The sequence below is a fragment of the Staurois parvus genome, unplaced genomic scaffold (assembly GCF_062004578.1).
Source record: "Staurois parvus isolate SC_StPar_1 unplaced genomic scaffold, SC_StPar_1.0 ptg000541l, whole genome shotgun sequence".
In the NCBI taxonomy this organism is placed as follows: Eukaryota; Metazoa; Chordata; class Amphibia; order Anura; family Ranidae; genus Staurois; species Staurois parvus.
The window spans coordinates 719,533-791,621 of record NW_028318337.1 but is presented as its reverse complement, the minus strand read 5'-3'; the positions used below and the strand labels follow the sequence as shown (position 1 = coordinate 791,621).

The following is a 72,089-nucleotide window of genomic DNA, read 5'->3' as shown; positions in this document are numbered from 1 at the left end:
ACTCTTTATACTTTGTACATATTTTATGCACTGCCCACTTTCAGCATATTAAATCATAAAATTATCGGGCTCATATCTCCAGAGAGATTGTATTGTATTGCAGTGTCTTTACAGGTGAAACTCGAAAAATTAGAATATCGTGCAAAAGTTCATTTATTTCAGTAATGAAACTTAAAAGGTGAAACTAATATATGAGATAGACTCATTACATGCAAAGCAAGATAGTTCAAGCTGTGATTTGTCATAATTGTGATGATTATGGCTTACAGCTCATGAAAACCCCAAATCCACAATCTCAGAAAATTTGAATATTACATGCAATCAATAAAACAAGGATTGTACATAGAACAATATCGGACCTCTGAAAAGTATAGGCATGCATATGTACTCAGTACTTGGTTTGGGCCCCTTTTGCCGCAATTACTGCCTCAATGCGGCGTGGCATGGAAGCTATCAGCCTGCGGCACTGCTGATGTGTTATGGAAGACCAGGATTCTTCAATAGCGGCTTTCAGCTCTTCTGCATTGTTCGGTCTCATGTCTCTCATCTTTCTCTTGGCAATGCCCCATAGATTCTCTATGGGGTTCAGGTCAGGCGAGTTTGCTGGTCAATCAAGCACAGTAATCCCACAGTCATTGAAGCAGGTTTTTGGTGCTTTTGGCAGTGTGGGCAGATGCCAAGTCCTGCTGGAAAATGAAGTCAGCATCCCCATAAAGCTCCTCTGCGGAAGGAAGCATGAAGTGCTCCAAAATCTCCTGGTAGATGGCTGCATTGACCCTGGACTTAATGAAGCACAGTGGACCAACACCAGCAGATGACATGGCTCCCCAAATCAACACAGACTGTGGAAAATTTATACTGGACTTCAAGCATCTTGAAGTGTGTGCCTCTCCATTCTTCCTCCATACTCTGGGTCCTTGGTTTCCAAATGAGATGCAAAAGTTGCTCTCATCAGAAAAGAGGACTTTGGACCACTGAGCAACAGACCAGGTCTGTTTTTCTTTAGCCCAGGTAAGACGCTTCTGACGTTGTTTTTTGTTCAGGAGTGGCTTGACAAGAGGAATACGACATTTGAAGCCCATGTCCAGGATCCGTCTGTGTGTGGTGGCTCTTGATGCACTGACTCCAGCCTCAGTCCACTCCTTGTGAAAGTCCCCAACACTTTTGAATGGCCTTTTCCTGACAATCCTCTCCAGGCTGCGGTCATCCCTGCTGCTTTTGTACCTTTTTCTTCCACACTTTTCCCCTCCACATAACTTTCTATTAATGTACTTTGATACAGCACTTTGGGAACATCCAACTTCTTTTGCAATTACCTTTTGAGGCTTTCCCTCCTTATGGAGGGTGTCAATGATGGTTTTCTGCACAACTGTCAGGTCAGCAGTCTTTGCCATGATTGTGATTCCTACTGAACCAGACTGAGAGACCATTTAAAGGCTCAGGAACCCTTTGCAGGTGTTATGGCTTAATTAGCTGATTAGAGTGGGACACTTTGAACCTAGAATATTGCACCTTTTCACAATATTCTAATTTTCTGAGATTGTGGATTTGGGGTTTTCATGAGCTGTAAGCCATAATCATCACAATTATGACAAATAACGGCTTGAACTATCTTGCTTTGCATGTAATGAGTCTATCTCATATATTAGTTTCACCTTTTAAGTTGCGTTACTGAAATAAATTAACTTTTGCACGATATTCTAATTTTTCAAGTTTCACCTGTATATGCTCGGTCAAGTTCATTGCCTATCTGTATGCAATTGCACTGCGTGTTGGCAGATTGCATGCAGATTGTAAGGTAGGATATCTGTGTGTGTGTGTGGTGGCTCAGCAGACCAGTCTGCGGATAAATTGTTGGGTGGTGGCAAGCTACCGTTTGTTGTGTGTCTGGTGTGGGGGTGTGTGGACAGTGGAAGAGTGATTAAGGGGGTTCTAGCTGGTAGGATAGCTGGAGGAATCCTAAAAGGGTGTGCCGATTGCTAGGCTGCTCCTCAACCCTTAGCGTTCACCAGATTGTATATAAGATTCGTATCTGCCTGTGTGTGGTCAGCCAGCTGGATTGGAGTGGAGTCTCCCTCTAGTGGTGGCCAGAGGTAGTGCGGGCTGTGAAAGTATATCACGGCCGGACTTATATATATATATATATATATATATATTCAGAATAAATTAAGTCCCCCTAATTCCCTCTTACCCGAAGTCAAGGCCAGAAGTGCACGCCTCGGTTAGCTAGTCGCTGTGGGCGTGGGCGTGTGGGGTGGATCTGTGACAGTTCCTAATAATGTGTATTGCCCCCTTTAGCATCAATGACAGCGTGCAGTCTTTTGAGGCCCCAAATTCTTGCAGGTGGTATGGCTGCCCATTCGTCTAGGCAAAATGCCTCCAGGTCATGCAAAGTCTTTTGGTGGTCTTACATAAACTGCACGTTTGGGATCTCCCCAGAGTGGCTCTTGAGCCTGTGATGGTCACTCCAGAACCTTCACCTTTTTCTGCTGTAGCCACTGGAGGGTCATCTTGCCCTTGTGCTTATGGTCATTGTCATTCTGGAAAGTCCAAGAGTGTCCCATGCATAACTTTCTTGCAGAAGAATGGAAATTGTCTGCCAGTAATTTCGGATAACATGCTGCATTCATCATTCCATCAGTTTTCATAAGATTCCTCGTGCCTTTAAAGGTCACACACCCCCAAAACATCACTGAGCCTCCACCATGCTTCACAGTGGGGATGGTATTCTTGTCGCTATAGGCCTTGTTGACCCCTCTCCACACATAGCGCTTGTGGTTGTGGCCATAAAGCTCTATTTTGGTCTCTTCACTCCAGATTATAGTGTGCCAGAAACTGTGAGGTGTGTCAAGGTGTTGTCGAGCACATTGTAACTGGGATGTTTTGGGCAATGACACAGTAAAGGCTTCTTTCTGACAACTTGATTATGTCGCTCATATTTGTGCAAGTATCATCGCACTGTTCTCCTTGAAACAAACACACCGTCTTTTTCCAGAGAAGTCTTTATTTCTCCTAAGGTTACCTGTGGGTTTTTCTTTGTATCCCAAACAATTTTTCTGGCAGTTGTGGCTGCAATCTTTCTTGATATATCTGACTTTGGCTTGGTATCAAGAGATCCTCACATTTTTCACTTCTTAATTAGTGATTTAACAGTACCAACTGGCATATTCAAGTCTTTGAATATATTTTTATATCCTTTTCCATCTTCATAAATTTCCATTACCATGTTACGCAGGTCTTTTGACAGTTCTTTTTTGCTCCCCATGGCTCAGTATCTAGACTGCTCAGTGCAGCCACACGAGAGCTAACAAACTCAATGACTATTTCAACACAAACACTAATTGCAATTTAAAGTGCTTCCAATGTGGGAAATTAACCTTTATTTTCCATATTAACCTGTGAGTGTCACCTTGTGTGTCTGTTCCAAGGTCAAACATTCCAGGGTATGTAAAATTTGATCAGGGTCATTAGGGTAATTTCTGTTATCATTATGATTTTTTTAAAAAAATTCCAACTTCCAATTCCAAATTAAATTGTGATAATAAATGGTTAGCCAGATTTTCACCATCAATGCCAACATTTCATAATTTCTGCTAGGGTATGCAAACATTTGTGCACAATTGTATTAGAGAAAACAAAGAGTGAGAAGAAATCTCCCCAACAGGGACACAAACATGAAAACCTGATGTTCTAAACCTTCCCTGCTGTATCAAAAACAAAAAAACTGTTTTAGCTAAAGTTGAACTTTAGCTCAATAAAATAAATATAAAAAAAGATTTTCCAGGAAAGTTAAAATATAAAAAGCATCTCTTATGGCAATATTCACCTTATCTCAAAAGATATTCCCCCATAGAAGGTCCCCCTGTTCACCACTTGATAGTGCTGCTATTTCTGGTTGAATGACACCCAGCGAGAGTTAGATTTTCCAGGTACTCCGCTACAAAGGAATATTTCTTTTCATTTATGAAGGTAAATCCTGATTGTTTGCTAGTAGTGTTCCCAGGATTCAGTACAGTTTCATTATGTACCAGGAACCAAAACTAAGGAAATAGGAAAAATAAAAGAGAAAGAAAAGAGGAGAGATATAGAAAGTAGGGACATGTATGGGGTGTATTAGTGAGTGTCATGCCCCCAACTCATAAACATGGTAGTGGGCAACGTTGGCCATGTGGCTAGCTGCTTTATTGTGCATGGTCAGTCAGTAAAACTGTAAATATTGCTTACTCTTAAAAAGGATTGTTGTCTGTCTTGGAGTTGTACTGTAAGATGTGCATTAGATGGCATAGCTCCTGTGTCCATCCTTTAATAGGAAGAATATATTAATTTTCCAGTACCTCAGAATTACCTATCTGGCTGCTACAATTAAGAATCTGGCCAAATCATTATGAACCTTTGAGTATGCTCTGGGAATGATGGTCAGTAGCACAATCTGATGGGTAATTTTGGAGGGCATTTCCCTTGACTTGACAGTATGTATCAAGTATTTTCCCCCAGAATATTTTAGGGCAGGCAACCCCACAACATGTGGAATATAATGTCAACACTAGTGTGACAATTCCAACAAATGTTTGAGGTAGTTGGAAAATTTTGTGAAGGGTGTATAAGCACCCCAAGTGATAACCCTACACATATAACACTATAACACTACAACGATAACCCCACAGCACGCTAGACTACCTCCAATCAAGCGCCCCTGGAAACCATCCCTCCACACCCGATCCCCACTCCCTACTCCCTTAAACTCCGGCTACCGGAAGACACAGCGACGAGACACGCCACTGCACGCTGGACTTTCCGCAGCCAAGCCTCCCACCACACCTATCAGTCACCCCGTCTACCTCCCTAAATGCCTCTTCCACTCCTCCTCCTCATATTCCTCTCCTCCGTTCCCAAAATCCCTTCTCTATATCCCTCTGCTCCTCCCAAACAACTGTATATTGCGTCCTCACTGCTTCCTTCGCCCCTCTACGGCACCCACCATCTCCTCCTAATATTCCACCCTCCCACTGATCCGGACACCCCCACTGGTAGACTTACACGCTCCTGCACATCCCGCTCCCATGCCACCTTTCTCACCCTTCTTCTCCTCCTAACAGCAGGGGACATCTCCCCGAACCCTGGCCCTCCACCACCTCACTCACCCACACGGCACCCTCCCGCTTCCACGTCCTGCCGCAACCCCCTCAACCTAGTATCTGTCCCCCTGCTCCCTAAAACCACCCCTCCCTTTTCGTGTGCACTCCTGAACGCCCGATCAGTGTGCAACAAGCTTACTGCCATCCACGACCTCTTTGTTTCCCGCTCCCTCAACCTCCTAGCGATCACGGAAACCTGGATCCAAGCCACTGACTCTACCTCCCCTGCAGCACTCTCCTCATCTGGACCCACTCACCCAGAGCCAATGTTCGTAAAGGTGGTGGGGTTGGTCTGCTCCTGTCACCGCAGGGCACCTTCCGAGTCCTCCCAAACCCCCCCCTCTCTGTCCTTCTCTTCCTTCGAAGCCCACTGCATCTGACTTTTCTCCCCAACCCCCCTGAGGATTGCTGTAATCTAGCGACCTCCTGGACCCGTATCCCGCTTCCTCAATGACTTTTCCGCCTGGCTACCCTTCTTTCTCTCCTACGAGCTACCCACCATCATCCTTACGGATTTCAACATCCCTGTCAACATCGACAACCTGGCCACATTCTTCCACTTAACCTCTTCTTTTGCACTCGCACAGTGCATACAATCCACCACCCACTCTGACAGGAACATCCTGGACCATCCTATCTCTGCGCTCCCCACAACCTCACAAACACCTCCTTCCCTCTCTCTGACCACAACCTTATTAGCTTCCCTGTCTCCTCGTCCTCTAATGCCTGCCTCTCCAAGTGTCATACTGCTACCAGCCGTAACCTCCGCAACCTGAACCCTGCCCCTCTCCACTCTGCACCTGATCAATTCCTCAACAGCATCCTTCCCCTGTCCTGCCCCGACCTGGCCATGACTGCCTAAACAACTCGCTGTCAGCCGCCCTTGACTCGCTAGCGCCTTTAACCACACGATACATCAGACCCTGACCGCTCCAGCCCTGGCAGACTGACCACACCAAAGCTCTCAAACGACGCAGTCGTGCGCTGGAGCAACTGTGGCGCAAAACCAGATCCCAACTAGCCTTCACCCGCTATATATCTGCCTTCCACACCTTTAACTCTCTACTCTCTCTGCCCCCACCTCCACCCAGCACCTCACTCACCGCCCTTGAGATTGCCAATCATTTCAAAAACAAGATTGACACTATTCGCAGGGACATCGCCGCTGCTCAAACTTCCTCCCCACCCGTCTCCTCTCACACAGCAATTCCCTCATCACCCCTCTTCCCCCGCCTCACCACTGTTCTGACCTCCACCCCACCTAACATTCCTCACACTGAAGCCCCCTCAACACTCCACTCCTTCGACCTCACTACCATTGAGGAGGTCACCAAGGTCTTCTCTAATGCCCGCCTCACCACCTGCCCCCTCGACCCTATCCCCTCACAACTCCTATGACCTCCCTCCTCCTCCATCCTATGCTCCCTCACCCACATCCCTAATCTCTCCCTCTCTTCTGGCACATTCCCCTCCCCTCTGAAGCAGGCGCACATCACCCCTATACTTAAAAAGCCCTCCCTGAACCCCAATGACCCGAACAACCTTAGAACCATCTCCCTGCTGCCATTCACATCCAAACTCCTCGAGCGCTTAGTCTACAATCACCTAAGCTCCCACCTCAACCAAAACAACCTCCTCGATCCCCTAACGTCCGGCTTCCGTCCCCTACACTCCACCGAAACTGCCTTACTCAAACTATCCAATGACCTGCTAACCGCCAAAGCTAACGGCCACTATTCAGTGCTCCTACTCCTCGACCTCTCCACGGCCTTCGACACAGTCGACCACCCCCTCCTCCTCAAAAAGCTATACTCCCTTGGCCTCAGAGATTCTGCTCTCTCCCGGCTCTCGTCCTACCTATCACAACGCTCCTTCAGCGTTACCTACAATGCTACCACCTCCCCCTCACTCCTCCTCTCTGTTGGGGTCCCTCAAGGCTCTGTCTTTGGGCCCCTTCACTTCTCCATCTACACCTCCTCCCTTGGCCAACTCATACACTCTCATGACTTCAACTATCACCTCTATCCCGACGACACGCAAATCTATCTCTCGACCCCTCACCTCACCCCCTCAGTCTCTGCCCGAATCACAAGTCTACTGAACGACATATCAGATTGGATGTCGCTCCACTTCCTTATACTGAACCTCTCCAAAACTGAGCTCCTCGTCTTCCCCCCAGCCCGCACACCACCTCCCATTGACTTCTCCATCACGTCCAACAATGCCACCATCAGGCCCGCCCCACAGGCCAGAGTACTTTGCATCATACTTGACTCCAATCTATCCTTCCAGCCCCAAGTCCAATAACTAACAAACTCATGCAGACTCCACCTCCTCAACATCGCCAAAATCCGCACATTCCTAACCCCGGAAACCACTAAGCAGCTCATCCACTCCCTCATCATATCACGACTCGATTACTGCAACTCCCTCCTCACTGGCCCTCCTCGCCACAGGCTATCCCCGCTTCAGTCGATCCTGAATACGGCAGCCAGACTCATCCACCTTACCAACCGCTCCGTTTCCGCCACCCCCCTCTGCCAATCCTCCACTGGCTTCCGATTGCCCAACGGATCAAATTCAAAATCCTAACACTGACGTACAAAGCTGTCCATCATACTGCCCCAAACTACATCACCGACTTAATATCCAAATACCACCCAACACGCACTCTCCGCTCCTCACAAGACCTCCTTCTCTCTAGTTCCCTGGTCTCCTCCCATGCCCGCCTCCAGGACTTCTCCAGGGTGTCACCCATCCTATGGAACTCCCTACCCCAACCCATCAGACAATCACCTACTCTCCTCTCCTTTAGGCACACCCAGAAAACCCACCTCTTCAGGGAAGCCTACCCCACCCCCTGCTAATTGCCGACCTCCTCCACTCTTCCTACCACTCCATCCCCCACAGCCATTTCCTCCTGTACCATTATCCCCTCCCTCCTAGATTGTAAGCTCGAAAGAGCAGGGCCCTTGTTGTTATTGTTGTTGTACTGTCGCATGTACTGTCGCATGTATTCACATGGGATTGTAATGTACAGCGCTGAGCGAACTGTTGGCGCTTTATAAATACTGTATAATAATAATAATAATAATTGTTACAGAGTTTTTTTGACATGCACAAGCTATATTGATGTTATGTATTGGTTTAAATTGTATTGGTTTAAATTCCTGTGGAATCCTTTCATCAGTAAATATACAGTTGTGTTCAAAATAATAGCAGTCAGACATCACTAACCTGATCAATCACTGTTTTTGGTAGAAATGATATTTCTACATGGCAAATAATTTACTAGCAGGTGTAGTAGAGTAATAGAAATCCAACAGACCCAACAGTCATGACATGCATGTTGCTGATTCTGTGTAATTGAATCACTAATTGAAAGGGGCATGTTCAAAATAATAGCAGTGTGGAGTTCTATTAGTGAGGTCATTCATTCTTTGAAAAACAGGTGGCAATTATTGCCCTTATTTAAGGGAGGAAGGCAGCAAATGTTGTACATGCTGGTTACAGTGCATTTCTCTCTGAAATTCTGAGGAAAATGGGTCGTTCCAGACATTGTTCAGAAGAACAGCGTACCTTGATTAAAAAGTTGATTGGAGAGGGGAAAACTTATAAAGAAGTGCAGAAAATGATAGGCTGCTCAGCTAAAATGATCGCAAATGCTTTAAAATGGCAACCAAAACCTGAAAGATGTGGAAGAAAGCGAAAAAGTACCATTCGAATGGATAGAAGAATAGCCACAATGGCAAGGACTTAGCCAACAATCAGCTCCAGGAAGATCAAAGAAGGTCTAAAGTTACCTGTGAGTACTGTTACAATTAGAAGACACCTATGTGAAGACAAGCTATCTGCAAAAAGCCCCCGCAAAGTCCCACTGTTGAAAAAAAGACATGTGCTGAAGAGGTTACAATTTGCCAAAGAGCACATTGACTGGCCTAAAGAGAAATGGCGCAACATTTTGTGGACTGATGAAAGTAAGATTGTTCTGTTTGGGTCTAGTGGCCGGAGACAGTTTGTCAGAGGACCCCCAAACACTGAATTGAAGCCACAGTACACTGTGAAGACAGTGAAGCATGGTTGCGCAAGCATCATGATATGGGGATGTTTCTCATACTATGGTGTTAGGCCTATTTATCGCATACCAGGGATCATGGATAAGTTTGAATACATCAGAATACTTGAAGAGGTCATGCTGAAGAGGAAATGCCCTTGAAATGGGTGTTCCAACAAGACAACAACCCCAAACACATCAGTAAACGTGCAACATCTTGGTTCTAGACCAACAAGATTAACGTTATGGAGTGGCCAGCCCAATCCCCGGATCTTAATCCAATGAAAACATGTGGGGTGACATCAAAAATGCAGTTTCTGAGGCAAAACCAAGAAATAGAGAAGAACTGTGGAATGTAGTCCAATCATCCTGGGCTGGAATACCTGTTCACAGGTACCAGAAGTTGGTTGACTCCATCCAACACAGATGTACAGCAGTTCTCAGAAACAGTGCTTATACAACAAAATATTCATTAAGGGATTCAAAGGAAAGCAAAATCTTCAAACATTTTTCAGTTTATATAGTGAATGTTTGAGTTTGTAAAGAAGAATACAAACACTGCTATTTTTTTGAACAGTCTAATATTCACTTTTCTTCAATTGTTTTAGAGGAACAACACAAATTTGATAGATTTTTCTTCATGTTTTGATTTGGAATAGAATGTGTAGTGTTCCCAATGCATTTGTGTGTATGGAAATAAAAGCTATTAGAAGGATTTTGAGCTTTATTCACTTTTTTCAACACACTGCTGTTATTTTGAACACAACTGTATGTCTGGTGTCGAACGCCTACTCTGCAATAAAATATGAATGAGATTCAGTCAGAAAAAGGTGACATAACAAGGATATGACGTACGTTGATTTTGCAGTTTGTAGAGAAAATGTGTGTGTAATAAGGATGTTCTCATTTTTTAACCACTTGCCTACAGGGCATTTATACCCCCTTCCTGCCCAGGCCAATTTTCAGCTGTCAGCGCTGTCGCATTTTGAATGACAATTGCGCGGTCATGCAACACTGTGCCCATTTGAAATTTTTATTATTTTTTTGAGACAGATAGAGCTTTATTTTTGTGGTATTTAATCACCTCTGGGTTTTTTATTTTTTGCTAAAAAAACCAAAAACAACTGAAAATTAAAAAAAAAGTTTTTTCTAAGGCTGGCCATACATTATACAATTATCTGCAGATTTTTGGTTTAGATTTACCAAAAACCATATAATAGGAGGACAAACCTAAACAACACTTTCAGTTGTATCCAATTAGGCAGGCCCTTGCACTACATAGTTGAAGGTAAATCTAAAGGAAATTGGGCAGAAAATCTGCAGATAATTGTATAATGTATGGCCAGCCTTAGTCTCTGTTATAAAATTTTGTAAGTAAGTGAGTTTTCTCTTTCACTGATGATCGCTAATTAGGCTGCAGTGATGGGCACTAATAGGCAGCACTAATGAGAAGGCACTGGTAGGTGGCACAGATGGGCAATGACAGGCATCACTGATGGGCACTGAAAGGCAGCACTCATATATGGCACTGATAGGCGGCACTGATAGGCGGCACTGACTGGCACTGATAGGCGGCACTGACTTGCACTGTTAGGTGGCACTGACAGGCGGCACTGATGCGCACTGATAGGCGGCACTGATGCGCACTGATAGGCGGCACTGATGCGCACTGATGCGCACTGATAGGCGGCACTGACAGGTGGCACTGACTAGCATTGATAGGTGGCACTGACTGGCACTGATAGGTGGCACTGAAAGGCAGCTCAGATGGGCATTGATATGTGGCATTGATGTGCTCTGGTAGGCACTGATATTTGGCATTGATGTGGCACTGATGGGCACTGGCAGGTGGCATTGATGGGCACTGACAGGTGGCACTGCTGGGGCTACACTGATCATCAGTGCCCTGATGATCAGTGTACATGTCCCCTCTGAGGAATGCCGATTACCGGCTCTCCTCTCCTCATGAGCTGTCACCGTGACAGTTCGTGAGGAGAGAAATGCCAATAACTGGCATCTCCTTATTTATATATGATCAGCTGTGATTGTACACAGCTGATCACATGACAGAGCTGACGTCTTCGGCTCTTTCCGTTGATCTGTGATCCGCTGTGTGCTAGAGACACAGCGCACTACCGATCGCCACGCTGCGCTCCCCTGGTTAGAGTAGGAGGATGTCATATGACGTCCTCCCAGAACGAGATAACCAAACCGCCTTGTGCCCATCATTTCCTTATATGGCGGGCGGGAGGCGGTTAAGGTACTGCAGCTAACAGTTTTTCTTTATGAAGGGGCAGGACCAGGATCTGATTATGTTATGTTTGGCAGTAGCTCTTCTTGCTGAGCCACATGAGCTGCTGGACAGTTCCTTGCCTGATCCCTTTGACAAACTTTTTTTTTTTATCTTTTTTTTCTGGTAAACGTAGAACTCTTTGCTCCTCCCACAAACTTCCTATTTAAGCCATGTCTTTGTACTTCATGTTTGCCTGACTATTGTGATCTTCTCCATGCAATATCTTGCTCCTTACACTCCTGCTGCCATCTGCGTCCTTGTTACCATTTGTTACCAACCTTTGGCTTGTTCTTCAACTATGCTTCAGCTTGATCCCAACCTACAATCACTTGTTACGAACCTTTTGCTTTTTACCAACTACACTTCTGCTTGGCCCCCACCTGCTACATCTGCTACCACACCTTAGCTTGCTCACCTCCTGGTGGGGCGATCCTGAGGACCACAACCTAACACTAGCACTCAGCAAAACCCATCTCCACCATCAGGCTCTGGGTGAGCCCGCGCCACCCTGCAATGGAATCTGGTTGTATATTTGTACTGATGTTTTCTGTGTGAGCCTTTCTACTGCTATAGCCACTAGCCTTCAAGCCTGACCCCTGATAATGACACTGGGTTCCCCAATATCCAGTCAGATATGTAACTGTTCCTTATCAGGGAATCCCATACTTTTAGTAAGGAAAGTGAGCAGAATAGAGGGTGGTGCTCTCTTGGACATTGCACTGAAGAAATCCAGGGGAGAGAGAAGGGTAGGATCTTTCAGTGGTGACCCACAGATTCTGTTTATCTGGAAACCATTTCTCAAGAAAATGGAAGAGCAACTTGGCTTGATAGTGAAGTTCAAGGTGAGGGAATCCAAGCACCCACAACCTTTTTTTTTATCTGATTAGAATATAGTACCTTATGGGGTATCTTGCCTGCCCATATGTAATGCAGGAACACTGAGTGCAATGTTTAAAGTCATCTTTTGGTATGCATGTGAGAATCATTTGAAATATATATGAATATCTATGTAGAATGTCAAATTTGCACACTGATTTCTCTGATGCTCTAAATTCATTTTATGGATCTAAGTCAGGGTCAACAGTTAGGTTCTTAAAGATTAAATAAGTCCGAGAATATACAGAAAGTATTTAATGGCAACTTGTTGCCAATTTAATAAAAAGTGATTTCTAATGCTTCAGAGTTTATGTTGTTGACAGTTGACTTTAAAAATTCTCAGTGAGTTAATGGTGTTGAATTTCTGAAGCAAGAAGGGAAAGCTACATGATAATTAAAATGTATATTAGGATTTCATCTACATTTAGAACCATTTCATGATGCTGATTGCCAATTTTATTTCCTTAAATGGGGGGGTTGCTTTTGACCACCCTGTTCTATAGCCAGAATGTACGTATACATAACAGGGGCAGCCCTTTCTTGTGTCTTTTTAACTTTTATGTGAGCATAAGTATTAATATTTTATCTATAAACTCCTGTGGCAGGCCTATCTGTCTCCAAGAGGCTTGTAAAAATGCTCAGCCAAGGCAGTCAAATGCAATCGATGGAAAAAAGGCAAAGGGGATGTTTTTAATGTAGGAGATTAGAGTAAGGGTCTTAATGCCATTGTCCTTTGCCTTCCACCCAGTGACAAATCCCACTTGTTCTGCATGATTCAGTGTGAGGATGTGAACAAAATAAAAACAGATGTCAAATTCCCCAATAGACCCAGTGCATATATCACTTGTTCCTGTTCAAATTTGTGATATGGTTTTGAACTTAAATTGCATTTTTTTTCTGTCAGTGCTGGGTATAGTTCCACCCCAGGCCAAAGCCCAATTTATGGGCATTCCTGCAGGGAAGCTACATCCAGCACTGAAGCCACCTCCCCTCTTCTTTCTGCAGCCCTCTAATCTTGCAGCCCTGCACCTCTTCTGTTGACTTCCTTGTATAGAGAATATTTCTTTGAAACAGAACTGACAGAAGAGACTGAACTCACCAGCTATTCAGGAGAGAGAGACTACAGTAGTAGCTGGTGGCTTGTGTTTTTGTGAATGATGGCACACTTGAGAAGAGCTTCGCCTTTCACAAAAGCACAAGGCAACAGCAACACAAGTCAGTTACTACACTAGTCTTTCTTGAACAACCCCCTTTCCTCCTGCACTGTCAGACAGAAGGGATTAAGCATTCATCTTCTTATGAGCAACGTGGTCAGAGAAAAGTGGGGGGAGACAGGGCAAGCTATCCAACCATGCTGGTCAGCAATAAATGTACAGATTTTAACAGGGCCAAGTGTTACCTGCAGTGAGTCCCTTAGGGGATTTAACAATTATTTTCAGTTTCTGGTGATACTTCTCCTTTAAGTCTATTAGGTATCAATTTGTTATGTGTAACTTCTTTTGTTAGGTATGCATTTGTATAGGTCTACTCTACATCTATTAATGAGATGGTTCTATAGCTCATGCAACTTTAGAAAGGGTAGTTTCTGAAATTTACTTGGGAGGGGATGTTTACTCAACATTGAATTATATGTACCGGTAGTTTCTTAAAAAGATTTAAAGTTATGGGAAAACTGTTTAATGAAGGCTCATGTGAACCCACAGTTCAGCAGGAAGGCAAATTATTTATGAGTAAAGTGTAGAAACATCAGCCATGTACAATTTTCAAATTTCACTGTACGGAAAAAATTTTTTGGTCTCAAATAAAGTCAGTGATAGAGGTGGAGGTATCATTCTTAATTATGTGGTCTGTCTGGAATGTTTAAATTAGCCACCATTTGGCAGTTCACTTGGGAGTGTCTGGAATTGTAATTAGTGTTCCTATATTCCCAGTGAAATTGTAGCTTCAATTGTTTAGCGCTTAAAGGCAGGGCTGGTGCAAAGAAATTTGACTACACAGGTAAACGTGCATTTTGCACACAGGCGGGTGGAGGGGGGTCAGTGTCACAGGAGGGGGGCCGTTTGAGAAAAGGGGGGGCAGAGGGACAGGAGGAGGTATGAGTGACAAGTGGGGGGCAGCGTGACAAGAGGGGAGCAGTGTGACAGGAGATAAGTAGTGTGACAGGTGTGGGGGTAGTGTGACAGGTGGGGCGGGCATTGTGACAGGAGGGGGGCAGTGTGACAAAAGGGGGGCAGTATGATAGGAGGTGAGCAGTGTGACAGGTGGGGTGGCAGTATGACAGGAGTGTCTTTAGGAATGTTTGACCATTCTTCCAGAAGTGCATTTGTGAAGTCAGGCACTGATGTTGTACGAAAGGTCCTGGCTCACAGTTTCTGCTCTAATTAATCCTAAAGGTGTTCTACTGGGTTAAGGTCAGTCAAGTTCTCAACCCAAACTTGCTCATCCATGTCTTTATGGACCTTGCTTTGTGCACTTGTGCGCAGTCATGTTGGAACAGGAAGGGGCCATCCCCAAACTGTTCCCACAAAGTTGGGAGCATGAAATTGTCCAAAATGTCTTGGTATGCTGATGCCTTAAGAGTTCCCTTCACTGGAACTAAGGGGCCAAGCCCAACCCATGAAAAACAACCCCACACCATAATTCCCCCTCCACCAAACTTTACACTTGGCACAATGCAGTCAGGTATGTACTGTTCTCCTGGCAACTGCCAAACCCAGACACATCCATCCAATTGCTAGACAGAGAAGCGTGATTTGTCACAGAACACGTTTCCAATGCTCTAGAGTCCAGTGGCGGCATGCTTTACACCACTGCATCTGAAGCTTTGTGTTGCACTTGGTGATGTAAGGCTTGGATGCAGCTGCTCAGCCATGGAAACCGATTCCATGAAGCTCTTTATACACCATTGTTGTGCTAATCTGAAGGCCACATGAAGTTTGGAGGTCTTTAGCTATTGACTGTGCAGACAGTCGGCGACTTCTGCGCACTGTGTGTTTCAGCATGCGCTGACCCCGCTCTGTCATTTTATGTGGCCTACCACTTCGTGGCTGAGTTGCTGTTGTTCCCAGGTGGTTCCACTTTGTTGTAATATCACTAACAGTTGACCATGGAATATTTAACAGCAAGGAAATTTCACAGATGGACTTATTGCACAGGTAACAACCTATCACAGTAGCATGCTTGAATTCACTGAGCTCACAAAGAAATGATCAGTCTAAATATCAAATGGTAGGTGTATAGTAACACTGAGAAACAGAATAGCAACAAAAAATTCAAAAGAAATGCAAGTCTAGAAAATTATGCACTGATTTGCATGTTCATGAGGGAAATATGTACAGTATTTGATCCCCTTCACAAAATATGACTTGGTACTTGGTGGCAAATTCCTTGTTGGCAATCACAGAGGTCAGATGTTTCCTGTAGTTGGCCACCAGGTTTGCACACGTATCAGGAGTGATTTTGGCCCACTCCTCTTGGCAGGTCCTCTCCAAGTCATTAAGGTTCGGTGGATGACATTTGGCAACTCGAACTTTCAGCTCCCTCCATAGATTTTCAATCAGATTAAGGTCTGGAGACTGGCTAGGCCACTCCAGGACCTTAATGTGCTTTCTCTTGAGCCACTCCTTTGTTGCCTTGGCCGTGTGTTTTGGGTCATTGTCATGCTGGAACACCCATCCATGACCCATTTTCAATGCCCTGGCTGTGGGAAGAAGGTTCTCACCCAAGATTTGACGGTACATTGCCCTGTCCATTGTCCCTTTGATGCGGTGCAGTTGTCCTGTCCCCATAGCAGAAAAACACCCCCAAAGCAGAATGATTCCACCACGTTTGACAGTTGGGATTGTGTTCTTGGGGTCATAGGCAGCAATCCTCCTCCTCCATACACGGCGAGTTGAGTTGATGCCAACCAGCTCCATTTTGGTCTCATCTGACAACAACACTTTCAACCAGTCCTCCTTTGCATCATTCAGATGTTCAGTGGCCAACTTCAGATGGGCCTGGATATGTGCTTTCTTGAGCAGAGGGACCTTGCGGGCACTGCAGGATTTCAATCCTTGTCGGCTTAGTGAGTTACCAATAGTTTTCTTGGTGACTGTGGTCCCAGCTGCCTGGAGATCATTGACAAGATCCTCACGTGCGATTCTGGGATGATTCCTCACTGTTCTCATGATCAGTGACACTCCACGAGGTGAGATCTTGCATGGTGCACCAGACCTAGGGAGACTGACAGTTGTTTTGTGTTTCTTCCATTTGCGAATGATTGCACCAACTGTTGTCACCTTCTTACCAAGCTGCTTGGCGATAGTTTGGTAGCCCAGTCCAGCCTTGTGTAGGTCTACAATCTTATCCCTGACATTCTTGGACAGCTCTTTGGTCTTTGATATGGTGGAGAGTTTGGAATCTGATTGTTTGATTGCTCCTGTGGACAGGTGTCTTTTATACAGGTAACAAAATGAGATTAGCAGTACTCCCTTTAAGAGACTGCTTCTAATCTCAGCTTGTTACCTGTATGAAAGATACCTGGTAGCTAGAAATCCTGCTGAATGATAGGGGATCAAATACTTATTTCCCTCATGAACATGCAAATCAGTGCATAATTTGTTAGACATGCATTTCTTTTGAATTTTTATGTTGCTATTCTGTCTCTCAGTGTTACAATACACCTACCATTCAATTTTTAGACTGATCATTTGTTTGTGAGTGGGCAAACATTCAAAATCAGCAGGGGATCAAATACTTATTTCCTTCACTGTATATACTGTATGTATATCCAGAATATATATGAAAAAAGACAACAAATGTTGTTTTCCTTTAAAAATACAAATTCTAGGACAATGCAAAAACCCCAGAATGACCCATTTTGTTCATAGAGAGACCAATTAAAGCAATTCAAGGGTACAGAACTGCTCATATTGGCTCTGTACACAGTGTCTGAGGACAGCTCGGCTCACAGACATTAACAAGCAGCACAAGAAGGCAACCAGTTGCATTGCAGCAGTTATCAGTCTGCTTCTAGTTGCGCTGTCCAGACACAGGCTGGGTAAGTGACAAGATCTGTAAGCGTTACTTAGCTGTAGCAGAGTGCACCAGGGGGCTATCTGGCTGGCAGCATGCCAGAGTGTGGGTCAGTTCTGGGATAGTGGTTTGAACGGCCAACAGTGGGGAAGGGGCCAAGGCTTCTTCTCTGCCACAGATAGGTTTACATTTTTTGGTTTGAGTCAGTGGCTTCCGTATCCTCCTGTTTCCTGGCCACCAGTTCCACCACTATATCATCGAAAGTGAGGGATAGCTGAGACCTCACCTGTTCCTGGGTCTCGGTGTCTTATATCAGTACTCCCTTGCAGGTCCTTTTCTCCAATCGCTTCCATGACTTCTGAAGGGCTACAGAAAAGTGTGTAAGGCTCTCATCCTCCTGTTGCCTGTGGATGAAGAACCTGCATCTTAGTTCGGTTAGTGTTAGGGTCTCCCTGAATAGGCCCTCTAATCGTGGCATTATTTGCTATAGGCAGGTGAGCGCATTCTCTGGTAGCACCATTGTACCAAAGCGGGCATTCACTTCTAGGGAGTTAATATCCAGATCTTCAATTAGTCTGTTTGGTACTTGGTAGAGGTGAGCAGCACACTCCAGCCTCTCCTCTCACTCCGACAGGGTGATATTGTGGACTCATTGAATTTGGGCATTAGCACTAAGGCTACACTGTGGTGGCAGCTAAATACGGCATGTCCTGTCATCTGTATATGAAGTGTAGGCTGTGGTGTGGGGGTAGGCCCAGATGGTACGCACCAAGAAGGAAAACACATTCCCCAAGAAGCTCTGAAGACAGTCCATATGCTGTCCCTCCATCTCTGGAACCTTTTCCTACGCTAGGCACACTCTCCCTGACAGAAGGGTTCCTGACCGTGATCTAGCCACATGCGGAATGCACGCTAACTTCAGTGAGTCAGGGCTTTTTGTACACTCTGCTATCACTAAAGATGGCCACAGAGGTCACCCGGGTGGCAGCATCCAATTGGACAGCAGTCTACTCTCCCTGCAAAGTGGATGCAACAGAGCCACCCATGTAGAGAAGTCAACTTGCACCTGCCTACATGTAAGTCACTCTAATGAACCCATGTGGGACCAGATTGGGAAATTCCAGCATTGCTTTTATTTTATTTTATTTAATTTATTACAGGTACTTATATAGTGCAGTCAATTTACACAGCTCTTTGCATATATATTGCACATTCACATCAGTCCCACGTCAGTTGTTTCTTTTTGCTGGCGGCTGCCATTTTGTTAGAGCCCTGAGCAACAGTAATCTCTAGGCTGTTATCAGATCAGTGTCTACAAATTTCACACAGTACCTAAAAATAGAGAGCAACTGAGCATGTGCAGAGCAGGGTGAGACAGTGTATTACTGGACTTTACACAGTATAGGCATTTACTTTTAATGTTTTACTATACCTGCAAAAGGGGCCAGCAAGTGATCTAGCAGGACTTAATTTTCTGACTAACGTTCCACTTAAAAGCATTCCATACTGGTGAGGTGTTACTCTGATATACATTTTCCACAGTTAGAAGTATTACTTGGCAGACTTCTACATGGTGTGACTGCCATATTCCTTCCTCACCTCTGGAGGAAGACTGGAGTTTTATGCTTTGAAGGTATTACACTATAACCTGGATTACCATCTCTAAGCGGGTTACATCATTTTTCCTGCAATGACTCTAGGGATGTAATTTGCTGCCTCTAAATATGCTATCATGGCTGAATTATTATAATACAACATGATTACATCACCTGACTGCTGGAAATTATGAATAATGATTTTTTTTTATACTGCAGATCCTTGCTTTGCTTCTGTTTGTGGCCCTATTCTGCATACTGCTTTGCGACTAACTTTTGAAGGATGTAATTTGCTATCTGCCATGCATGTACATGCTACCTGGGCTCTACTGTATCTTCAGTCAGACAGCTGGAATAATTAGCCAGTAGGAGGATTATCATTATTATTTTTCATGATCTACGTGATAATATATTCCCCCAACATGTGAGATTGGTGTACATTTACTACATTTCAGAAAATCATTTCCCTGTTAGCCCATCTCAACATATACAGTATATTTCTGTGTTTGCATATTACTAAATTAAAGTTTATGGCCATTGGGATGTGTTTATGTGAAGTAATATATTTTAACTTTTTTTGTTTTAATGTAATTTTTTTGGTTTTTGTATATTATGATATAATTTATGATTTTTTAATAATATAAATAAAGATTTGAATAAGGACATATCCTGCTTAGCCACTTTTCTCTTTCTAAACATATTTGATATAGGTTCATAAGTTAGGTTTGATATATGGAAATCTATTTTTATGACTCAGCTGAGTAGGGGCAAAGTCTATGCTGTTCTCCCTGTACATAAACAATTGATCTCATCCCTATTCTTGACATACAGTATGAGAGACATAGATGCTGGATATCAGCCATGAAAAATAACTATTAAAAGAATACCCTCTTGAGAGCTGTTAGCTTTGGGTCCCTCTTATTTCCTGCACCACCGTTCCTTCCACCTTGTATCCAGACACAAAGAAACAGTCAATGGGCTTGTTTTTTTTTTGTATTTTGTAGGAACTCTTGGACCCCTTAGTGAAACAAAATACCAGTCCAACTAGCCATGATATCTGATCCCAAAGCAAGAGATTGGGCAGATAATCAACTGTCCCCTGAAGACTTGCCAAGAAATTGCATCTAGCAGACTTCTCCCTTATAGGCCAGAGGGGGTGTAGAGGTACTCACACTGTCTATGACCTGCAGCTATGGATAGTACTGTGTTTAGGTCTTCCACTGGGCTGGTTCTTTTCCAGGCTATGTAGGCTGTCCTTCCCCGGGGGTCTGCAGGGCAGTGGAGCTCCCCCTTTCAGCTATCCTCCTCATGTAAGGGTGTGGGGCATGGATAAATACTGATGTGCAATGTTAAACTGTAATATGCCTGCAATATGCTCTTTGGTCAGTAGATGGCAGCAAAGTACAAGAATCAATTTTGCATTGAAGTTTACTAAGACAAAACTAATGCTTATTTACCTTATAAAGTTTAATGAATGCTAATTTAGGGGCTGAGTAGGACCCTCAGAAGGCTCATAGTGAACTGTAAATGCAGGTTTGAGGCTGCAAATAGGAAATTACTGCATCACAAACTCTCTGGGAAGGGGAGGAGTTCCGGTGCACAGCACGAAGTGACAGAGAGTCTGTGTCTGGCTGGTGTATGCTGAGGATGTCTGGAGAATCTGTGTGGAGCCTGGAAGAGGATTTATGGCTCACAGTGGAGTCTGGCGACGGAACCTAGGGAAGATTCACCGCGACGAGACCAGGAAACAAGTGACTGTATGGTCCGGTTCTGGAGTGGACCAGTGGATCAGGAAAAAGCACCAAGAGCCTGCCAAGGAACTGTAAGTGCGGCTTTGCCACAGCACATCACACCACACGTGTTCAGTGACATTTTGGATATACCAGAAAGCTACAAGAGACATACTCCACTTTCCTTTGGATTACAAATAGTATTGCGCAATACATAGGGTGCACCCCAACGTTATATCTTGCTCAGGAACATTCAGGTTGCAGCCAGGCTGCTTTCTGGACATTGGGGAAAAGTCCGCAAGTACGGGGTTAGTGTTAGACAGTATTATTCTTACTGTATGGTTATGCGCTGTTATCATTCTGTTTATGTATGCTCAACTACTTGTTTACTATAACTGTTCAGTAAACGTAATTGTTGTAAAAGAACCACTGTCTGTGTCTGTGTGGCATCGTGTACCCTCTGAATCTGTGGGCCCAGCTCTCGGTTTTCCTTCACTTCCTCCAACCTGCAGCCTGCAGGTAGAACCCCCCCTTTTCTGGACCCCCTCCCAAGCTACACAGCAGCACCGCAACAATCCATCTTCCACATCTCCCCCTCTGGCCAGGCTCTGTCATATTTATGGGCCAGCCTGCCACACTGCCAGGCCTCCTAACTGAGATTGGTCAAACTCCCATACATATGCAGATCAGCTCCTCCTCACCTCCACCTACTGACTTCTAGAAGCTTCTCCAAGCTTCTAGAGCAGGGGGAGGTATTAGAGGACTAACCTGTAGAGCCCTCCAGTGTGACCTGAAGTAAACCCTTTATCTCACACCCAGGCTTCTAGCAAGTCTCTAACTACACTTATCCAACTATATAGAGTAGAGTGCACTACAGAAGTAAAAACAAAAAGCAGCTTTTGCTGCAATACTCACCTTTAACCCAGGGCTGCCCCCGCAGTATTTCTTTCCTCCACTACATGTCCTCAATATGTTAAGTTGTATGATGGCCAGCGCAAATCATGCCTTTCCTCCAAGTCCAGGCTGCCATGGACCTGACCCCTGGGTTACACCCTGGTTACTTTCCCACTGTCAATAAAACATAAATTAGAAGGTATTCATATGTGTTCAAAGTTACATTACTGTCGTGACACATAAATACATAATGCGCTCCCCTCAACTCACTGAGATGAGAAAGAGGAACATCTTACTAGGAAAAGTATTCAGGCAAATGACACATCTGCTGCCATGTCTCCAGTTAAACAGACCATTAAGAATTATTACATAAAAAAGATTGTAAAAGAAGAAGATATATGCTCACATTTCTGGCAAAAACTATTGTAAATAAATTTTTTTTTTACAATATTCAGTTTCTGATGGGACAAAGTACAAGTAGTACTTTGTCCCATCTCTCTAGATGCCCTGTAACACTAGCTGCGATGTTGGGGAGGTTGCCTTCTTATAGATGCACAGCCATCTGACACAACAGCTAGCAAGGAGATAGCTTCTTCAGTAGCGAGCACTTGTCTCCGGTTCCCAGCTTTTGCCCAAGACAAGCACCAGAAAGAGTCAGCTGTTAGCCACACCTCCCTCGGTATTGGTGCTTGTCCAACACTTGGACAAAGAAAAATTCTATCTTTGCAGTGGGGGCTCCTGCATTGCAAGGGTTTGATGCTCATTGTGTCTAGGGGGTACAGTGAGAAGCATTTACTTATTACATAACCCTAACTCCTGCTCTGGCCCAGCCCGCTTCCCCCTGAAGCTGCAGTCTGTGTTTGCAGTCCTTCGGCATCATCATGTACAATGCAAGGTTATTAATCCTGCACTGTACTCTGAACATTCAAATGTGTGCCCACAGCCATGAGTGGCTTAGAAAGAAGGCTGCAGTGGACTGGCTGCATTGCTGGAAATAGCCTACTGGAGCACAGAATAAGGTATTTCTCCTTATTTCAGTACCTCTACACATAATAAGCATTTAACCCTAGCAGTGTGCTGGCCCACAAGGGCAAGAGTATTTTTTGGGGGGCTTTAGATCTTTGCTCCCTTGCAGAACTTCCAGCACTGGTCCTGACACTTTCAGATGTACATATAAATAAAATGAACAATGTGTCCCCTGCCAACATCACTATTGTGTTCTCTAGGCGAGCAAAGTTAAACTAACTAAAGCCATCTACACTCACCGACCTCTTTATTAGGTACACATGTTCAATTGCTTGGCAACACAAATTGCTAATCAGCCAATCACATGGCAGTAACTCAATGCATTTAGGCATCTAGACATGGTGAAGACGATTTGCTGAAGTTCAAGTCAAGCATCAGAAGCTCCAACCTCCAAATGTAGTGCCAAAGAGAAGAGGCTTTGGGGGAACAGTTGCATAGAAGGAGTTCCTCTGAAAATGTGGTGTTCCATGACATTACACGCTGTGCCTTAGTAGTTATTGCATTAGGAAGGGCGTGCTGAGCCTGCGCCCATTCCACCAGTCTAGCGTACCTCTATTAACTGATTCCTAGTAACAGAATGGGCTCCCGCCGAGCAGATAGAGCGGACCTTATGTGTGCTCAATATCACCGCCTTCACTTCCCGTACCCTGTGACCAGGTCACAGATCCCTGTAACATGGGTCTACTCCTGGTTGCTATGGGTGAGGGAGTAGTCTCTACGACTGGTTGCTTTGAGTCTTTAGCTTGTGCTTGGTTACTCTTTGCAACTGCATTACTCTTCCTTGATAAGCTAAGCTAAACCCCTGTTTGTGTAGTGTGACTTCATACCCTGTATTTGCTTTCCAGACCCTGGTTCTTTAGATTCGCCAGTACCAACATGCATCCCTTTGAATAACTTCAGACAAGGCTCAGAACACTTAATGTAACTCTGCTGGAGAGATTTCAACATTATAGTTCAATATGAACAAGTCCAATCCCTAATCCTAACTACAGCTGTGTGGCTGCCCAGACATACCTCTATGAGACGAAAGTCCATGAAGGTAGTCTCCATTGCTGGCTGTCCTTTGGAACCCCTTTGTCTTCAGTGGACTTCAAGGCACAGCAGTCCTTTCCAAGAGTCGAACCTAGAGCGGGAAAATCGTTGTGGTACCTCAGCCTTCTTCCTTTTCATATCACAGGTGGGCTAGCTGAAACCCAAAAGCCCTGGAACTGAGCACTCATAACTTAACCCTTTCCCCCTAGCCTGTGCCAGCCACTGAGTTACTAAATTTAGCATTACAATCTGCTTACAAGTTTTTTGCGTTTCTTCACAGTTCAACTTTACTGCCCATTCACATCATATCCATTGGACAGATTTGCCCAAAGCTGTCACAGTGCATAGAAAAGACAATTTGCTTTATGTCTGCTTAGCTCAGTTCACACTGATGCCCTGCAGTGGTGTGCATTGATAAAAAGTATGACATGCTGTATTTTAACACAGAGCATCATGTTGCCACCATTACACCGCATCACAATGTGCTAGGGTGCATAGAAAGGAAAGAAATGTCATTGTGTGACATTTTGATAAGGTTAGAAAAAAATAAAAATAAATAAGGCAAACAGTGTTGTAACAATTCTTCACAGTGCTTACCAGTGGCTGTGCATTTTACAGAGTATAACTCTTACTGCTAATGTGAATGAGCCCTTTTTTCTTTTAGTTTTGGATAGAGTGGAGAAAGAATAGAACATCTGTCAGATTTTTATTGCTGTCTGTGCTCCAATTAGGGAAATTCACCCTCTTTATTTGTCCTATTTACCATTATCTCCGGAAGTAAAAGAAAAAAAATAAATTTTTGGTGGTCAGCAGAATGGTAATAGATCTTCCAGTGGGTTCTGGCAGGGATTCCCTAACTTTGAAGGGTTTTTCTTATTACTTCCTGTTTTGGCTATGGGGAGAGGAAGTAAATGAAAATCCCCCCTCAGTGGGAGACATGGTAAAAAAAAAACCTGTCAAGGATAATAACCCTTCCATATAAAAAGACTAAAAACATTTTGTGTTTAGTACTACTTTTAACTACTTGCCCTCCAGAGGACTAGGCCAGGTCTCTGCATTACTTTAACTGACAATTGCATGGTCATGCAACGCTGCACCTAAATGAAATTTGCATCCTTTTTTCCCACAAATAGAGCTTTCTTTCGGTGGTATTTGATCGCCTGTTCGGTTTTTATTTTTTGCTCTGTAAAAAAAAAAGACCGACAATTTTTAAAAAAAAAAACATACTTTTGATTTTTTTGCTATTAAACATGTCCAGTAGAAAAATTTTAAAAATCAAATATTGTCATACATTTAGGCCAAAATGTATTCTGCTACATGTCTTTGCTAAAAAAAAATCCCAATACGTGTAAATTAAATGGTTTACGTGAAAGTTATAGCGTTTACAAATAGCGGTATATATACTGGAATTTTTTTTTTTTCACTAATAATGGCGGCGATCAGCAACTTATAGCAGGACTGTGGTGGGCATTCTGACACCAGAGGGAACTAACTTGGTGTTACTGACATCCCCAGTGACACCAATACAATGATCAGGGCTAATAAAAAGCACTGACACTGTACTAATGACACTGGGCAGGAAGGGGTTAACGTATGGGGTGATCAAAGGGTTAACTCTGTGCTGTGTGCTGTTTTACTATGTGGGCTGTGTGTGTTTCACTATAAGCACATTGCTTTGTATGGCTGTGCTATGCAGAGCCATACAAAGCAGTATGCAGGAGCTGACAGGAGAGACCTGTATTTTTTACATACAGGTCTCTCCCCCTGTCGAAAATGCTCGGAGAATGCTGGGACCTGGTGATTGACAGCCGAGGCTGTCAATGGCGGTGTGGGTAGGGCCCCCTTACCTGGAACTGCAAAATCATGTATATACATGTGATTGTGCGCACTCGTGCCGCCCTGTAGTAGTATTTCTGCTATAGGGTGGTGCAGAAGTGGTTGAAGTGGTAGTAAACACTGCCGAAAAATTGGGTCCCCTCTAATGTGATGCCTAGAGTTGCCACCACATCCTTTTAAAACTGAACACATATTATTTACACAGGCTCTGTGGCTGATTAAGGTGATAATTAAACTCACTTAGTGCCTTATCTGCATTAAATTAGCCACAGAACCTGTGTAATTAATATGTGTTCGGTTTTAAAGGGACGAGGTGGCAACCCTAGTTATGCCATATTGTGCCCTCCAGCACTGCGCTGTCACCTCTGCTGCTGCTAGTCTGGATGCTTGCCTCTTCTGCTGATCTTCCTTCTGGGCTGGGTTTGTTCAGCTGCTTAAAGCAGAACTAAAGCCACCGATTTAAAAAAAAAAAAAAAACGGTTACATTCCTGGCATGCTGGGATTGCTAACTGTCACATTTGCTTGTGTCCTCAACCAAACTGTTAAACCATTTAACGGCTGGTGTCACAACTGATCACATGTGCAGCACCATGGTAGTTGCAGATTAAACAGAGGCTAACGCAAGCCATCCATGCGTCGAACTCCCAAAGAATTTTCTTTCATAAATTGTAACTAAGAATTTTCTTTCAAATTTCACACCATTAGTGGGCGGCGGCATCAGCTTATTTTCATGCAGCCATCGAATTTGAGTGATCTGGCATGTTGGAAATGTTTTAAGACAACAAACATATTTCTAATCAATGATGGGAGAATCATGCAAGAAACATAACTGAAAAAGAAATGGGCATGAGCTATGATCTGGAAAGAACAGAATATTCCCAGCCACAAAAATTATTTTCTGTAGCAACATGAGGTGAAATTGAAGGGCCTGGTTGGTTGAATTTGAAAATCAATGGTTGCACCATCACATTACAAAATTTCAGATTTTTGAAAGAAAATTTGTTCAGAATTTGACCCATGTATGGCCTGCATAAGATGGCAGCTTCCTTGGCTGAAAAGAATAGGAGGGTTTACTTCCCCTTTGCTGCAATGATGTCAGTCCTGCACATTAGGGTTTCCACCTCATCCCTTTAAACCCAAAAACATATTAATTATTCTGACTCAGATTGTTGTGATAGCAATTTATCCCTTGTGATACCTCTATGCCTATCCTGTATAAGCAGATATAATCACTCTGGGCAATCCTTATCAGATAGCTGAACTCACCAATACTGTGTTCATCCAGAAGTTGCTTTATTCTGTACATGTGAGAACAGGATACAGCAGAATGAATGGTTTCCAATATGCGGTCAAAAGATGATACTTTCTGTAGCGTACTATGCAGAATACGTGTCCCTGTTACATGTGGACTGTTAGCTGCCTCCATGACACAGGAAGTGCTGTACTCAAGAAGATGGGAGGAGCTTTATACAAAGGAACTGTGTCATAGATCTCAGGGAGGTAATATAAAAAGCAAGTGCATTACCAAATAAGGCCACTGGTGGCAGCATATAACTATAGAAATATCCATAGGAAATGGTACAAAGAATAAACTATATGAATTCTCATGTACATTAACATAAATATTAACTGTGTAACAGCATACTCCCCGTCTGGCATTGTAAATGTCACTATTTAAACCATAACGGTAGTTATACAATTGCAAATAAACAACAGCGCAATTTGCTTGATGTCTTGAAGACCTGAAAGACATAAAAAAGAGAACATGCATATAGTGCAACAATTATAACATAAGGCTTCAAGTTGTATCAATTAAAGTTCAAGACACTTCCTTCTTGAAGTCACAGGTTGGAACCAGCAGCATACGCAAGCAAGTTCATTCTCCAAAGGGCAAGAGCAGAACAAGTTCCGTGATAGGTCTGCTGAAAGTCTTTACAGTCCCTTGTCTTGCAACTTTCACCTCCACCTTGCGTACCTTGCCGTCATCACTAGGAATGCTCTTTACAATGAGTTCCATAGGCCACTCGATTCTTTCAGCTTGCTGGTTCTTCAGCAGAACAGATCTCCAACTTTAATGTTAGGGTTCAGGCGTTGCCATTTTCTGCGTCCTTGCAGAGTAGAAATATACTCCATTCTCCAACGATTCCAGAAGCAGTTGGAGAGGTGTTGTACTCGCTTCCACTGGTCATAGCACAGATTTCCTGCTTTAAAGTTTCCAGGTGGAATAGGAACGGACCCAAGCTTCTGGGTAAGTAGAGTAGCTGGGGTAAGGATAGTTGGGGTCTCTGGATCTGTAGAAACTGGAACAAGTGGTCTTGAATTGATTATGGCAGATGCTTCTGAGAAGATGTGAAGCTCTTTTCCCTGACTTGTAGCAAGGGAAGCTGAGGTGTAACAGCATGGTATACTGATTCCATCTAAGGCATGTAGAGATTGTTTCCAGGACTCCCACTTTGGAAGCTTGTCTGTAGGCAGTGGAGCATCCCAATCTTTAATAGACTCTGAGAACTGTCTAAGTAATCCTTTACCTTGTATGGTGATGGGAGCCACAAATCCCAATGGATCGTATAAGCTGTTCACCACTGACAGAACACCACGCTTGGTAAATGGTTTGTCTGCAGAGCCGACTTGAAAGCCGTAGGTATTTTTTAATAAGTCCCACCGTAGGCCCAGACTTCTCTGTACAGGTGGCATGTCCATCCCAAGATTTAAATCTTTAAACCCAGTGGCATGATCGCCAGGTTGAAAGGCTTTCATAACAGCGACACTATTCGAGGCAATCTTGTGTAGTCTGAGGTTAGCCTCGGAAAGCATACCTTTTGTCCTTTGGAGCAGGTCTATGGCTTCTTCGTCTGTAGGTAAAGACTTAAGTCCGTCGTCAACATAAAAGTCTCTCTCAACGAAGTGTCGAGCATCCACACCATACTCCTTTTCTCCATCAAGGGCAGTCCTTCGTAAACCATATGTTGTAACAGCGGGTGAGGGACTATTTCCAAAAACATGTACCTTCATGCGGTATTCAATGATCTCATTGTCCATGTTGTTGTTACGGTGCCACAGAAAACTTAGGAGGTTCCTATGGTCTTCATGTACAATGAAGCAATGAAACATTTGCTCAATATCAGCAGTTATGGCAACTGGTTCTCTTCTAAATCTCATAAGTATACCTACAAGGTTGTTGGTTAGATTCGGGCCAGTGAGAAGAACATAGTTCAGGGATACGCCTTGATGCTTGGCACTGGAGTCAAATACTACCCTGATTTGTTTTGGCTTACGTGGATGATACACTCCAAAGAAAGGCAGGTACCAGCACTCATCGTGTCTTTGAAGTGGTGGCGCTAGTTCGGCGTGATCATTGTCAAAGATCCTTTTCATAAAAGCGATGACATTTTTCTTCATTTCAGGCCTGTTCTTTAGTGTTCATTGAAGTGAGTTGAATCTGGATAGAGCCTGTTCGCGATTGGTTGGGAGTGTGGCCCTTGCAGCACGAAGAGGTAATGGTGCGATCCAGCTGTTAGACTCATCCTGGAAGAATTCTTTGTCCATTATTTTGATGAACTCTCTATCTTCGACTGACAAGGCTATTTTGTTGTCATCACTTGTAGTACAAAGCACTGTGGTACCTAGGTTGTCATCACAAAGAACAGGAGTAACATCAGGTACTTGGATGATGTCAAGAGGCTTCTCCTTTACTTCACATTGGTGAGGGCACTGTTTGAAGTGGGATGCACGTCCATTTCCCAACATGTAAGTTTTGAAGGAGTGAATCTCAGATAACGTTCTGTCCAGGCATACATCGCCCACTATTACCCAGCCTAGGTCAAGTCTTTGTGCATAAGGGGCCATTATTTTGATGAACTCTCTATCTTCGACTGACAAGGCTATTTTGTTGTCATCACTTGTAGTACAAAGCACTGTGGTACCTAGGTTGTCATCACAAAGAACAGGAGTAACATCAGGTACTTGGATGATGTCAAGAGGCTTCTCCTTTACTTCACATTGGTGAGGGCACTGTTTGAAGTGGGATGCACGTCCATTTCCCAACATGTAAGTTTTGAAGGAGTGAATCTCAGATAACGTTCTGTCCAGGCATACATCGCCCACTATTACCCAGCCTAGGTCAAGTCTTTGTGCATAAGGGGCCATTATTTTGATGAACTCTCTATCTTCGACTGACAAGGCTATTTTGTTGTCATCACTTGTAGTACAAAGCACTGTGGTACCTAGGTTGTCATCACAAAGAACAGGAGTAACATCAGGTACTTGGATGATGTCAAGAGGCTTCTCCTTTACTTCACATTGGTGAGGGCACTGTTTGAAGTGGGATGCACGTCCATTTCCCAACATGTAAGTTTTGAAGGAGTGAATCTCAGATAACGTTCTGTCCAGGCATACATCGCCCACTATTACCCAGCCTAGGTCAAGTCTTTGTGCATAAGGGGCATCGTCAGGTCCATCGCATTGGTCGCGTACTTTATGTACTCTGAGAACGTCTCTTCCTAGCAGGACCAAGATTTCAGCACTCTTGTCAGAATCTCATCAGCAAGGTGCCTTAAGTGAGGATGATGATATGCAGCTTCTGGAGTAGGAATCTCTCCTCTTTCGTCTGGTATCTGATCACACTCAACTAATATTGGGAGGGGTACGCCTTCTCCATCCTTGATATGAGAGACCATGAATCCATCGACCCTTCTGCCAAAGGTCTCTACACGACCAGAACAGGTTCTGAGAGTATACGGTGTGGCGTGACCTTCTAAGCCAAAGATCTCAAAGAATTTAGGCTTAACCAGGGATCTGTTGCTCTGTTCATCTATTATGGCATACATCCTAGCAGCTTCCTCAGGATGATCCTTTGGGTATATCTTGACTAGGCATACCTTGGCACAGCATTTGTGATCCAGTCCCTCTCCACAGACTTCTGTGCATGAAGAAGAAACATTACTTTTGGCTAGAGCATGACTTTGTTGCTCCCCGCCATAATTTGAGACAGGGGTTGAGGTAGGTAGCTGCTGCGGGTTGTCTGGAAGTGGAGTAGGATGCATGGCTGTAACATGTCTGTCGCTACCGCATTCTGTGCACTTGATGACAACTTTACAGTCTTTAGCAAAGTGGTTATAAGAAGCACAGCACTTGTAGCATATTCCAAGTTTCTGGAGAATCTCCCTGCGCTCTTGTAAAGGCTTTGCCCTAAGCCCACGACATTTCTTAAGAGGGTGAGGCTTCTTGTGAATAGGACACTGACGATTAGGGTCTTTATCTCTGGCATCCACAATGCCTTGGTCAGTAGGTGAGGTTGTGGAGGGTGAGATGTCTGTCCTTTTAACAGATATTGCTCTAGTACAGTCTCTACGTTTAGCTGCTGAGTTATCATACCTTGATGATGATGAGGATGAAGCAGGCAAGTTTGGTTCACTGAAGCTGGGATCGTTTCTCATCCAGGCTTGATCACGAATGAACCTGCAAAAGTATGAGAATGGAGGAAAGGATACGTTATAGTCTCTTTTGTACCTTGAGCCCTGTTGTGCCCATTTCTCTTGCAGGCCGTATGGCAGTTTAGACACCACTGGGTTGACACCATGAGCGGTGTCCAGGAAGCTTAGTCCAGATAGACGTGGGTCTGTCTTTGCCAACTCTAGCTCCATGAGGAGGTCACTTAGATCTTGGAACTTGCGATAGTTTTTGTTTCCTATTTTTGGGAAGTTTTGTAGTCTCTTGAATAGAGCGCTCTCTATGGCTTCAGAGCTACCATAGGCTTGCTCAAGTCTTGCCCATGCAGCAACAAGACCTGCGTCTGGGTGGTCAACATGTACTGTTCTCAGTCTTTTAACACGATCTGCAGATTCTGGTCCCAGCCACTTTATGAGCAAATCAAGTTCTTCCTTAGTAGTAAGGTTGCGATCAGCAGTAGCAGCCTTGAAGGTTGATCTCCAGGCCCTGTAGCTCTCTGGACAGTCGTCAAACCTTGAGAGGCTGGTGTTAATGAGCTCACGGCGAATCATATATCTGGCAAAGTCATTCAAGTCTGATCTCTCACTCTTTGGTGCCAAAGTAACTTGTGGAACCCCTTGGGTGTGAAAGTTCTCTGGTGATGTAGGGTGAGGTTTACCAGGGTAAAATGATGTTGCATGAGCATTTAACTGTGGTGTAGTCTCTAAGGCTTGTGCTGGCTGTGGCTTGAGCTGCGGCTTGTCGCTGGAAGTCACCTTGTTGTTGGCAGGAGTTGATGTGGTTTTCTGCATAGATGTACTTGTGTTGTACAGGAGATGACTCTGTATCTTCGCAAATGTTATGCTTTAATACGTATTCACTGGTGCGTTCAACTGGATCTTCCAGTTCTGCTGGGATAAGGCTGTCTGAATTAGTACTTTGTCCCATTGCTTGTTCAAGGACTTTCAGCCTTGCTAGGGAAGCTGCTTCCTCCCCTTCCATCTGCAGAATCTTTATTTGGGAATCTGCCTCTGCTTGTTGAGAAGCCATTTGTGCTTGTTGAGCTTTGCTTTTAGCTTCCATCTCTACTTGCTGAGCTATAATCTCTGCTTGTTGAGCTATCTTGCGTGCTTCTACCTCTGCTTCCTTTCTGGTAAAACAGCCTTGCGCCTTTTTTGATTCAGCATCAGCGCGGGCCTCTATTAGCTTATCGCTTAACGTCGAACTTCTGGAGCGAGAGGATCTAGAAGAAAGTGCAGTGCACTTGGTTGAGGTGGATCTGTCAGATCTGGTCTCCTGCAGTTGAGTAATGCGGAGTTCTGCTTTAAACTTAGCATTTTGCACAGCAAGATCCCTTTGTTGGCTTAGTGCATCAGTCCTGGTCAGTTCTGCTGAAGAATCCTCTATATTAGAGTCCTGCAAGAAAGCTGAGTATTTTACAGACAGCTGCTGGTAGCATTCATACGCAGCAGATAGGCGATTTATAGAGTCTCTTAATTCAGCTGGTTGATCATTAACCGTTTCAATACCGTGCAATTTTACACCTTCCTGCCCAGGCCAGTTTTCGGGTTTCAGCGCTCTCACACTTTGAATGACAATTGCGCGGTCATACAACATTGTACCCAAACTAAAATTTTATCATTTTCTTCACACAACTAGAGCTTTCTTTTGGTGGTATTTAATCACCGCTGGGGTTTTTATTTTTTGCTAAATTAACAAAAAAAGACCAAAAATTTTGAAAAAAAAACACATTTTTCTTTGTTTCTGTTATAAAAGTTTACAAATAAATAATTGTTCTTCATAAATTTAGGCCGAGATGTATTCTGCTACATGTCTTTGGTGAAAATAACCCAAATTAGGATGTATTTTTTAGTTTGTAGGAAAGTTATAGAGTTCACAAACTATGGTATAGATCTGAATATTGATCAATCCTGAAGTACTGACAGCCAATCTAATATCTTGAGGTCCAAGAATGTCAGAACAGTACAGATATCCCCCAAATGGCCCCTTTTTGCAGAGTAGACAGTCCGACGTACTTCATAAGAGGCATGGCGAGTTTTTTGAAGTTGTATTTTTTTGTCATAATTTTTCGGAAAATTAAAAAATTAAAAAAATTATTTTCACTATTTTTTTTTTTACATACTGTCACCAGTGCAGTACAGCGTCATCATATAACTGGCATGGCGGTGAACAGCGACACTGACTGGTGACAGTATGAAAAAAAAAATATATATATTTTTTTTTATTTTTTTTATTTTTTTATTATATTTAATTTTTTATTACATTTTTTTTATTTTTTTTAAGATTTTTTTTCATATTTTACTATGACCAAAATAGTACAATGTTACCATAGTAACACTGTACTACTTTGGGGAAGTGATCAGTATTTTTTTTTTTTTTTTTACACAATTTGCTTATAGCAAAGAATTACTTTGCTATAAGCAAGCATTTACCTGAATGAAATCGATTCATTCAGCTTTTTTTTTTCTTTTTTTTTTTTTTGTGCTTAGCTGTGATTTGGTCACAGCTAATCACATGACATGTGCATGTGATTAGCTGTGACCATTCACAGCTAGGCACTAGTATACAATGGATGGCATCATGAATGAAGCCATCCATTGTATACAACTGTCATGTGGCCTGCTGTGATTGGTCACAGCAGGTCACATAGTACCCACAACGGGAGCCGGTACTCGGATCTGTCATCGGCCGTGTCCGAGGTGCACGGGCGGTGACAGATCGCACTGCTGCGTCGCTCTGCAACCGCGCAAACCGCGCATGTGCGCCCGGAAAGCTGCAGCGCTTTTCAAGCCGCCAAACGGCCATTGGCCGGGCGGCTAAACGTTAAAGTGTGACAAAACTGACATGCATTGTGAAGTTCGGTCCCAGAGGTCTGACAGATTAGTGGAGAACTCATCTCTAGTGGCTTCATAGTTTTCCCTGAGTTTCTGTGTCGGTTTTATTGTACGTTTGGGTTTTACGCTCTGTTCGGGAATGTGTGCAGAATCTGCTCCCTGTACGTCTGCTGGTTCAGAGGAATGATGTATCTGCGTTGTTTCGGCCATAAAGGAGTGTTCAGAGTCTTGTCTAGACATTTTTTACTGTTCTGCAAAAATTGGTACTGTCTCTTTAAGAAGACGAACAGCAGCTTAGACAGGTGGGGTAACACAGTTCAATGCAGAGAAACAGTTTTCAACATTCACATGAAGTGCAGTAAGCTTGTGCGACCATGTGCTTTGCAAGATGGCGGATGGCACTGAGCTTGATTGCAGATTAGGCAAACACATATACACAGTAGGCTGTAGGGATTCTATGCTTCTTTTGACTATTCTGACTCAGATTGTTGTGATAGCAATTTATCCCTTGTGAGACCTCTATGCCTAGCCTGTATAAGCAGATATAATCACTGTGGGCAATCCTTATCAGATAGCTGAACTCACCAATACTGTGTTCATCCAGAAGTTGCTTTATTCTGTACATGTGACAACAGGATACAGCAGAATGAATGGTTTCCAGTATTATGCGGTCAAAAGATGATACTTTCTGTAGCGTACTTTGCAGAATACATGTGTCCCTGTTACATGTGGACTGTTAGCTGCCTCCATGACACAGGAAGTGCTGTACTCAAGAAGAAGGGAGGAGCTTTATATACAAAGGAACTGTGTCATAGATCTCAGGGAGGTAATATAAAAAGCAAGTGCATTACCAAATAAGGCCACTGGTGGCGGCATATAACTAACTATAGAAATATCCATAGGAAATGGTACAAAGAATAAACTATATGAATTCTCATGTACATTAACATACATATTAACTGTGTAACAGCATATTAATTCCTGGTTCTGAGGCTAATTTAACCACTTTCCTACCGGGCACTTATACCCCCTTCCTGCCCAGGCCAATTTTCAGCTTTCAGCGCTGTTGTATTGTGAATGACAATTGCGCGGTCATGCAGCACTGTACCCATATGAAATTTAAAAAAAAAAATTCACACAAATAGAGCTCTCTTTTGGTTATATTTACTCACCGCTAGGTGTTTTATTTTTTGCGCTATAATCAAAAAAAGAGCAACAAATTAAAAAAAAAGATTTTCTTTGTTTCTATTATAAAATTTTGCAAACAGGTAATTTTTCTCCTTCACTGATGTGCGTTGATGAGGTTACACTGATAGGCAACACTGATGGGCACTGATGAGGTGGCATGGATAGGCAGCACTGATGGGCACTGATGATGCTGCGCTGATAGGCGGCACTGATGGTCACTGATAGGCAGCACTGATGGGCGGCACTGCTGGGCAGCACTGATGGGTAGCACTGCTGGGCACAGGTGGGTGGCACTGCTAGGCACTGATGGGCACAAGTGGGTGGCACTGATGGGTACAGGTAGGTGGCACTGACGCCACCCACCTTTTCTGATGAAAAATACCACTTATCAATGGCTGTGTTTGGATTGTAATGTTTTAGTGATGGTCCATTAACAGCAATCATCAAAAGATCATCCAAAGTCTCCAGTGTCAGTGATGAACGATAGACTGTCTTCTGTTTTGGTAGCTAAAGCCACATTCAAATAACGTTGTTGGGGGAAGTACGGCACAGAAATTGACCAGAGGGAGTATGTTGCTGAATCTTTCTTTCTGCTGATTCAATATTTTCAGAGTCTCATTAAAAGAGAGGCCATTTTGAATGGAGAGTTTTAGGTCAGCCCACTCTGCTTTTAACAGGTCAATTTTGTCTTGAAACTGATTATCAAAAACATGTTTTGCAATTCTGTGCAACTCAGTCAATCCAAAGTTGAGGATGTGTGCTTTGTCTGGCCAAGACACGCTGTTAAATATATTGAAAGATTGTACAATATCTGAGAATAAGGAAAGTCTCAAAATTAAATATCTTTCTGCTTTGGCCAATACAGATTGGCGTATAGACTGAAATTTTCTGTCACCAGCTTGAAGGTTGGTCAGCTGCAGCCTATGTAGTTTTCCATCTTCTGTAAACTTACTAAGAAATTCAAGTTTGTTTTTTTCCTTTCCCATCAGAAAGATCCTGAAGAGTTTTAACTGCATGTTCTAGTTTGTTTTTTACTTCACAGATCATAAGTTCCTTGTTCTGAAGACCCTCTGACAAAGGTTTCAGCTTGCTATAAAAATCAAATAGGAAATGCAAAAGTTTCCCTCAGTTGATATCTGCTCAAAATGGCTCACTACTGTCTTCCAGTTTTGCAGAAAAGTATGCAAGGCCTCAACTTTGCTACATGAGCAGCGCACTGTGTGTACATCTTTAATTTTCAATATTTCCTCACTTAAATTGTTTGCAAGATCTTTAAGTTGCATAAGGCATTTTGCTGAGCAATGATAATATTTGAAAACACGCCGCACCCCCTCATCAAATGTTTGTAGGTATGGCATTTCCATGCAAACATCCAAGATCGCAAGCTGCAAGCGATGAGCCACACAATGTATGCTGATCATCTGTTGGCAGACTTCTTTCATCTGGACTGCTAAACCTGACTTGTGGCCAAGCATGCTTGCAGCTCCTTCCATTCACAAGCCTGTAACCCTTGAAGAGCCTCTGTAATTAGGATGCAAATTATCCATAAAGGCAGTCAATCCTTTGAAATAACCTTCGGCAGTAGCATTTTCTAGCGCAAATGTACCCAAAAAACTTCTTTGAAGTCTCCTTCTAAAACATAACGGACATAAATGTTTGCATGTTCACTCTAGGTTCGATCTGTAGATCTGTCAATCATGACGCCAACAAAAAGTGACTTTTTAATGTTTGCCACAAGACTTTCTCTTATTATTCTTGCAATGAAAAGTCAAGACCTGGACTGAGCGAAGCTAAAAGGGAGGGCCAGCATGACTGGGGCGTGCAGACGAGGTGGAGCGTATATTTTGGGTGGGAGTCTATGCAAGAGGAAAGGGGGGGGTTACTTACTTGATTGGAATACGCAGCATTGAAGGGTGGTCTTGCCAGGATTTGAAAAGGGGGGTTGGGTCTTATCGGAGTTCAGTCGGAGCTTGTGCCATCACGGGGGTGGTTTCTCCTTCCTTTGCTGGTACCTGCAAAGATAATACTGGGCCATGAGTGAGTTAGAGGGGATGCTATCCCAATTGCGGGCGGTGGCGGAAGCCAATGGCTCGGGGTGGCTGCGGGAGAGGCTGTCGGAAATGCTGCAAGGACCCAGGCCCGTGTCACCAGGCCCTTCTCCTGGGCGCACACGTGCTTGGCGGTCTTTCCCTCTGGTGCGCTTTAGCCCAGATGTGATAGCTCGGGTTTGGCACCGCTCTGGGAACCCCTTAGGGGACCCTCCAGCTCCGCCAGTGAAGCGTCGGCCTGCTTCTCCTGGTGGACGGGCTGGGAGGAATCCTCGTCGCTGGCGGACCCCTGGCAGGAGCACATCCACTACCACCCGCTCCCATGCCAACTGATCGGGACCATGCGGCTGGCCCTGCAGGCCCCGGGCCTGCAGCGGTGGCGGCCCGGCGTGGGAGAAGTGACGGGCGGCCTTCGGGGGGGCTGGGTCCATGCCCCCCAGGAGAAGAGGATCCAGCTCTCCGGCATCACGGCGGGCCCAGGCGGGTGCCGCCGCTTCACAGGCCGGGACGGTGATGTCAGGGCCATCTTCAGCAGCACAGCGAGCCCGAGGTTGGCGGGGCTTAGCGGCTCGGAGCTCCGGGCCGGCGGCGGGTGATGACATGGCCCCTGTGTGCAGCCCAGGCTCTGGAGCCGGGACTCGGCAGCTTCCACTGCGGCCGCCGGGCTTCCCTCTGCCGCCCAGCGGGCCTCTCGGAAGACGTTGGTTCGGAGCACGGTGGGGGCGCCGCCGAATGACGTCACTCCTGTGCGCCGGCCTTCACTACAGATTCCGCCTGCGGCTGCTGGGCCTTCCTTGGCCACCCAGCGAGCCTATCAAGGGGGGGCGGGGGGTGCTGACATCACCCCTGTATGCCGCCCAGGGTATAGAGCCGGACAGAGTCCCCTGACGGTTGGGGCTTCGGCTGCTGGGAGTTCCTCTGCCTCCCAGCGAGCCCAGCGAGGGAGGATCCGGTGGCTCTGGGCTCCGGTGCGGTGGCTGCTGCCATCCTTTCTGTGCGCTGCCCGGGCCCAGGAGCCATGAATGATCCTGGAGCGATGCCTGCTGCTGCCTGGGAGCCGGAGGATGAGGAGTGGAGGTCTGAGGGGGAGCCATGTGCATTGGCGGTGGTCGCTCCAGCAGTGAATAATTTGAGATCGGCGCGGCTGCATCCAGAGGTTATCCGTACAAAACTTGACCAGGAGGTGTCCTTGGGTCGTATTGGCTGGCCCGTTTGTTGACCCCCCTATGCCTGGTCTGGTAATTTCACCGTTGGGTGTTGTTCCTAAGAAAGAGCCCAATAAATATAGACTCATTCATCACCTGTCGCATTCCGCGGGGGGGTTCGGTCAATGATGCTATTGATCCAGATTTGTGTTCAGTTTCATAACTTCTTTCGATGCGGCGGTTTCATGGGTGCGGCGGTTTGGTCGGGGTTCCTTGTTAGCAAAAACTGATATTGAGGCGGCATTTCGCCTTTTGCCTGTTCATCCTAGTTGTCTCCGTTTGCTGGGTTGCAAATGGGACGGGCGCATATTTGTTGATCGTTGCTTGCCTATGGGCTGTGTCATTTCTTGTTCCCTATTTGAGACCTTTTAGTTCTTTTCTTGAATGGGCGGTTAGGGATGTTTCTGGGCTCGCATCTGTCATCCATTATTTGGACGATTTTTTGTGCATTGGCCCCCCGGGAAGTTCCATCTGTGCGTTGCTACTGAGCACGGTGGAGCATGTGTTTGAGCATTTTGGCGTTCCTTTGGCTCCGGATAAGACGGTGGGTCCGAACATGGAATTGTGTTTTTTGGGCATTGTTATCGATACGGAGGCCATGGAATGTTGTTTGCCTCTGGATAAATTGGAGGAGCTCCGGGGGTTGGTGATTGCGGTGGGTCAGTGCAGAAAGATTCGACTTCTGGAATTACAGTCGTTATTAGGTAAGTTGAATTTTGCTTGCCGCATCATGCCCATGGGGCGTATATTTTTAAGGCGCTTGGCGGCTGCCACGGCTGGTGTAGCGGCCCCGCATCACAGGGTTCGGCTGCGTGGCGAGCTACGGGACGACTTGGGGGTGTGGAGGACGTTTCTCGATTCCTACAATGGAAGATCACTTTGGTTGGATGGGGTTGTGTCCAACTTTGATTTGGAACTATTTACGGATGCGGCGGGCTCTTCCGGTTTTGGGGCCTATTTTCAGGGTCAGTGGTGTGCGGGTTCGTGGCCGTTGCAATGGAGGGAGGCGGGTTTGTTGTGTAATCTGACCTTATTGGAGCTTTTCCCAATCGTTTTAGCCGTTTCTTTGTGGGGTGCCGTCTTTCGGAATAAACGGATTCATTTTCGTTGTGACAATTTGAGTGTGGTCCATGCCATTAACAGTGTTTCGGCCTCGTCTAGGCCGGTGGTTCGTTTGTTGCAGCGGTTGGTTCTGGACTGTTTACGTCTTAATTGTTTTATTTCGGCTGTTCATGTTCCGGGTGTGGATAACTCAGTTGCTCATGCTCTGTCTCGTTTTCAGTGGGACCAATTCCGTCGCCTGGCGCCGGAAGCGGAGCAGCGTGGTATCGCTTGCCCGGATCATTTGTGGAGCATCGCCTTGCCTCTTCTGCGGCCTTGATTCAAACATCGGTTTGTGCGTCCACTTGGGTTTTCTTTGAGACGGTTTGGTGGGAATGGCTGGAGCTGGTGAGTGAGGTAGGGGGTGGGTTCGGGGTGGATGATGCCCGGTGCCTCCTGCTTTATTTCATAGGTAGGAATTTTGAAATAGGTGTTTCAGCATCTTTGATGTCTCGGAAGCTGGTGGGGTTGGCTTTACGTTTAAAATTGGCGGGGCGTTGTGATGTTACAAAGGATTTCCTTGTTCGGCAGGCTATGCGGGGGTACTGAAAAGGCCGTTCCTTACCTGATTCTAGGCGGCCGGTTTCTTTTGAGGTTCTTCATGCGGGGGTGGGCCAGTTGGATGGTATTTGTTCCTCGTTGTATGAGGCGATTTTCTTCAGAGCGGCTTTTGTGCTGGCATTTTTTGGGGCCTTTAGGGTTGGGGAGTTGGTTAGTCGGAACAGGTGGGGGGAGGGTGGTTTGGCTGTGGATGAGGTGGTCTTGCGGGGTGGTGGGTTGCGTATTTTTCTGCGCAGGTCGAAAACGGATCGTTTGCGTCGGGGTACCTAGGTTGAGTTGTCTGAGATTCCGAGGTCCCGGATTTGTCCTGTTCAGGCTGTTGGGGAATTTCTCGAGTTGAGACCTGATCTTCCTGGGGTTTTCTTTATGCATGTGAATGGCATGGCTCTGTCTCGTTTCCAATTTGTGGCGGTGTTTAAACGGTGTTTGCAGTCTGCTGGGTTGGGTGTGGAGCCTTACTCGTCCCATTTTTTTCGCATTGGGGCGGCTACGGAGGCCGCCCGGTGGGGTTTAGGTGATCAAGTTGTTCGTCGTATTGGGCGTTGGGATTCGGCTAGGTTTTGGTTATACGTGCGTCCTCAGCTCTTGTGAGGGGTGGGGGATGCTCTTTTGGTAGTGTTGTGTTTGTCTTAGTGGTACCTGTCACTGTCCATTCTTGTGTTTTGTTTGTGTTGTGGGGGCCTTGTTGAAAGGTGTTCTACCTCCTCCCTCCTTTCTGTGTGTTTTATTTGCAGGTTCCGATGTCTGCTTGGTGTGGATCATGGGCCATTCATATGTCTTTTGGGGGGCTAAGAGGGCGGATGTTCGACCGTAGGGTTGGCAGTTGGGGTTTGGAAGGGGGGAGGCAAGGCTTCGTTGGCTTGGTGTGCCGGGAATGTTGTGGTCCAGGGTAGTACCTGAGATTCATCATTATTCCCGTTTAGACCGGCCTCCAGATGTTTTGGTGTTACATGTGGGGGGCAATGATCTCGGGTTGCGCTCTATGCGGGAGGTGATCCGAGATATTAAATTAGATTTTTTTGCGCCTTCGGTCTTTTTTCCCACAGACTGTGCTGGTATGGTCTGACATGGTGGCCCGTACTTATTGGCGCATGGCCCGTTCCATCGAGAAAATTAACCGGGCCCGGGTCAAGGTGAATAGGGAGGTGGCACGCTTTTTTGTGCGGAATGGTGGCCTAGCAGTCCGCCATCGGGAGTTGGAGAAAGAATCCTGGTATTTGCGTGTGGATGGGGTACATCTCAATGCGGTTGGCATTGATTTGTGGTCCTTGGGCCTACAGGATGGTATCCAGCGAGGATTACGTGTTTGGCGGGCTACACGAGTGTAAGGGTTCACACTCGTGTGCTGTGGCAGGGGTCGATGGGTCTTTGAAGGCGGTGTTGGAGTGACAATTTGGTGAATTATGGGTTGGGCCCATCGTAGGTATGGGTGTCCCTTCCCAATTATAAGGCCATGTTGGTAATGTGGGAGTTCATTGGCTGTATCTGGGACTACATAACTGTAGTATTGTCCCTGAGGCTGTGTAGTAGCGGCTGGGGGCCTTTCATTGGGTGTCAGATACAGCCGAGTTTGTGATGGGAGTAATGCTGCCTTCGAAGACCTTGGACCCGGCTGGGATCTTACTGTCAGGTATCAATTAAGTTTACTGTAAGAAGTGTAATGTTTGAATTATGTTAAATAAATGGCTGCTATGGCCGGTTTTTTACACCAGAAAGAGAGTCGCGTGGTCATTTGGGTGGGGAAGGTTTTGAAGGGTGGTGGTGGTTTTATGGATTAGGGGTAAGTATTAGCCTTGGTATTCTGCAAGTCCAACAGTCATGAATGAATTGTTTGCATTGAACATTACTTCCATATTTCTGCAGAACTGGCATATCTAGTTTGGCACTCAATGTTACTAAATCAGGGAAATCTAGAATTGGCTTTTCACATTTAGCTACGTAATAAGCAATGTTAAACGTGTGTGTCATGTGCTCAAACATTGCAGTGTCCTTTTTTTCTGATACACATAGCTAAAGGTCTACTTCAGGGTTGTCTCTAGCCTTTGCCTTATCAATATTCTCTTTGTGTTTATTACATTTGTCATGCCATACAAAGGTTTCCTTTTAAATGGAGTTTTTACGCCATTTGCCCATTTTTCATCTGAAATTTGGGGGAACTGACTGCAAACTTTACATATAACTGTATCATTTTCCTTGGAGTAAGCAAGCCATGAAAACTGATCCAGTCAATGTGTACTAAAACAGTGTTGTTCTTTCCAGCATCACCATCATTTGTCTTTTTAGTTATTACGGCAGAGGAAGTTTGTGGCAAACTACAACTAGCAACTTAATTAGCTATTGATTCATTCTCTTTTATATAGGGTTTGACTGGGACTCCACAACAGTAGGATGATCTTTTTCTGTAAAAAAAATCTTAATTTGCTCTGTTTCATGTTGCAGTGTAAACAAGGAGACCAAAAAAAAATAAGGAAAAACTCACAGACATGAGATATGGGTTGAATACTGGAAATTAGGACCACTTTTTTGTATTACGTCTGGGCTGCCACAGATGACTCAGGCTGAAGAAGATCCTCCATGACATGATCATGCTAGTTGCACTGTCAGGGCTGGTCTAGGCCTTTCTGCTGGCTGAGCCTATTAAATGCTGGTCTGCTGGCTGGCTTGATTGATGGCTGGCTGGCTTGATTGATGGCAGGCCTGAATGATGGCTGGCTTGATTGATGGCTGGCCTGATTGATGGCTGGTCTGATTGATGGCCTGATTAAAGTCTGGTCTGCTGGCTGGTCTGATTGATGGCCTGCTTAAAAGGCTGGTCTGCTTGAAGGCAGATTAATGGCAGTTCAGATTAAAGGCAGGTCAGATTAACGGCAGGTCACATCAACGGCAGGTCACATCAACGGCAGGTCACATCAACGGCAGGTCACATCAACGGCAGGTCAGATCAACGGCAGGTCAGCCCAGAGGCAGGTCAGCTCAACGGCAGTTCAGAATAAACAAGGCAGTTCAGCTCAATGGCAGTTCAGATTAAAGGCAGTTCAGATCAAAGGCAGTTCAGATTAACGGCAGTTCAGATTAAACAAGGCAGGTTCAGCTCAACAGCAGATCAGATTAAAGGAAGTTCAGATAAAAGGCATGTCAGCTCAACAGCAGGTCAGCTCAACGGCAGGTCAGCTCAACGGCAGGTCAGATTAAACAAGGCAGTTCAGAATAAACAAGGCAGTTCAGCTCAACGGCAGTTCACATTAAAGGTAGTTCACATTAATGGCAGTTCACATTAACTGCAGTTCACATTGAAGGCAGTTCAGATCAACGGCAGTTGTTCAGGTCAACGGCAGTTGTTCAGGTCAACGGCAGTTGTTCAGCCCAACGCCAGCTGTTCAGCCCAACGCCAGCTGTTCAGCTCAAAGGCAGTTGTTCAGCTCAAAGGCAGTTCAGCTCAACACCACTTCAGATTAACGCCACTTCAGTTTAATGCCACTTCAGATTAAAGGCAGTTCAGATTAAAGGCATTTCAGATTAATGGCAGTTCAGATTAAAGGTTGGCCTGATTGAAGGCTGGTCTGCTTGAAGGCTCCTCTGGTGGCTCGGTGTGTCTACTGGCTGGGCTGCCTTTCAGGAGCTTGTTTCTGCAGGGCGGAGCACGGCTGCTTGCTTGGTTGGTGTTCTTTTTTTACTTTTTTTGCCAATAAGTAGTTAGTACTTCTTCAGCACATGGGTTCCTATGCATAGTCAGCTATCAATTTTATTGAAAATATTTTTTCTTATTTTAAATGAAATTTGTAGCTGATTGTGCAAAGGTGTGCTGTGCTTTGTTTTTTTATTTTCTTTTTTACTTTTTGAAATATTTAGGCCCCAAAGAGCAGCACTAAAATGGCGTGGTTGTTTTTTTTTTTTAACATTGTTGGTGTTTTTTTTTTACTCTTTTCTAAATCATTTTGCCCCCAGAGCGCAGCACACAAAATGTCATTTACCTTAAACTGGCGGGTGTAGGGATGTGAACCGTTGGCGGGTCTCTCCTTCACCTGTCCCCCACGGCGGTGTAGAGCGGGCCTCTCCTCGTGTCCCCCAAGGCGGTGTAGAGTGGGCCTCTCCTCATGTCCCCCAAGGCAGTGTAGGGCAGGCCTTGTGTCCCCCAAGGCGCTGTAGAGTGGGCCTCTCCTCGTGTCCCCCAAGGTGGTGTAGAGCGGGCCTTGTGTCCCCCAAGGCGGTGTAGAGCGAGCCTCTCCTTGTGTCCCCCAAGGTGGTGTAGAGCGGGCCTCTCCTCGTGTCCCCCAAGGCGGTGGGGAGCGGGCCTCTCCTCGTGTCCCCCAAGGTGGTGGAGAGCGGGCATCTCGTCATGCCCCCCGTGGTGGTGGAGAGCAGGTGTCTCCTCTCAGCAGAGGAGAGCGGACCTCTCCTGCACCTGTCCCCTCAGCGGCGCTGCCAGTGTAATGGCGGTGCCGAAGAAGAAGCCGGAAGTCGGAAACCGGAAGTCGGCTTCACAACGAGGCTTGGAGCGCAAGTGGAATGCAAATCGATCCCCGGGGCATTGCAAGCCACCCGCTCCATTGAAAGCCACCCTTTTTGACCTTTTAGTAATAAATCTTTCCTTCTGTAAGTGTTGAACTTTTTCTATAGCTATTAATTGCAATTTACAAATTCCTGCCTCTAAAAAGAGCGCTACTTTGTTTGTTTAACCCTCTGTATAACTGGCCTGGAGTGACCGTGTTATACAGACGATTATATCAACCATAATAGTGTTATTGCTGATATTGCTGAGTTTCCTCTTTCTCTGTACAAAAAGGAGGTGGTGGCAGTGTGAAGGCTTAATTGCGTAATTAACCTGACCCAGTAACAATCGCTCAGGCTGCCGGTACATAGATTATGGTTCAATTAGCTGGAAAATCATTGTGCAGGGTACAGCTGGGTGTGGCATTGTTACGCAAGTGACCTCGCGGTTTTAGATTGGCTAGTCCTTCGGTCACGAGTTTGGTGAGAAGGGCTGGGGTCTGACGCCGCGTTCGTCACATATTGGTGACAGCGATCGTGGGATAGTCACATATTGGTGGCAGCGATCTTGCGTCCGTCACACTCGCCACAAAGGGATTTCCCCTCGCATTTGGCGAGCTGAAATTTCAAGCCCTGTGTATATATATATATATATATAATCTATATCTATCTTTATATCCCCCTGCCCGTGCTGCTATTGGCTTCTTGGCGTGTCAATCACCGGGTCCCTGGATTCTCGTCCGGGACTCAGTGATCGTCAGTGGAGCCGACAGGGGAGAGGTCCAATGTAAACAACACAGGTCTATCCCCTGTCAGCACGAAGAGGCTGCTTTGTCTTGCTCTGCACAGGAAAGCAAGACAAAGCAGCTTGTTTCCTCACTAAAACACACATAGCACATAATGTAAAACACACATAGCACACAGTTAACCCTTTGATCGTCCCAGATGTTAACCCCTTCCTGCCCAGTGCCATTAGTACAGTGTCAGTGCTTTTTATTAGCACTGATCACTGTATTGGTGTCACTGGAGATGTCAGTGGCAGTTAGTCAGTTACCCCCCAGTACCAGAATGCTCGCCGCAGTCCCACAAGAAGTCGTTGATTGCGGCCCTTACTAGTATAACAATGTAAATCCCAGTATCTAAACCACCATTTGTAAACGCTATAACTTTCACATAAACCAATTAATTTACACGTATTAGGATTTTTTTTTTACCAAAGACAGCAAAAAACATTTTGGCCTAAATTTATGAAGAATTGTTATTTTTACAATTTTTTTACTGGATATGTATTATAGCAAAAAGTCAAACATATGTTTTTTTTCTCAAAATTGTCAGTCTTTTTTTGTTTATAGCGCAAAAAATAACCACAGAGGCGATCAAATACCACCGAAATAAAGCTCTTTTGGGAACAAAGGACATAAATTTCATTTGGGTGCAGTGTTGCATGACCGCGCAATTGTCAGTTAAAGTAACGCAGCACCGTATTGAAAAAAAAAAGGCCTGATCAGGAAGGGGGGAAATCCTCTGGTGTGCAAGTGATTAAAAAGGCCCCAGAGAGAACTACTGTGGCTTCTAGAAAAAATGAAACAGTTTTATTTAATATTATCAAAAGCATAACAATCACTAAGCTCAAAACACAAAAATACCTTCACCAAACACCAATAAAAACAAGATGACAATGTTGTCACGTTAAAAACAAAAGCCAGAGCTCACGGGTCAGCTCACAAAAAAGGACCTGGTCAGGAAAGGAGGGGGGGGGGGGGGTAAATCCTCTGGAGGGCAAGTGGGCAGATAAAGCACCGAGTTTAATTACCACCTTAATCAGCCACAGAACCTGTGTAATTAATATGTGTTCGGGTTTGAAGGGATGAGGTGCCCCTTGGGTACCAGTTCACTACAGCATGCAGCGGGTGCTGTTAAAGTGGAGCTCCACCCAAAAGGGGAAGTTCTGCTTTAAGGACTGCTCCGAATTAAGGATTGGCACCTTTGGGGGGCGGGTACCCATATTTGACAGGTACCGGCTCCCAATTGCGGTCGGACTGCCTAGGTGATCAGAAACGGAGGGTGTCCTCCCCCTCCCTCCCCGTAGTCTTTTGGGACACGTGACAGGTCACAGAAGACTACAGGACCATTCATGAAGCGCAGCGCTACTCGCGTATGTGCAGTGGGTACTCGGCTGAGAAGCCGCAAGCTGTCACAGCCGGGTGCCCACACTGAAGATGCCAGCCTCCAAAAATCCAGGACGGCAGGTGAAATGGGCTGCGGGGGACACACCACAGGACCGAGGGACAGGTAAGTGGCTGTTTTTTAAACGTCAGCAGCTACAGTTTTTGTAAATGCTTTTATTTTTTGACAGGATGAGTGGAACTCCGCTTTAATGTGGTCTGAGCTGTGCATGTGCAGCTCAGATTAGATTACTGCTGACGGGCTAGCAGAGTCGTTTATAACAGAGGTGATTGGGAAAAATCCTGTCAGTGATTATTTGCATATTTGACTTCAATACCACACTGTAATGTTTATAATACTCCTCACAATTCCTCTTTGTGATGTATGGTTGAACAGAGGTCCCACGACATTTGGTAGTAATGGTTTCAAGTGCTCCACACATCATATACATTTACAGATTACTGGCAAACACTAAACTGTCACGTCCAGTGCGGACGTTGGACTGGTACAGTTACACTACTCGCTCCCGGAAATTGCATATGTTTGACAGTGACGTTTAGTATGCGGAACCTAAGCTTCCTGGCAGTTGTCCGGCGGAACCTTTAGTTGGCGTACATTTTCCGGAAGCGCTAAGGGGGCGTCCTGTCCTAAGATGGCGGCGCTGACAGGTAAGAAGGTTATGGGATTGTTGTGTTCGGTTTATGAAGGACATCGATGTGGTGTGTATTGGTGGGCAGTATGACGACAATCAGGGTGATGTGTGTTGCTGGGTCTCTCACTATTCCTCGCTTATCTGGTTTTATGGAAGAGCATACAAGTGACGATGGTTTCTGTGTGTTGCAGCTCCCCGGCTGTCTCTGCTCTGCTTCCAGGCCTTTCGGTGAGTATTATGCACGGATAGTTCTCATTTCTGTTCTCTGGAACTGTGCACATTAACGTTCTACTTCTCTGTCCACATCATACAGAACACCCTGCCTGGCAGCTCTTCATACTCGGGTCTGGCAACCGGCAGCAGACAACAAAAACAGCATCAGGTGATTACTGCATCTGTAGTACAAAATATTTTCAGGTACACATCAACAGTCCTAGAAGTTCCCTCTAAGCCACACGGGTGTCAAACTGGCGGCCCTCCTGCTGTTGCCAAACTACAAGTCCCATGAAGCATTGCAAGATTGACTAATACAAGCGTGACTCCCAAAGGCAGAGGCATGCCGTTTCATAACAGCTGGAGGGTTGCCAGTTTTCCCTGCGAGGCCTCATTTACAGAAGGCACTTACATCCATACCAGACTGTGTTTTACCAGTAAGGTCCCTTTAACACGGGTGTTCCATTTTTTTTTTTTTAACATCAGTTCAGTAATGTTTTTCCAACAAAAAAACAGATCAGTTCACGTCAATTTTTCATCAGTTCATGTCTGTTTAAATCTGATTTTCGTCCGTTCTGTTTTTTTTTTATCATCAGAAAAAAATAGGTTTTATTCTATCCAAAAAAATGATGCGGACATTAACCAGTTCCCCACCGCCCTATAGCAGAAATACTGCTACAGGGCAGCACGGGTGGGCAAAATCACATGTGTTATATATGTATATGTGATTTTGCAGTTTCCGGTAAGGGGCGCGCCCTACCTGTGCCGCCATTTGCAGCCTCAGCTGTCAATCCTAGCTGGTGATTACTCGCTGGCTAAGTCTGATGGGGGGAGAGACCTGTATGTAAACAACACAGATCTCTCCTCTGTCAGCTCTGCATAGCAGAGCCATACAAAACAGTGCTTACAGTGAAGCACACACAGCCCCCATAGTGAAACCGCACACAGTTAACCCTTTGATCGCCCCAGATGTTATCCCCTTCATGCCTAGTGCCATTAGTACAGTCTCAGTGCTTTTTATTAGCACTGTATTGGTGTCACTGGGGATATCAGTGACACCAAGTCAGTTCCCCTTAGTGTCAGAATGCCCGCCACAGTCCTGCTATAAGTTGCTGATCGCTGCCATTACTAGTAAAAAAAACAAACAAAATCCAGTATATATACCACCATTTGTAAACACTATAACTTTCACGTAAACCAATAAATTGGGATTGGCAAAGACATGTAGCAGAATACATTTTGGCCTAAATTTTTTGATTTTTAAATTTTTTTTACTGGACATGGTTAATAGCAAAAAGTCAAAAATAATGTTTTTTTTTTTTCCTCAAAATTGTCAGTCTTTTTTTGTATTTATAGCACAAAAAATAAAAACGCACAGGTGATCAAATACCACAGAAAGAAAGCTCTATTTGTGGAAAAAAAAAAGGATGTAAATTTCATTTGGGTGTAGCATTGTATGACCGAACAATTGTCAGTTAAAGTAACACAGCACCATATCACAGAAAATGGCCTGGTCAGGAAGTGGGGGAGGAGGGTAAATCCTCTGGAGGGCAAGTGGTTAACGGACACAGATATAATCGCTCCGTGTGTCACTGTGACATTCAATTAAAGGATAAGTTCAACTTTTGTTACAGGTTGCACCCATATTCAGGGGTGTAACATGCCACATTTGTACTAACCCAGAGTCCCTGTTTTGACAGCGAACAGGGGATCTTCTCCCCCCACTCTCTGCCACTATCTAAAGAAAATACAACCATGCAGGGCTCCTCCTGCCCAGCCACGTCATCCATTCACAGTATTCTGTGAATGGGAAAACTACAAGTCCCAGCAGCCTTTGCAGCTGTCAGCTTGTAGTTCTCAATGAACTACCACGGCACTGTGGTAATTCATTCTTCTTCCTGTCAGTGTGTATCTGTTTGCCCGTATGAGGTACAAGAGATACACTGACAAGTCTGCAGGAGTCCTGCATGTCACCAGCAATCTGCTGATCACCAGTGCAATGCTTTACAGCCTCCAAGTAAACAAAAATAATAAATGCACAGTGTTTTTACCTGCAAAAAGATGTGTATTTAAAAAAAAAAAAAAAAACGATGATCCCCAGGTCCCCAACCTGGCTTTGTTGTCTGGCAGGGCTATTTTTTTTTAGGACTGGGTAGGCAGAAGTACACATCCTATTGTATTGTTTTTTTTGTTCATAATACTTTTATTCATATATATAATATTTCTTGTCTGTTTTAGCACTTTGCCAGCGAGACAGCAAAGTAGTGCTGTCACTGCAACAAAACCATCAGCACCAAGTGGAAAAGGGGAATTTATAGTAACCAAACTCGATGATCTGGTGAACTGGGCACGAAGGGTAGTATTGTGATGGTGGTGTTGTATGTTGTGTTTTTTGTTTTTTTTTTTTCTGCTTGCATTTTCTAATATTTTATTTATTTATTGCTCTTGCATTTTACATATGTGCATTTTTTTTGGAGGGGGGTACACTTTCTGCTTAATGTTTTTAAATAGTGGTGGTTTTTATCCTTCGTCTTTTTTTTCTGTCTCTGTTTAGTACAGGGATATACCCAAATTGGAAAGCAAGAGCAATATAGCAGAGGCAATAACCTCCTCCTACTCGGTCCAAACAGTAATACTTTAAAAAAAAGCCCTTGCTTTGCCCATGCAAGTACACTTTTATGCCCTCATCCCAGCAGTATGTATTCATTCTTCCCTCACTCCTCTGGCTGCTGTGGTCAATAAAATATTCTGTGCTAATATATATGGAAGAGCATGTGTGTCATGCCATCTCTCTCACATGATGTTGCTTGTTGTTGGTGAATGCATCGGTGCAGTCACATGCGGCCAAGGGGAGAGTCTTCAGTACCCTGTAAGCTCTAACTAAAGCAACTCAAACTTTGCACAAAACTTCCTTTTTTTGCTCTTGGAGGCTGAATGGAGAGCAGGGGAGTAAAGAAGATGGGAGTATATGCAGCTGGGGAGGGGGCAAAGTTCAGGTTTGCTTTAAAGAGTAGGTAGACAGCAAACACACACTTTTGAACTACACTACTTAAACTAGAACCCCGCAAAAAAAATTGTAATTCTTTTAAGGCAATTTTTTTCTTTTAACCCTGACTCCACAGCTACAGGTACTGGCAATTGTCATTTCTTCACTGCTGTTAAAGTAATACAGTATGGTCAAGGCTGTGATAAGAAGCAGTTATCTGTATTCTCTCTCCTCCAGTCAGCATGATCCACTTGTTACATTTACAACACTGCTCAATACAGCAAAGCCCAAATGGCTGGCTGTTCTGCACTTTCCTTTTTCCACTATAAATGCTGACTTGCAGGTGTCTGGTGTAAAATCTGTTTTTCTATCTGCCTATAAAGAGGCTACACTGCCTCTGAGTACCACAGAGCAAAAATGCTATTAATTAATTTTTAGTATTCAAAGCAAACGACCCTATTCGTGCATGTTCTCATAGTTTACATAGTCTGGTTTAAAAAAAGACACACAGCCATCTAGTTCAACCATTAAATGGGGAAAAAATTATACCATCCTATATATACAATCCTACACCTACAGTTGATCCAGAGGAAGGCAAATAAAAAACCCCCAGCAAAGCATGATCCAATTTGCTCCTGCAGGGAAAAAAAATCCTTCCTGTTCTCCCAAGAGGCAATCGGATATTCCCTGGATCAACTTTACCTAATAAATATTAGACTCAGTTATATTCTGTACATTTAAAAAAGAATCCAGGCCTGTTTTAAAGCAATCTACTGAGCTGGCCAGAACCAACTCTTGAGGGAGTCTATTCCACATTTTCACAGCTCTCACTGTGAAGAAACCTTTCCGTGTTTGGAGATTACATTCCTTTTCCTCCAGACGTAAAGAGTGCCCCCTTGTCCTCTGTGATGACCTCAGGGTGAACAGCTATACACCGAGTTCACTATATGAACCACTGATGTATTTATACATGTTGATCATATTCCCCCTTAATCTCCTTTTCTCAAGAGAGAATAAATTCAGTCCCTCTAATCTTTCCTCATAGCTGAGCTCCTCCATGTATGTTATCCGTTTGGTTGCCCTTCTCTGCACTTTGTCCAGTTCCCCGATTATCTTCTTTTTCTTTTTTTTTGTGAATTGGTGCCCAAAACTGAACTGCATATTCCAGATGAGGTGTTGCTAATTATTTTGTTCATGCTTTATTTTGCTGGGAAATCACTTTGAAAAACACCCCCTAGCATTTCTGGCTGTGGCCATCTTGAGTAAGGGTAGATGATTCATGTAGCATTGACTTCCTCGAATCCATCTGCTCTTAATTCAGGCATACAAGCAGGAAGGCATAGTTAGCTGAGAAAACCTCCTTCCCTCCAGAAGATTCCTGGGATGTATGACTTCATGTGCTTAGGCAAGAAACCAGAAAGTAACTGAAGAAATGCAAAAAAAAAAATAGTTTAAAACAAGTAAATATAATATACTTTCCTCTGTATTTACTAATGCCAACAGTGTAAGTATTCAAAATGGTCAATGGTGATTGAGAGAGTGAATTTCCACTTTAAGCCGGTGCAGTTATCTAGTCTACCACTAGGTGGCTCTGTCCCAAAATAGTGTAGTAATAGGGAATTACATAGTTGGGTATCAGGTCTCCTTTTAAGCATGGGAGCCACACACCCCACAGCCATGCAGATGTCGGCTACTGCATAGGGCAGAAGGCCCAGGTAAGATAGTCGAAGAACCAGCTGTAGTCATCCTAACTCAAAACATGGTCTAAGTAGACTGGGGACATAGGGTTGATTTTAGTAAAGCTGGAGAGGGCATAATCTGGTGCAGCTCTGCATGATAGCCAATCGGCTTCTAACTTCAGCTTGTTCAATTAAGCTTTGACAAAATCTGGAAGCTGATTGTTTTCTATGCAGAGCTGCACCAGGTTTTGCACTCTTCAGTTTTAGTAAATCATTCCCATGGTCTAGTATACTGGGATCGGGATGCAAAAGGCCTTTTAGGCCAGGCCAAGTGTCCTCTGTTGTGAGTACTTATACTCCAGAAGGACTAGGAGAAGTGTACAGAGTCTTGAGATGCAGCTACTGCAGTCCTGTCTCTGGAACAACTTGAAGGGAGTTGTGAGCTAGATGCATAAAGTCTGATGGGCAAGACCAAGCTCTCTGAGTGAGTACTAATGACCCTGGGACTGATGGTAACCTGCAAGCGTACTCAGCTGGGTAGAGATATGGAGTGGGGCATGGAAAGGGAGATTGGTATACTATAGAAGACATCTTGTTAATCTTGGCTGACAGAGCAGAATGTTACAGATCTAATATACAAAAAGATGGGTCCAACTCTGTGGTGCATCCAAGGAGAAGTGCTAAGAGAAGCTGGCATATTAGTGATGTGTAATATGTGGCTTTCACAAATGACTGCTACAGCTTGTCCAATTTTGTGTATGGCAATGTTTGCCGAAGACGCCTGTCGTTATGTCTCGTGATATATCACTGCTGTCTTTGAAGTACATCAGTAAGAGGGGGCGGGAGCTTGGGTGATAAGCACCAACAGTTGGCCAGTCTGAAGCCCCTTTACATGGTGACTTTTTTGTTTTCCATGTTTGGACCTAGAAGTGCAAGTTACTGTGAGGAATCAATGGCTAGTAAGAGTGTAAATTAACTTAACTGTTTTTTTACAAATGATCATTGGACACTCAATAAAACTGTAACTGCAACCAAAACGTTTTATTTTAACTTTGGCTAATGCTAAAGAGGTAAATTCTTGGTTGGCTTTATTATTGCTGCCTGTAACCCAGATATATTGCTTCACTGACAACATTTAAAACCATTTTTTGTAACCCATCACCACCAAACAAATGTATTTATATTCCTTTCGGGAGGAAATTGCAAAACGCAGCACACAAGACAACTGGCAAGCAATGAAGACTTGCTTGCATGACTTGAAAAAACTTTGTTTTTTTGCTATCTGAGGTTAAGTGAATTTTAAAGTTACTAAAATCAGCATCAGACTGTAACACTGGCTGCCATCTTTTGCTGCCTGCATTAAGTAAAGGCTGCAATTTGTCACCTACAGAGGTCTTCCTCTGGATTTGACAGATCCTTTTCATTTCTCACCATTTTCTGATAATTGTCCTGAAAGTGGGAGAAACGGAAGTACTGATTTGTGTTTGGGGGGGAGTGGTGTAGGCAGAATTTGTCTCTAACAATATACTCCTATTACACTCTGCTTCATGAACTGTGTTGCAGGTGTAAGAGTGAAAAATGACATGGATGAACATCTAATATATATGCTTCTTTTTTTATCCCTGTAGAGTTCCTTGTGGCCTATGACTTTTGGGTTGGCATGCTGTGCTGTAGAAATGATGCACATGGCTGCTCCACGTTATGACATGGACAGGTTTGGAGTAGTTTTTCGTGCTAGTCCAAGGCAAGCGGATGTTATGATTGTGGCTGGAACACTTACAAATAAGATGGCCCCTGCATTAAGAAAGGTGATAATACTGTCTGTAAACCAAGCTTTGTTTTCAAGCATGTATACGTTCCTGAAAAGCAAGTTACTCTGACTAACAGTGGAAAATGTGGGTGTATGCTGTGAATATTGAGTTTTTAAATGGTACTGTAAAATGGCACTTGGAAATTTATCTTCGTTAAAATGCATCTAAAGCCAACATTTTTTTTCTTTTGTTTTCATTTTTTGATTGAGTAGGGAATGGTTAAACCCATATCAGGATTTTTCTTTTTGTCATCTCATTTTGAAAGAATTTTCTTCACTTTCTGTCCTGTAGATACAGCAGGAAGTGAGAAGAAAATTGAGATGTTTCCCTCCTTTTAGACATTTGTCACAGGAACAAATGTCCACATTGGATGCTTTCTCCTCCAGTTCTGGTGGCAACTCGTTTTGGATTTTTCCTTCCTTACTATTCATCTTGTACATATTAGATTCTGGTGAGCAGTCAAAAGGACACACAAAGAAGAGGTTTGCCTTTTATATATACTTTTAAGGCTGTGGCAAGGATACCAGTAGCTACCTAATAGTCCCTCCACTAATGGCCCACTTCATCATAAGTTTATTGAATGCCCTTTCCTATTGCTCACCATGCTATACACATGCTATATGCTATAATCAAGCGCTAACAAGATTAAAAAAAGCTATAGAAAGTGCTAGAAATTTTAGACCATTTATGCAGTTGGTTGCAAGACCATAAAGGAACAATTACATAGTCTGTTTGAAAAGGACACAAGGCCATCTAGTTCAACTAACAGAAAAAAAAAATAAATAGAATACCTGCATATACAGAACACTATGCTCACAGTTGATTCAGAGGTAGGTAAAAATCCCACTAAATCCTGGTCTAATTTGCTCCAGCGGTGGAAAAAATAATTCCCGGTCCCCAAAGGCAATCGGATATTTCCTGGATCAACAATCCCTTGTATTACTACCTATAGATGTTACTATCTGGATGTATTCTGTGCATTTAGGAATGCAACCAGCTCATTTTCATGTTAATTAAAAAGAAATAATCTTTGCAACTACTTTAAAGCTTTAGTTTATTAAAAAATGATTTAAAAAAAAAAAAATCAGCACAAGGTATGTAACTTACAGTTAATGTGATGTGGCCCTTGTGCTGATGGCTCCAAAATTAGTTGAGATCTTTTATCCTCCAATCTTTCCTTTCCAACCCCCCCCCCCCTTCTTCTGGGATGGATCAGAACATGACAACTTTGACCAATCAAAATTTGCTCTGATCATCCTAGAAGCCCTGAGGAAAGATGGGAAAGAAGAGCATGGCTTTCATATCCCTGAGTTGCTGCTTCGGCAGGGACCGCTGATCACCCACAGAGCTAAATCCAGCAGGTGATGAGAAGGGTGTAGGGTATACACTTTTCTCAAAAAAAAAAAAGATGAACTTGCATTTTAAGATTTAATACAGATGCAAGCTTTCAGGATAACTTAGATTCTTTCTTCATGGTTGTACATTTCTGAAAAATGTTTCAGAAACCCACATACTGTATCCGATCCATTTTCTCGTTCATGAGAAATCAGTCTACGATTGACTTTTCATGAACGGGATTGTTGGAAAACGTCCTCTTGATTGGTGTATTCTGACAGTGTGAGAGTCCCGCTGTCTGAATACAGTGACACAGTGATGAGGATTCCCCATCCACCTGGAATGTGTGGATGGGGACATCAGAGTAATATATGGCCAGATATACTCAAAATTGGATATCTTAGGAACAGGTAGCCTAGAACTACTAGTCTTATGATTCAGGAAATGCACAGCACCAAACTAGGGCACAGTGTTATAGGCATTGAAACAAATTCATAGTCAAATATTTGCTCTTCTTTGCCCCAAATTTAAATCCTGTTCAAATGTGACATATTAACCAATTCAATACCGGGCACTTTTACACCTTCCTGCCCAGGCCATTTTTCAGGCTCAGCACTCTCACACTTTGAATGACAATTGCGCGGTTATACAACTTGTACTAAAACTAAAATGTTATCATTTTCTTCACACAACTAGAGCTTTCTTTTTGTGGTATTTAATCACCGCTGGGTTTTTATTTTTTGCTAAATTAACAAAAAAAGACCAAACATTTTGAAAAAAACACACGTTTTTCTTTGTTTCTGTTATAAAAGTTTGCAAATAAATAATTATTCTTCATAAATTTAGGCCGAGATGTATTCTGCTACATGTCTTTGGTGAAAATAACCCAAATTAGGATGTATTTTTTAGTTTGTAGGAAAGTTATAGAGTTCACAAACTATGATATAGATCTGAATATTGATCAATCCTGAAGTACTGACAGCCAATCTAATTTCTTGAGGTCCAAGAATGTCAGAACAGTATAGATATCCCCCAAATGACCCCTTTTTGCAGAGTAGACAGTCCGACGTACTTCATAAGAGGCATGGCGAGTTTTTTGAAGTTGTATTTTTTTTGTCATTTTTCGGAAGATTAAAAAATTAGTTTCACTATTTTTTTGTTTTACATATTGTCACCAGTGCAGTACAGCGTCGTCATATAACTGGCATGGCGGTGATCAGGGACACTGGTGACAGTATGAAAAAGAAAAAAAAAAAAAAAAATATATATATATATATATATATATATATATATATATATATATATATATATATATATATAATTTTTTTTTTTTTTTTTTAATTTTTTATTACATTTCGTTTCTTATTTCACTATGACCAAAGTAGTGCAATGTTACCATAGGAACATTGTACTACTTTGGGGAAGTGATCAGTATTTTTTTTTTTTTTACACAATTTGCTTATAGCAAAGAATTACTTTGCTATAAGCAAGCATTTTACCTGAATGACATTGATTCTTTTTTTTTGTGCTTGGCTGCGATTTTGGCCTCAGCTAATCACATGACATGTGCATGTGGTTAGCTATGACCATTCACAGCTAGACACTAGTATACAATGGATGGCATGAATGAATCCATCCATTGTATACAACTGTCATATGACCTGCTGTGATTGGTCACAGCAGGTCACATGGTACCTGCAACGGGGCCGATACTCAGATCTGTCATGGGCCGTGTCCGAGGTACACGGCCGGTGACAGATCGCGCTGCTGTGCGGCTCTGCAGGAGCGCAATCTGCGCATGTGTGGGAGCACACCATATGGCGTCCAACTGGAACGCTGATGACATTTGCCGGCCACCATTCGGCCATAGGGCGGGCGGCAAACGGTTAAAGGAGACATTATGAATACTTAGTCTAATACAAGTTCCTCACATATATTAAAGTGAAGTTTCAGGCAAAACCTAACTAAGGTTAAAACTATTTCCACTCCCGTTCTAAGGCTATTCTATCTAACCCTGTAAAAGAAAGATCGGTATACTTGTCTAATCTGAAGCAGCTCTGGTCCAGTTCCAGGATCAGCTGTCAGTGTTGGCTTCTGAGGAGGGACAGCCAACAACGGATGCCCCATATTAAATCAGTCATTGTTGGTGAACTCTCCTGTACACAGAAGCTGCTGCTGGAGACTAGATTGGAGTGACTTCAAAATAGGTAAGTATACAGATATTTTCTTTACAGGGTTAAATAGAATGGGGGTGGGAGTATGTTTAGCATGAGCTTACATTTTAAGTTTGTAACTTATCATTGTATACATTGACAAAGTTGGTTTTCAGATTGTAATATGTATATCTTCTACTACACACAGGTTTATGATCAGATGCCTGAGCCACGTTATGTAGTGTCCATGGGCAGGTAGGTTTCCCTCACTACTTCTCTCTGTCCTTTTTGTATTTTGCATTACGATAATGTTCCGTTCTTGGACCTCTAAATTCTTTCATTTTACTTTTGGTCTTAGCAGATGATGCTGAATGCTTTCAGCTCCTGTTCTCACTTCACTTCTGTCTTGTGTTCCTGACTGTCTGTGTTTCTGACAGTCTGCTTTCTTGAAAAAAAATTTCTGCTGACAGCATCACAATAACTCTGCTCCACAAGCTTACTGTCTAGGAGTAGTGGTGGTCAACCTAAAAAATATAGGGGGCTTCAGGTGTGACGCACTGTATGTCCAGAGGGCCACACAACAGCTTACTGTTTTATCCATTTGCTCTTCGTACTTTTCATCATGATGCACCCAGAAAAACACAATCTGTTTTTATAAGGCATTAAAGTGTATTTTTGCTGTGAAAATGGAAAAAAAAAAAAGAAGCAAATTAGAAGTGCATCTCTGTAACACATGCACATATCCCCAAGTTTCATCTGCTTTGAAGATCCTGCAAGTATACAAAAATACCTATTGATGTCCCAGAAATGGAGTCAGATCCAAAGTCCTTTTGTGGGCTGACAACACACAGCCTTTTTGTGAATAGTGTCATTGTGGTTTATATACATCTTAAAGAGCAACAGGAAGCAACTGGGGGTAAAAAAAAATCATTGGTGTTATATACACTTTAATGTAACATACTATTCGCATTTGTTAATTACAGCATGGTAAAACGCATGTTTTACCATGGGTTACGTCAACGCACAGTAAGGCTGGGTTCACACTGCCTGAATATCGGTCAAAGTCACCCGCTACAATAGTCTTTTGGCTTGTGTGTGCAGGCTTTTGTGGAATGAGCATGCTGGAAAACTGGTATTTGATTGGTGCTTGCAACCAGTGTGTTCTAGTGGGAGAGCAGTCCCCCTGCACAATAGGATTGCTGCATGAACATTGCTTATGTTAGTACAGCGATCTTAAAGAATATGTTTGCCTATTAAGAAAAAATTATAAATGCACATTTTTTTAGCAGGTAAAAAAAAGTGCATTTATTTTTGTTTGTGGAGCCTCTAAAGCATTGCACCATCAAGCATTGGCTGGCATTGCATTCCTTTTATACAGTTTGGTATGAGAGGTGGATTCAGTGGAAGTACACAGGCGAGCAGAGGGGGCCCTGAGGAATGAGCTTTCTATGAGGAAGGCTATGCATGTTGTGTGCATTTCTTTCCTAGTTTTATTACAATATTTATGGCTGTCACCTGATATTTTGAATTGAAAATCGTAAATGGGTTGATCTAAACGCATCTCTGAATACAATGTGGCCTTTTTTAAGTTGCTTTGGATTGAAACTCATGTTGACTGGGTGCTCTTTTATTAGTTCTTCGTATTGCCTTGTTTTGCCAAACCACTGTATGTACATTGCTGTGGGATATTTTGCATGTAGAACACAAGTACTATGCATACATGGTCATAACTCCCTCTAGTTTTTGCTCTCATATCCTTCTGCAGACATGAACATTTTCAACTAGATGGATGCCGAGATGGCTCTAATTTACACAGCTATTTAGTGCAGATTGTCTGTCTGCCTTTTCAGATATCTTTTTTTATCAACTATTCAACTGCCAGTGATTTCCATCTCTAAGGAAGTTTTGGATATAGGAAAGACCAAGCAGTTAATTTTTATTTGCTTGTTCTGTAATTGAAACGTTTTTAGGTATTAAATGAACTTCAGTTACTATATGGTGAATAATTGATGAGCTAAAATTCAGGGAGCTGTGCAAACGGTGTATAAGATATAATTTATTCAATGTGTGTCTCCCACAGCTGTGCCAATGGAGGAGGCTACTATCATTATTCATATTCAGTGGTCAGAGGCTGTGACAGAATTGTTCCTGTTGATATCTATGTTCCAGGTAACTACATCCTTCTTCTTCTTTTTTTCTGTACTTTAGGACAAATACCCATTTGTTCCATATTCTTAAAGTATAACTAAAATCTTTTTTTTCTTTTTGTTTTGATAGAGTGGAGAGGGATTAGAACACTTGTCAGGTTATTTTATTGTTCATCTAGAACCAACCAAAAATCACTCGGACTATGGCCAGCTTAAGTTTTCCCCTCCTCAGTGATAATTCGCTTAGACTGTTAATTTTCTGGCATCGGGCAATGATAGCAAGGGGCTGATCTGTGTGAGAAATAAGTAAACAAAGTCAGGATACTGCACAGGCACCTGAGTGTACTTGGTTCTTATTGATAGGCAAGCATATTAGGCCATAAGTTAGATCCTTAATCTGGAGCGTGCTTCAAGAAAGCTGGCTTTCTGGGGAATAGAACTGAGAGAAAGTATTGAGACTGTATATTTTAGAGGTAATATATTCTACAAGTGTGGTATGCAGGGGCGTATCTGCCGCAAGGAAAACAAGGCATCTGCCTTGGGCGGCACTTCTCGGGGGCGGCACTGCCCCCAGGCAGTAGGGATCAGTACTGTTGCTGCAAAGGGCTGTGCTTGGCCAGGGGGTGTGCTCGGGCGTGTTTGAGTGTGTGCTCGGCGACAATGATGGGCAAGGAGACAGAGAACCTGTCAGCCATGGAGCCGGGCCGGCTGGAGAGGGGGCAGGGCGGCACATAGAGGACCGTGCATTTCTTGTTTGCTCTATGTGCCGCCAGTCACCTCCCCTATCCATCTCCTGCATACGGTCAGCTACTGTTTGCTCCCCCACGGCCGCCCCCCCCCCCTCCCTCCAGCACTGCAGGGGATCTGTCAGCATATGCAGTCCCCAGTGCTGACAGTTTCCCCCCCACTTCCCCTCACACAGACGGGAGAGGAGAGAGAAAGCTGCCCCTCCTCCCGCCGCCCACTCTTCTAGCCAGCCTTGTGTATTCTCTCTCTTCCCCCACCCTCCCTCTCTCTTCCCCCCTCTCCCTCTCTCTTCCCCCCTCTCTTCCCCCCTCCCCCCCCCCCTCTCTCCTCTCTCTCTCCCTCCTCTCCCCCCTCCCCCCCCCTCTCTCTCTCTCTCTCTCTTTCTCTCTCTGATTGGTGTGTGTGGGAGGAATAGTGCCCCATCGTTGGTGTCAGTGGGAGGAATAGTGCCCCATTATTGAGGTCAGTGGGAGGAATAGCGCCCCATCGTTGTCAGTGGGCAGAGCTCTAATAGGAAGAGGTGGAGCCTAAATTGGAAGGGGGTGGAGTTTACAGATGAAGGGATGGATCTTAAACAGGAAGGGGTGGGACAAATTTAGATACGGGGGGTGCCCGATTTTAGTCTTGCCTAGGGCAGCACAAAACCAAAATACACCACTGGTGGTATGCATGCATGTGTTTAACACAAAAAATTCCCCCTGAATCTAGACACGTTTTAACGTTCAGTGATCTGTCGCCTTTTTGTTATCACATATTTAGAAAAGAGTGAATGTAGGAATGGGCATGCCTATGTGCAATCTCTCACTCATAATGTATTAATGCAGCCTCATTTAGAGCTCCAAATACTGTATTAAAAATCACTTTTTTTCTTCACACAGGTATAATTTAAGATGTGTTGTGATCATTTTATAGCGCATAGCATGCTGACTGTTGTGAAGTTGCTTAAAGTGTTTATTTGGACCAATTACCGTATTTTTCGCTTCATAAGATGCACCTGACCATAAGACGCACCTAGGTTTTAGAGGAGGAAAACAAGAAAAAAAATATTCTGAACCAATGGACTGCAGACATAGTACAGGAGATGACCAGAGACCTAGGACATAATCCTAGATTGTAAGCTCCAAGGAGCAGGGCCCTCCTAACCCTCTTGTATTGAACTGTATTGTTGCTGTATTGTCTCCCTTTATATTGTAAAGCGCTGAGCAAACTATTGGCGCTATATAAATCCTGTATAATAATAATAGTACAGGGGATGACCAGAGACTGTGGACATAGTAAGGGGGATGACCAGAGACTGCAGACATAGTACAGGGGATGACCAGAGACTGCGGACCTTTGGGGGGGGAAGAGCAGGTACCTACTCCCACTTCCACGGAGTTGTCCTCCCTCCCCGTCTTCTGGGACATGTGACAGGTCCCAGAAGACTGCCGGACCATTCACAAAGTGCAGCACTGGCTGTGCAGTTGCAAGCTGTCACAGCTGGGTGCCCACATTAAAGATGCAGGCGTCAGGGAGAGAAGACAGTGAGGACAGCGCTGGACCGAGGAGCACAGGAGAGCCGAGCGGCTGGCCCGGTATTCTAACATGGCAGTGGTGGGAATAAGACGCACAGGCATTTTCCCCCATTTTTTAGGGGGGAAAAAAGTTAATCTTATGGTATGAAAAATATGGTAATTAAAACATTCATGCATATTTCTCAAATTTTTTTTTTCTCTTTAAAAATGCTGCATACACAGATAAATAGCTTGTTGATCTGCCAGAAATCTGAATTTGCTCCTAATCTCGCACTGGAGATTATGGGACAGTGCCTCTGCTGCATTGTAATTTTTCAGCCTGTATTGTCAGTTCTGCCCATTTATCCCTTCTGGACTACGGAAAACTGTCCTTCCTCCTCATCTTCTTAAGATAAGTGGGTGGGGTTTTTACAGAAAAGAGAATTCTGATGTGACTGACAATAACGCTTAGGATTTACTGTTGAGAAATGCTGCTAAGTGAGAGTTGTTAGTTCAAAAAGATAAGGACCTTACTAGACTTCTGGCAGGATCAGCAGGTATTTTTTTTCTCCTCTTGCAGTGTTTTTAAAAAGACAACACATGGGTAAATGTGTGTTTTATTGCAGAGATGTGTTTTTTTTTTCCACTTGGCTCAGACATTCTTTACTCTGCCTTTTTTATTGAATATCTGTGAGGTAATATTTTTTATTATTTCTTCTGTGAAAGATACATTATGTTCACAAAAATCATAGTGAGTTACCACCTAGCTTCATTCCTTGGGTAAACATAATTAGTATAAGAGCTTATTTAATTCTTGTGACTGTGTTTACCACCTTCATGTGTTGTCTCTCTAGGCTGCCCACCCACCGCTGAGGCTCTTTTGTATGGTATCCTGCAACTCCAAAAGAAGATTAAAAGAGAAAAGAAAATCAGACTCTGGTATCGAAAATAAATACGTGTTTGTTTTTTTTTTTTTAAGTTTATTTAAAAGTAGGGTTGATTCAGAAGGGTTTGTACATCTTTGATGCAGTAGTGTAATCGCGCACTTTCTTCTGCCACAAAGCAATGTTTGCTCCGAAATATCTGCATTATGATGGAACCTAAATCACAGGCTTGTATTATAACATGCATTTAGTAAACCATTAAAAAGCAGTTATACACTGTTTGTGTTTTTCCATTTCTTTCATGGCTCACATTCCTTGCAGTATATTTGTACACCTGGGCAAATTCACATGCCATAATAAGAACAAGGTGAAAAAACCAAAAAACTTGGAACACCTGTTTCTCTCTGTCACAAGTATAACCAGTCTGCAAGTTCTCTCATCTGCTATGCTTTACCATGTGTTAGACAGCAGTGTTTTCCAAAGTTTGGGATGCATGCCATTGGTAGTGCATGTTCGTAGTGCGGGTGGAACATTGCCTCAGGAGTTAAAAATCCCATACATATGAACACTAATGGTCTACAGTTTAAAGTAACTTGTTCCCTCTAGCATTTAACAGCTGTAAGTGTGGCAGAAAATTACCATGCAAATATTATTGCAGTTTTCACTATTTAAATTATTGCTAGATCTTGACTGGCTTTAAAATGACCCTGTCAGAGGTCCAACATAATTAAAGGCATTACACTGTGAAGAAAGCAGGTTTATATATACCTGTCTGATGGCTAGTCACTGCAAGACTCAACAGTGTCTTAGGGCCTGGCCAGAAGAGCCACAGAGACCAGTGGGAGATATGCTATTACACAAGCTTCAAAGTATGGAACAAGATTGATGCCAAGAGCTCTGCTATAGAGGGAAGTTTCAGCAATATAAGACAAATTAATTCATACAGCTTTGTGATTTGGGTAAAAAAAAAAAATGTATGTAAGAATGTAATCTAGCAGCTGTAAATCAACAGCTGGATGATGCCCTTTCTAGGGTGGGCAGATATATCCATATATCTTTGTTTACCACTGTGTGCATGCCTGGTGTGCACACAGAAACTTTGCTCCCGCTGTCATTAGACAGCAGAGAGTATTGGCTAATGACACAGAGCCGATTGGACTGGATCTGTGACATTCGATCACAGCACTCACACTTATAAACAGTATAGTAGTAGCTTTAAACCCCTTAATACCAGCATTTTTCTTCATTTTCAAAAATGAAGGCATAAAAATCAGGTTATTTTTGGAGTCTCTAGTTTCCTATTTTTTTTTTTTTTTTTCCATTTTTATATAGGAATACCTACCGGCTTTTATCAGTTTCAAATTACATAAAATATTAATTGGGTACAGTGTTGCATGACTGAGTATTTGTCAGTCGATCTGTCACAGCACTGAAACCAAAAGAATTGGTCCTGGACAGGAAGGGGGTATAACAGGCAGATCCTAAAGTACTTGGACACTATCACTTTGTTCTAAATAGGCAAAAGTGACACTGTCTGTGTAAATCTATCGTCACCAACCCACTGATAATCGTGCTTCTGGATATGGAAGACCATGTGACATCCTTTCCATTATGCAATGATTGCCTGCAAGGCCTGAAGGAAGGATTGATGTTGCCTCTCCCTCTAGGCTCTGCCACAAGGTATTTTTGTGGTGGCTGCAATGGAAGGATGATTGAAGTTAGATTGCTGAAAGCAAAGTAACTTGGGAGGGTCTGTTTACACAGACACTGCATGGCCAAAGTCACAGAGCCTCTTATTTTCAATTTTGAATGCTAATGTATTATTTTAGAAGTGAAGTTCATTTTATTTTTCTAAATGAGCAATCTTGTGGCTAGAAACAACAGTTCAGCTTTTGTTATAGTTTTTGGACATTTGTTTTAACCCTTTATATTCTAGAAATTTCTTACAGTACATTTAACATAAATGACCTGGACTCTGATGAATTAAGCTGTAGTAACAGATCCTGCAAGTGGATATATTAAAAAAAAAACATTTTTTATTATATAGTAATAAAGACTTATCTATCATAAACATAGGAGAAATTTAATTTGTTAAATTCTAGAATTGTAAAAACCTGGTGATTCTCTATGCCTGCTAGACTTCCATACAGCCTGCTTGCTGTTTCTCGGGTCCCCTGCAATTGCTCCTGGCACCTCTACTCCACACTGTGCTCCCACAAAAAGTTGCTTCTTTGGGTGCAGTCGTGCGGACTATTGACACAGACAGCAGGACTCTGCCCCACCCTCTTGTCACTGTCATTGACAGCAGTGAAAACCAATGGCTCCCTTGCCTCAGCAAAGCCCGAGAGACCAGGAGGTGAGGGGAAAGAAGAGCTGCAGGTGTGCACAGCACTGGATCAAATGTGGGATCAGGTAATTAAAATGTGGGGTTGAGTGGGATACTGATGCCTAAACATTTTTTACCTCAAAGCCCCGGAAGTGCCACGGCGGCCATTTTGGATTCTGGAGCGCGGTTGTCTGGCGTTCCTGGGACTCGCGGTGCACTCCTGGTGCTCCCCCAGAGCTGGAGTGAGAGTGGCGGGCAGGAGTGTGACGGGGTGACTCCCTGGAGATTATTTTTGATATCACAATGGTGGTACTCAGTTGTTGCTAGGAGCAGGAAGCCGGTTTTATCAGATTTTAATGTAAGTGGCTACAATAAAATTTATATATCAATTTTTCATATACTGATTCCTGGTCTGTTTGTGAGGTCCAAAGGAACAAGAGGATGCCAGCTTGGGGATTTTCCATGCACACTGGTTGATCACATGCTGATATAATTTTGAGTTAGGGTAATTATGCATTTTTTTATATGGTTTGCAGTGATATCTATTGAGTATCCTTTTCACGAATGCTGTGACACTATAGTGTTTTGCATGCTGCACGTGTGGCACTATACTTGTGATACCTAAGATAATACACTATGTCTAGATTTTGTTTTTTTTTTGAGGTATATGAAGAACGTCTGAGTTTTATCTTCATCTCCATTTTGGAATAGTGAGCACTTGTCCATCAAGATTTGGATATCACGTGGGACTTCTTTTTTTGAGTTTTTTATGTGAAATTTTGGACATTTTATTTATTTGTAGGGCTGTAGAGTAGTAGGAGGGGTGGGTCAGAGTAGGAGTGTAGCTGGCAGAAAGTGTCCCCTGTGGGGCTCTCAGGGACACCTGCCACTCTGGGAAGACTCTCAGCCTTGGCTCGGAGCAGAAACTGGGGAGTCTGAATGGCCTCCGCCATGGCTTCGAGTTGGATACCTTCTTGCAGAGGATGCCTCAGGTGCTCCGGCTCCCACCCTGAACGGGCTCAAACTGCAGCTCACAGTCAGGTCTGGGCAGCCCAGGAGCCTGTTACCCTTGTGACAGCCAGTGTGGCTACCTATCAGTGCCCCATAAGTGCAGCCTCATCAGTGGCCCTATCAGTTCTGCCTCATCACCACACATCAGTGTAGAAAAATTACTTATTTGAAGAAAAAGTTTTTTTTTGTTTTTTAATTTTCGGGCTTTTCTTTGTGTATTTAGGAACAAATAAAAACCCAGTGGTAAACAAATACGACTAAAAGAAAGCTCTATCGGTCTCAAAAAAGATAAAAAAATTAATTTGCGTACAGTGTTGCATAACCGTGCAATTTGTCCTTTAAAATGGGACAGCGCTGAAAGTTGAATTTTGGCCTGGGCAGGAAGGGGGTGAAAGTAACCAGTAGGCAAATGGTTAAAAAAAAACTGGCTCCTAACTTTTTTAGTTGGCTCCTAGATTCAAACAAATTTGTCAAGCCCTGCATTAAGGTGAAAAATGTTTAGGCTTTTTAACCACTGAGCATTGGTGGTGCTTGGAAACAAGCGTGTCTGCAAGAGCCCTGGCAGTTAGTGCTGACACACACATCTAAACATCTTACATTTCCTATAGGTAATTATATTGTAACAGGGATAATGGGGGCTAACAAGGTTGAAGGGTTGGCTCAGTGCACAGTGTGTCATATGTATTCAAAAATGGTGCAACAGCTCCAGAGGCATACTGCTGTGACAGATGTGAGCTGGTTGCCATTCTAGAAGTTCACATTAGAGATCTGGAGGAGCAAGTTGCAACACTGAGCAGAGAGGACAACTTTGAAAGGGGCCTTCTGCCCACTGAGCAGGTGGTTAAAGGGGTTTTGTGTGGAGGAGTAAGTCAGGATTATCCGGTAGGAAGATGGGTTACTGTAGCTACGTGGAGTGGTGGGGGCTCACAGAAAAGGAAGGCCAGTCCTGTGTTTGAGCACTAAAACAAATTTGCCAAGTTGAGTGAAGATGTGGAGGTGGCAAGCACAGAGGTGGAAGCCCTGGATGTCACTGCTAACAGCTGGGAGTGCAGCCCATCTAGTACAAGTGTTGAGGGTGGTGCAGGAAGGCCTAAACAGTTGGTGGTAATTGGAGATTCTATAATCAGAAGGACTGATGATAGAATAAATAGAGTGAATGCAAGCAAAGAGCTCACATTTAAAGAGGCTTCAGAGAGAACTACTGTGGCTTCTAGAAAAAATTAAACACTTTTATTTAATATTCTCAAAAGCATAACAATCAAACACAAAAATATATTCCTTAACTGCCTCCGGCCTGCTATATAAGGAAATGACAGGCGCAAGGTGGTTCTCTCATTCTGGGAGGATGTCATAGGACGTCCTCCCACTCTAACCGCGTGTGAGTGTCCCCGGGGGCGTGCAGCGTGGTGATCGGTGGTGCGCTGTATCCCTGGGAAGATGTCGGCTCTGTCATGTGATCAGCTGTGTCCAATCACAGCTGATCGCATGTAAATAAGGAAATGCCGGTTATCAGCATTTCTCTCCTCACGAGCTGTCACGCTGATAGCTCGAGAGGAGAGAAATGCCGGTTATCAGCACTTCTCTCCTCACGAGCTGTCACGCTGACAGCTCGAGAGGAGAGGAGAGCCGGTAATCAGCATTATTCAAAGGGGACATGTACACTGATCATCAGGGCACTGATGATCAGTGTAGCCCCAGCAGTGCCACATCAATGCCACCTATCAGTGCCCATCTGAGGTGCCAGTTAGTGCCATATATGCGTGCTGCCTTTCAGTGCCACCTACCAGTGCCTCCTCATCAGTGCCCTTCACTGCAGCCTCATTAGCGCACATCCGTGAAGAAGAAAAATCACTTATTTACAACATTATATAACAAATTAAGAAAAAATATTATTGCGAAATATTGTTGGAATATTGGCATCGAAGAACACAGAACAGAAATGTGAATTCTTCAAAAAGACTTTGTGTACACACTGCAAAATATATTCCCATGGTTAAGAAGTATAAAAGGCTAAGAAATTAAACCTCTGTGGCTCATGTCCAAAATTTTTTTTAAAAAAAGCTATAAATAGCAAGAAAAGAGATTTTAAAAAGTATAAAAATGACAACATTATCATAATTTAAATGTCAGAATATAACAGAATATGTAAAAAAGGAAATCAAGGACACAAAAATTTTAAATAAACAACAGATCGCAAAAGAAAGTAGAACCCCCCTCAACATTTTTCAAATATATTAATAGTAAAAAGCTTAGGTCAGAGCATGTAGGCCCTTTCCAAAATAAACTAGATTGAGTGACTGGGGACAAAGAGAAAGTATGGGATTCTTTTTTTATTATTTTTGCCTAATCCTAATCCTTATGTGCTGCTTGTACCTACAGATATTTCCTGCCTTCTGAGAAGTGCTCCTTTGTGTTAAAATAGAGATAATTACCTGTGGGAGAGGCTACAGACTTACCTGGATTCTATTGTCCACAATCCGGTCGCCCCCCCTTCCTTCTCTCTGTGAATGATGTTGGTTCTCCCTCCTCTCTTTGATCCTGAACACACTGTCAAGCCTTCACTATTAGCAGCAGTACTTTGGTGAGTGTAGAAGTCAAAAAGTGATAGATATATATATATATATAATTTTTTTTTTTTTTTTTATTATTATTATTTTAGGCCAGGGATTTCACAGTTTCCCTCTCCCCTGCAGACCTGCAAGGTATTGAACACAGGTATGCTCTATACACTTCGCACTGAGGTTCATTCACAAAACAGACTTTTGTTCTCAAAGAACAAAGTGCAATGTGTGTAAAGCATACCTGTGTTTATCCATGAGGCCACTGAGCATGAGAATGGTGCTCACTGACTCCCCCCCCCCAATGTCATTTTAAAGCCATTGTTTCTAATTTTTAGGGACTCTTTAATGACTGGCATAGTACCACTGGTTTGGGGTAAGGCCAGTGTGGTCCTTATATTTAACCACTTGCCTTCCAGAGGATTTACCCACTTCCTAACCAGGGCATTTTTTGCGATGCGGCACTGCTTACTTTGACAATTGTACAGTCCTGCAACGTTACACCCAAATTAAATTTATGTTCTTTTTTGCCATGAAAAGAGCTTTCTTTTGGTGGTATTTGATCGCCTGTGCGGTATTTATTTTTTGCGCTATTAAAAAAAAAAAAAGAATTTTGAGAGAAAAAAACCCATATTTTTGATATTTTTACTTGATTCTTTTTGCTATTAAACATGTCTACTAAAAAAAAATCAAATTTCGTCATAAATTTTAGGCCAAAATATATTCTACTATTCTAATATATTCTACTATATTTTTAATAGTAATGGCAGTGATCAGCGACTTATAGCGGGACTGCGGTGGGCATTCTGACACTGGGGAGAACTGACTTGGTGTCACTAACATCCCCAGTGACACCAATACAGTGATCGGTGCTAATAAATACTATGATCTGTACTAATGGCACTGGGCAGGAAGGGGTTAACATCAAACTGTGCCGTTTCACATTATGTGCTGTGCTATGCAGAGCCATACAAAGCAGTGTGCAGGAGCTGACAGGTGAGAGAACTGTATTGTTTACATACAGTTCTCTCCCCCCATTGGTAATACTCGGCGAACACGGTCCAGGACCCGGTGATTGATGACAGCTATGGTGTACACCCCCCCCCCCTCCCCACCTGGAACTGCAAAATCACGTAGATATACACGTGATTTTGTGCACCTGTGCTATCCTGTACGAACGGGAAGCAGTTAGAAAGGATCAAAGAATTTATGTGTTGGAATATGCCACCTGTATATATATTTTTTTGTATTATTCATTATATTACATAAGGCAATAAAAACCATTAAAAAAGGGGATCAAAGTCTTTACTAAGTAACTACAGACCTGTTAGTCTAAATTCTATAGTTGAGAAGATACTGGAGAGTTTAACTCCTTCACGCCAACATCACACAAATATGCGGCCTCACAGAACAGGGCTTTTTTCCGTGGGGCCGCATATTTGCGTACCGGTCTTTGTGCTGGCAGTGCGCCGCACAGCGCGCTCCCAGCACAAAGACCGGGGTGTCACTGAGAGCCCCAGATCCTGTTCTAATGATTGGGACTCCCTATTCCGTGTCACATAATCGCTGTAATAGCCTCTGATTGGCTATCACAGTGATCAGTCAATGTACAGCCTGGCCCCCTTGTTTTTTTTCTCTCTCTATGAATGGAGGAGAGAGATACATTGTATCTCTCTAACTCCTGGCATAGGAGGGGAAAAAAATGTTTGTTAAAAAAAAAAAAAGATAAATATTTAAAAAAAGAAAAAATACCTAGATCAAGATTTGATCTAGTTCAGTGCCAGGGTAAGTGGGTCAAGGTCAGGATTTTTTTTTTTTTTTTAATTGGTATCAGTGTTAGTTATTGTCAGTTTCATTGTGCTTTAGGTAAAAAAAATGTGCACTATTGTTTCTGGGCTGTACTACAGGTACAAACAAATAACATACAAATATATGGTATCGCTGCGATCATCAAGAGCCGGAGAATTTATTTTGGGTTGTTCTTTGGTGGTAGGTTATGGTGGTAACAAGAAACACACAGCTAAATTAAAAAAATATTTTTTTTTTACTTTTTTGGGCCAGTTTTCCTTTGTTAAAAAAATCAGGAGATATCCATTACCATTTACCACCAAATGAAACACAATTTGTCCTGAAAAAAACCAGGATGTACAAAGCAGTTGTGATATGTATGGTTTTGCTAACACATGTCAATGTTGCAAAATTGTGCTTAGGCATTAAGATTTGTTTTACCTTTAAGTGTGAAGGGGTTAATAAAAGACCATGCAGATGAGGTCTTGCTTGAAAAAAATATTTTAAAAACAACAGACAGCATGGAGTCATGAAAGACATCAAAGAAATCTGATTTATTTTTATGAGGAGGTAAGCAAAACCTTACACAAAAGGAGAGGCTGTGGACGTGGTATACTTGGATTTTGCAAAAGCGTTTGGCACAGTTCCCCACACACGGCTAATGTGTAAGGTAAGGTCTACAGCTTGGAAAAATCCGTATGCAAATGAACAGAAAACTGGCTAAAAGATTGCATTCAGAGAGTAGTGGTTAATGATTCATACTCTGAATGGTCTAGGGCTGTCAGTGGTGTACCCCAAGGTTCAGTGTTGGGACCCTTACTTTTTAATATATTTATAAACAATATAGGGTCTGGGATTAAAAATCCAATTTCACTGTTTTCAGATGACACCAAACTATGCAGTGGAATAACGTTCTTACAGGATATCTTCAATTTACAAGCTGACCTCAATGCACTGTTTAATTGGGCAACTATATGGGAAATGAGGTTTAATGTTGATAAATGTAAGGTTATGCACTTGGGGGCTAAAAATATGCATGCATCATACATACTAGGGGGAGTACAACTGGGGGGATCAATGGTGGAGAAGGATCTGGGGGTTCTGGTAGATAAGTTTAATACTAGCATACAATGCCAAGCTGCGGTTTCCAAAGTAAGCAACATCCAAGAGGAGAGACATCATTTTGCCCCTGTACAACTCATTAGTAAATACTTAGGTGGTCCATATAGTGAACTCGGTGTAGAGTTATTCACTTTCAAGGTCATCACAGAGGACAAGGGGACACTCTTTATTTCTGGAGGAAAAGAGATTTAATCTCCAACTACGAAAAGGCTTCTTCAGAGTAAGAGCTATGAAAATGTGAAATAGAGTCCCTCAAGCTCTGGTTTTGGCCAGCTCAGCAGATTGTTTTAAACAAGTCCTGGATTCTTTCCTAAATGTACACAATATAAATGGCTACTAATAGGTAGAGTAGATCCAGGGAATATCAGGAAGGATTTTTTTTCTCTGCAGGAGCAAATTGGATCATGCTTTATTGTTCTTTTTTTTGCCTTCCTCTGGATCGGCTTTGGGTATAGGATTGTATAAACAAGCTATGTAACATACATACCAGTGTTTTACACAATGACAGCATACAGGCATCAGTGTGGGACACAAGCTATGGTTTATGTGCAAAGAAGGCTGATGTCCTAAAATGCAAACTTCAAAACGTTCCCTTGCAGATGACTGAGTTTTGAGTGAACACAGCTTCCCCTTCTTTTCAAAGAAAAGTGAACATTTA

At 43.5% G+C, this 72,089-nt stretch overlaps 1 protein-coding gene across 1 annotated transcript; it reads left to right on the top strand.

Annotated features, from left to right (window-relative positions):
- The first annotated feature begins 47,077 nt into the window (after window positions 1-47,077).
- Window positions 47,078-62,905, top strand: NDUFS7 (NADH:ubiquinone oxidoreductase core subunit S7). Its single transcript, XM_089690746.1, has 8 exons — window positions 47,078-47,194; window positions 47,370-47,406; window positions 47,492-47,560; window positions 49,630-49,747; window positions 53,685-53,864; window positions 57,564-57,610; window positions 59,436-59,524; window positions 62,597-62,905. The coding sequence occupies exons 1-8, from the start codon at window positions 47,179-47,181 to the stop codon at window positions 62,692-62,694; spliced, it is 654 nt and encodes a 217-aa protein (XP_089546872.1). The 5' UTR covers window positions 47,078-47,178; the 3' UTR covers window positions 62,695-62,905.
- The last annotated feature ends 9,184 nt before the right edge of the window (window positions 62,906-72,089 follow it).

Coding starts and splice junctions, on each gene's coding strand:
- NDUFS7 (XM_089690746.1), top strand. Junction 47,407..47,491: donor CTCTGCTTCCAGGCCTTTCG/GTGAGTATTATG, acceptor CACATCATACAG/AACACCCTGCCTGGCAGCTC. Junction 53,865..57,563: donor TGGCCCCTGCATTAAGAAAG/GTGATAATACTG, acceptor TACTACACACAG/GTTTATGATCAGATGCCTGA.